The sequence below is a fragment of the Vicia villosa genome, unplaced genomic scaffold, assembly GCF_029867415.1.
Source record: "Vicia villosa cultivar HV-30 ecotype Madison, WI unplaced genomic scaffold, Vvil1.0 ctg.000004F_1_1_1, whole genome shotgun sequence".
NCBI lineage: Eukaryota > Viridiplantae > Streptophyta > Magnoliopsida > Fabales > Fabaceae > Vicia > Vicia villosa.
Genome location: NW_026704934.1, coordinates 169,406 through 241,494, shown reverse-complemented (window position 1 = coordinate 241,494; position 72,089 = coordinate 169,406). Strand labels below are relative to the sequence as shown.

General features: G+C 32.0%; 6 protein-coding genes across 8 annotated transcripts; 4 read left to right on the top strand and 2 right to left on the bottom strand.

Moving 5' to 3' along the window:
• Window positions 1-5,333: 5,333 nt before the first annotated feature.
• LOC131621405 (protein TRM32) lies at window positions 5,334-8,720 on the top strand. The gene is made up of 5 exons (XM_058892444.1): window positions 5,334-5,486; window positions 5,628-5,832; window positions 6,046-6,107; window positions 6,376-7,627; window positions 7,837-8,720. The coding sequence occupies exons 2-5, from the start codon at window positions 5,682-5,684 to the stop codon at window positions 8,448-8,450; spliced, it is 2,079 nt and encodes a 692-aa protein (XP_058748427.1). The 5' UTR covers window positions 5,334-5,486; window positions 5,628-5,681; the 3' UTR covers window positions 8,451-8,720.
• Window positions 8,721-9,335: 615 nt separating this feature from the next.
• On the top strand, window positions 9,336-12,955 carry LOC131621402 (pentatricopeptide repeat-containing protein At1g07590, mitochondrial). Of its 2 annotated transcripts, XR_009289560.1 has the most exons (3): window positions 9,336-9,634; window positions 9,731-12,078; window positions 12,363-12,955. XR_009289560.1 is itself a non-coding variant. In XM_058892440.1 (2 exons), exons 1-2 carry the CDS (start codon window positions 9,347-9,349, stop codon window positions 10,979-10,981), a joined length of 1,539 nt encoding a protein of 512 aa, XP_058748423.1. In that variant the 5' UTR covers window positions 9,336-9,346; the 3' UTR covers window positions 10,982-12,955. The 2 variants fall into 2 exon arrangements, 1 of the variants encoding a protein (XP_058748423.1); XM_058892440.1 differs by having other exon boundaries at window positions 9,731-12,955.
• A 132-nt stretch (window positions 12,956-13,087) lies between these two features.
• Window positions 13,088-14,936, bottom strand: LOC131621403 (outer envelope pore protein 16, chloroplastic-like). Its single transcript, XM_058892441.1, has 6 exons — window positions 14,706-14,936; window positions 14,567-14,618; window positions 14,295-14,326; window positions 13,835-13,868; window positions 13,677-13,744; window positions 13,088-13,357 (listed from the first exon to the last, which is right to left on the bottom strand). Exons 1-6 carry the CDS (start codon window positions 14,817-14,819, stop codon window positions 13,217-13,219), a joined length of 441 nt encoding a protein of 146 aa, XP_058748424.1. The 5' UTR covers window positions 14,820-14,936; the 3' UTR covers window positions 13,088-13,216.
• A 1,971-nt stretch (window positions 14,937-16,907) lies between these two features.
• LOC131621404 (outer envelope pore protein 16, chloroplastic) lies at window positions 16,908-18,791 on the bottom strand. The gene is made up of 6 exons (XM_058892443.1): window positions 18,559-18,791; window positions 18,433-18,484; window positions 18,246-18,277; window positions 17,690-17,723; window positions 17,531-17,598; window positions 16,908-17,200 (listed from the first exon to the last, which is right to left on the bottom strand). Exons 1-6 carry the CDS (start codon window positions 18,670-18,672, stop codon window positions 17,060-17,062), a joined length of 441 nt encoding a protein of 146 aa, XP_058748426.1. The 5' UTR covers window positions 18,673-18,791; the 3' UTR covers window positions 16,908-17,059.
• A 15,909-nt stretch (window positions 18,792-34,700) lies between these two features.
• Window positions 34,701-37,327, top strand: LOC131621401 (triosephosphate isomerase, cytosolic). The gene is made up of 8 exons (XM_058892439.1): window positions 34,701-34,858; window positions 35,274-35,349; window positions 35,793-35,916; window positions 36,157-36,241; window positions 36,408-36,540; window positions 36,661-36,755; window positions 36,840-36,918; window positions 37,058-37,327. The coding sequence occupies exons 1-8, from the start codon at window positions 34,820-34,822 to the stop codon at window positions 37,186-37,188; spliced, it is 762 nt and encodes a 253-aa protein (XP_058748422.1). The 5' UTR covers window positions 34,701-34,819; the 3' UTR covers window positions 37,189-37,327.
• A 16,477-nt stretch (window positions 37,328-53,804) lies between these two features.
• Window positions 53,805-56,952, top strand: LOC131621399 (probable serine/threonine-protein kinase PBL9). Of its 2 annotated transcripts, XM_058892438.1 has the most exons (7): window positions 53,805-53,963; window positions 54,064-54,137; window positions 54,528-54,853; window positions 55,307-55,442; window positions 55,535-55,677; window positions 55,794-55,917; window positions 56,014-56,952. In XM_058892438.1, the coding sequence occupies exons 2-7, from the start codon at window positions 54,086-54,088 to the stop codon at window positions 56,457-56,459; spliced, it is 1,227 nt and encodes a 408-aa protein (XP_058748421.1). In that variant the 5' UTR covers window positions 53,805-53,963; window positions 54,064-54,085; the 3' UTR covers window positions 56,460-56,952. The 2 variants fall into 2 exon arrangements, with proteins under 2 accessions (XP_058748421.1, XP_058748420.1); XM_058892437.1 differs by lacking the exon at window positions 53,805-53,963 and having other exon boundaries at window positions 53,986-54,137.
• Window positions 56,953-72,089: the final 15,137 nt, after the last annotated feature.

Sequence of the window (72,089 nt, the reverse complement as noted above, 5' to 3'; positions counted from 1 at the left end):
TAATATGATCTTTAAGATATTCAATGTTCCTTTCTAACTTCTCATTTTCCTTACTAAGATTAAGTCTTAATTTAAAGATTTATTTGTAGGATAGAGTTGTTACCTCATTTTCATCTTCGCCGTAAGAAACTTTGAAGCATATGTGTTCATTTTCATCTGATTCTTTTGCAATTTTCGAAGATACTTCATGTGAATCTTCTAATGAAATTTTGGATGAGACTTTGAATAAGTCTTTCTCCGAATATCTACACAAATCTTTGTACTTGATGAATTTGAGGTTTCTATAATTGTTTCTTCATTTATTGTTACATACTCTTCATGTGATGCTACAAAGTTTTCATATGTTGAAATGAAATTTTGATATGATGATTCTCGAAACAATACTTTCGAAGATGATTCTTCAAAAATTCTTCTGCGTGACGATTCCTCAGAAGTTTCTTCGTACACAATGACAATTCTTTCATATGATACTTGTGTTGATCTTTCAACAGCTTCTTTATGTAACATTTTTATGAAGATGAAAATGATAAGATTCTTCTAAGGTACTTGAATTCTTTTCTTCATCTTTAAGTAGTTGGGTTAACTCTTTAAGTTTCAAGTTAGTTTCCTCCTTCTTTGATATTTCCTGAAATTCATCAAAATATTTTATATCTTCATAGTCAAGTACTGAATCAGGTTTCTGATACCAGTTCTTAAGTTTAAGATATTTGTTAGAAACAAAATTTTTAAAATAACTTTCAAGGATTTAAATGTTTGAGAATCATCCTTGAAAATAATCTTCACTTTCACTTGGTATCTCATCTTTTTGAATAGGTATGTGCATCCTCTCTTGATTGATCTTAGGAAAAACTCCATATATCATTTTAAGAGTGTATGATGCTTTCTTAGAAATGTAATAACTAAAAACATAGAGGTACTCTCTGATAAGGCATTCATCATCAAGTACTCGACTTTATAATATAATTTAACTTTTTTATTATCTTATGCGGTCCACAAATTACTTGGTTTGTTCACTACTTCATTATTAACAATATGAGTAGGAAGAAAAGAGCCATTCATAACATAATCTCATATATCAAAATCAATAGCTTCAAAATTATTTAGGTTAAATATACAACACCCCCCGTAATATTAGCGATATTTGATTTTAGCCCTTGGTAAAGTTTTTTTTTTTGTAATCCCTGTTGTAATTTTCAGATTCCTTCAAGCACCCCCTGACTGCTACACTGCAACAAAGATTTTCTCTAACTGTCAACGTGGCGGTCCACGTGGTATTTTCTTTTTTTTTTATTTTTATTATTTAAATCCATGTGGAATTTTTAAAACTTTTTTTAATTTATATATTTTTAAAATAATTTTATCACTATTTTTATAATTTACCCCTATAATGTTAGCGAATTTTGATTTACCCCCTTCATAATAAAAACAGTAATAAAATATTAAAACAATTATTAAATTTTTAAAAATTAAAAAAATACCACATGGACTGTCACGTAGTCAGTTAGAGAGAATCTTTGCTACAATGTGTCAGTCAGGGGTAGTTGAAGGAGTCTAGAAATTGCAAGAGAGAATTACAAAAAAAAAACTTTACTAGGGCCTAAAATCAAATCTCGTTAATATTACAGGCGGTGTTGTGTATTTAACCCAAATTATTTTCATTTTTGTTTTTCACATGATAAATCTTTCATCATCAAATGGTGCATGTGTGTTCATAAAATTCTTCATATAAAAACAATTGTTTAAAATCATTTTACCGCCTCTTTAGACGATTAAGCTTATAACATGAGTTAGACTATGATGTCACTTGTTGATCAAGTGACTCAAAATACAAGATGAATGTGAATTGTGATTGTTGAAAATCGAAGTCCAATTAAAAATAAAATGATTTATAAAAATTTGTAAGTTAATTTTATTAATCAAATAGATATTAAGCTACACAATGATTAAAAGAAAGAATAGATGATAGATGAAGAGAAAGAAACACAACGTAAAGAAAATAAAACAATGCAAAATAAATAAATAAAAAGAGATAGAGAACATGCACCCGAGATTTATATAGGTTTGGTTTAACTACCAGATTCGTCTCAAACTTTTGAGAGGTCCTGTGTAAGAAGTTGGAGTTATCTACAATTAAATCGTGAATTTTTTTAAGGGGCCCTATTTAAGCGTTAATTAGCAGTGGAGTATATAATCAGAGGCCCTTTTTGTCATAGCTTTAGCCTGAAAAATTGGGAGACCCTGTGTTGTAGGCCGCGTTCCACGCCCTCAGAGACGGTCCTGTTAACTACTAGACTTACTCTCGTTCTCAAGAGTTTCCTCTTGGTAGTTTCTACTAAATAGATATTTGATTTTTTTTCACTAGTCATATCCAAGGACCTTCTTACAACCAAAAAAGAGATTTTGCACATGTTAATCTCTAGACTAGACAATAACTTTTACCAGGATGAGCTTAAGAACCAAACGGAGATTGCCAAAGGATAATCTAAAAAAAAAACAAAGATTTTATCAGACTAATTTCAAGAATCAAACAAAAATTTATTTGGTTGATCTCAAGAACTAAACGGAAATTTTACCCGACTAATCTCAAGAACCAAATAATAATTCTCACGTATATTTAGTTGATCTAAAAAATATTGTCATCATCAAGACTAATTAGATTGTCTAACCGATAATTGTACTGTACAAAACATAAATCCACATTTTTAAGGCCTCCAATGGTTTTCTTGATTAAGTGTAATGTTGTTAACACAACCAAGATAACACTAAGGGGTTCCCTAGTTTTAGTGCTTGTAGTGGTATCTTTAGTGAGAGTTAGGGTTGGAAATGAGTCGAGTCGAGTCGAACTCGCCTCAGTGCAGTTTAACTCGTTAAGAATTGGCCGAGTTCGAGTTCGAGTTCATGACGATTTTTTTCCAGCTCAAACTCGACTCGTTAAGAATTGGCCGAGTTTGAGTTCGAGTTTATCTCGAACTTTTTTTTCCAGGTCAAACTCGACTTGTTAGAAGTTCACGGACATCTCAATTCAACTCCTTAGGTTTATCTTGTTAGGTTCAACTCGCTTATTTCACGGACTTAAAAGTAATTTTTTAAAATCTATTTTTTTTACATATATATTTGACATTTAAAATTAATAATTTTTAAATAAAAAATATAGAAATAAAATAAAAGTTATAAGATTGAAATTTATACGATGTTAATTTTATTTGTAAAAGTATTGTGCTCACTAGAGAATATAAATTATCAATTAAAACCGTAAGATTAAAATAAAATATGATACTAAGATTTAGAGCAAATATTTAAACCTACTCTTAAAGACAATATAATCTATCTCATATAATCGAGTTGACTCATGAACCTAACAAGTTGAACTATGTATAGTTCAAGTTCAGCTCATTTAGCTAACGAACTTAGTTTTTAGCTCATACTCAGCTCATTTGGTTCATGAATCTAGTTCATCGATTTAATTTTCGAATCAAATTTCAAACTATTTTCAAGTTAGTTTGGTTCATTGTCAGCCCTAGTGAGAGTAGGGCAACAACTAGACGTTGTTTTTCTCTCATGGTAACTATCAATATACCTTTTAAAAGAGATTGATTTTGTTTATGGTTAGAATATGAGTACAGTTCTTTAATCTTGCTTTCAAGTTTGTTGACATTATTCTTTGGGAGTTAAAAAAATGTGTCGTTGAATTGTATAGAGCTTATCAAGAGGGTAAAGGTGAACTTTACGATAATTCATATTTTTGAAGAAGGCAACCGATGCGCTAAATTTGCTTAAAAGAATTTGCATAAATATTTTTAACTTATTTTTATAAATTCCTTAAAATAGTTTATGTTCCAAAGACATTATTTAAGAATTTCAAATATAAAAAATATTTTAAAATTATTAGGAAGATCCTAAAGTCCCACTTGTTAGAGATATAGCATTGAAAGAGTATATATAGAGGGACACCCCTCACCTTATCAGAGTCTATCGATCGGACTATGGGCCGCCCACCATTAATATCCACGCACCAAGCCGAAAAGAGTGTTGGGTGTGAGGGGGTGTATTAGGGGGACACTCCTCACCTTACCAACCGGTGTTGTGAGTTAGATCAAACTCTAATAAAAATAAATCAATTATTTTAATTTACAACAAATTAAATACAAGTATTTTTAAAAAACATATCTTTTATTTTTTTTAAAAGTCAATTATTTTAATTTTTATTACATTGTATATAAATATTTAATAAATAAAACACATCTTTTTAAATTCTTATAAAAATTAAAATTATTAAAAATATAATTGGAAAAGAAAACGAAATATTCATAAATGTATATACTAATATTATATTCATCATTCTTTTTTTTTATACATACTATTGTTCTATTCATACAAAATACTATTACCAATTTTGTTAATATTTTGCTAATATATTGTTGGTGTGATTATTTTTTGTTACATATTATTTTTTAATCCTTTATTAAATAAAAATTGATTTTAATTACAATTATACTAAAAACAAAATAACTTTTATGTGAATACATTTATTCAGAAGAAAAGGGGTGATGCACTTACGGTGTAAAATAATTTTACACTGTCAACCAATCACAACCATGTATCCAATTCCATCACACTTTTATCTTTAAAAAATTTTAATGACATGGTAAATTACTTGTTTTTTATTGGATGACAGTGTAAAATTGTTTTACACTGTCAGTGCATATCCATTATACCTTTTATTTAGAATTAAATTAAATAATAAATTTTAGTATCAAAAATATTTTTTTTAATAAAAGATTACAATTCTTAACTGAATAGTAATACCAATTATGAAGACAAAGTTAATTATATTTTAAATAAACTAAACATGTTAAAATTACTTTTGAGTTTGACTGACTTTGTCTGGATTCATTTCATATTAATTTTTTAAGAAATAAAAAACAAGTAGTTTATAAGATTTACCCATTTAGAGAACCACCTTTTAGACTATACAAAATTTAATCAAATTTATCAAATAGGCAAATATATATATATATATATATATATATATATATATATATATATATATATATATATATATATATATATATATATATATATATATATATATATATATACTTTGAATAGTATAGTCAAATTTTGAGTCTTAGTCAAAGCAATATAGAAGACCAAGTTTGGTGTGTGTTGTTTATATGAATCTATCTAATCTAGAAACAAACCCGACCAAAAACTAGACTTTCATAACAACCTTTTTATTCTTCTTTCAACGTAGCCACAACAATTTAATTTTAATATTAAAATTACTTTTTCATTTTTTATGAGAAAAAAATAATATTTATTTGTTATAGTACATTGCATAACAACATTTTAATGTTTGACTTGTACTTTTGTTGTTTCTTTATAACACTAGCCACCTTTGCTTTGAACAACGATTCTCCTTAGTTATTCAGAAGATTTTCTTCGACAAAAATTTGTTTCACAATTATTTTTTTCATCTGTTAAAGGTTAGTAGAGTTTCATTAATTATTATTATTATTATTATTGTGAAAACGTTTTGATTTTCGGTTTTAATTCATGGTGTTTGATGAAACTGAAGGTTCTTCTAGCTTGTGTAAATTATAACTTGAGTGTTAATTAATCTGCAGGAGAAGGTGGTTGTAGTGGGAAAAAGTGATTATTAGAGAAGCTGATTATTTGGTATGGGAAATCAGATGATTAATTCAGAGAATTCTAGTGTTGGAATTCAGAAAGTTAATCAAGGATGTGTTTGGAGCTGGTTTCATATTCTTGATTATCATCATTGGGGTGTCAAAAGGGCTTTTCGTCATAGAAAGAAAAGACAGACTAAAAGTAAGCTATTTCATATCATAATTCATAAGCTGTTGATTTTTTGTTTTTGTTTATTGAACCTTTTGTGTATATACAGCTGTATTGAGTGATTCTAAAGGCGTAAAATTGATTTTGACATGTTTAGTTGTTTCTGATTAAAATTGATTCTGACGTGAAGTTAGAATTCGTAACTTTTTAGTTTAAATGCTTAACAGGCTTCTTAATTATATGCAGATAAGAGAAAGACCACTTTGCAAGACCAACAAAATGCAGTTACAGAAGCAGAATCTTCTTTGGTATGTTTAAAATTTTCATAATCATTTACGGTCATCACGGCCACAAACAATGATTATGCATTGTATACTCTTTAGCAAAGACACCTCTGAAGGAAAGTGTGCCTTGTGTCAGACACGACACCGATACATATGATTATGTTCAATTAATTTATTTTTTCAAAATTTTACCAGTGTCAACGTGTCTGTGTCTTCATCTGTATCTGTGTCCGTGATTTTTTGATTGTATGTAATAACTGTAATTTAATCGAATATAAACTATAAATTTCAGGTCAGTCAACATAGCGAAACATCAAATGCTATTAGTGAGAATGCACTTCTTCAGAAGAAAAGTGGAAAAACAGCAGAAAGTTCCCTTAGCAGAAACATTTCAATTAAGTTTAAGAACAATGATGATGTTTTGGAGATAGTTAGTATGGAGAAGAATCTATTGCTCAAGTTTCTAAAAGATATCGACTTCGGCAGTAACAAAAATCATCAAGCTTCTTACAAGAAACCAAGATTGACAAAATCAGGAACCTTTCCTTTACCCGCGTCTTCTAAGGCGAAAAACATTAGTTCTAGTACCTTCCGATCCAAGCAAGCCGAAATTTGGAACTTCCCCAAAGGAGAAAACTTTCTTGTTGGAACTCAAGCACCGAAAAAGTTCGGATCCAATTCAGTGAATGATGTTTCTTATGAAACGCAGAAGCCTTCCGCGAGTGATCTTGGAACCGGTCGTGCTGTGGAAAAAAGTCCAAGCGTATCTTCAACGCCTTCTGAAGGATTAAGCCACAAAGGATGGAATCAAGTGGTTCTTCATCAGTTCAAAGTTATAAAACAGAAGATCAAACAAGCAGTTGTTGAATTCAAAAGAAGTAGTCACCAAACATCGGTTCACGCTATCAACAATAATGAGAAAGAGATATCAGAAAGCGTAGACGATGGCACGATTCAAGAATACAAATTAAGTGGAAGCTTGAATGAGACTAAGGCTTCTGATTCTGATTTTGATTCCAACAAACGTGAAGTTCGCCAGATGCAAAGAACGTCCTCTCTTAACGAGTCAATGGATAGATATACTCAGTTGTTCGAGAGAAGCTTAAGCAAAGAAATCAAGTGGAAAAGCTCAAAGTCTAGAAGCTTAAAATTGACAAATGATATCGATACCAATATTCACAAGAGTAGGAATGCTCCTAGGTTTGTAAGAAGCAATTGTTCTATGCCGAATCTCGACACTTTAGAATTCATTCTTCAAGAAGCTCTTCTGGATACAAATGATATAGGAAACAATGCAGTGGAAAGTGATAACGATGTTCAAAGTAAATCGGCGAGCCTTACTTTTAAAGATGCTGGAACTGATGAAACAGTTGAAGGTCCTAGTGATTTATCTGATAAGATAGGGGAGAAAATTGAAGGAGTTACCTATGACCGAAACGATGAAAGTTTTCCTCGAGAAAATGCGGAAATAAGCATGATGACTAAGGAGGTAACAACATCACTTGAAACTAGCTTTCAAGACAGTACAATCAACCAAGCACAAGGTAACAAATTTATGTTAATGTACATGAGAATAACATAAAATTTCTTTAAAAAATAATTTAACTGAAATACAATGTCAGATAATCATAATCGTCTGATCGTTAAATATTTGATTTTTGTTATAACTAGTTTAAAAGTCTTGCATCAGATGATTTGTGATTGGTTGACAGTAAGGCGATCATTGCTAATTTTTTTTGGCTATATATATCAGGTAAAGAGTCAAATACACAACGAGACTCAAATGCTAGCGAAACAGCCGAAGACACAAGCAAGAGTCTTGAAAATCATTTCCTGAACTTCAAATCATATTCAGAAAACGATTCCAATTTCAAATATGTGAAAGATATTCTCGAATACTCCGGATTCATAGGAAATGAGCAAGTTCAAACGCGATACACGGTAGACCAGCCAATAAAACCATCCTTATTCGTAGCACTAGAAGAATCTTTGCTTCATGAAAACGAGTATTCTGCAGAAGAGAACAACAACATGTTCGATCACCAGCTTCTCTTTAACTTGATTAACGAGACACTCTTTCAAATATACGAAAAGTCACCCACATACTTTCCGAGACCCTTCGCCTTCAACCATCGTCTCAAACCAATGCCAAAAGGAAACTATATTGTTAAAGAAGTATGGGACAATGTTAGTTCATATTTGAGTTTGAGACCGGAGTTAGACCAGACATTAGACGATGTTGTTGGTCGCGATTTAATGAAAAGAAGTGGTGGATGGATGAATCTTCAACAAGAAGAAGAGTGTGTAGCACTGGATTTGGAGGAAATGATTATAGATGATTTATTAGATGAAATCATCTTCTCTTGATGTTGGAAACTCTCCTAGGATTCATATATGTAGGTTAGCTTGTGAATAGGATTCATATATGTGTGTGGCTTGATTATTTTCCATGTAAATAACATAGGAGTATACACATTCTTGCTTACACCTTAGAGATTTGTTATTATTGATGTTAGTAATAAGCTTTCTTGTTAATGAAGAAACATACTTTGTAAGATCTATGTGCAGTTTACTCAGTCAAAGAAACATACTTTGTAATAAAAAATAGTGCCTTGAAAAGTTTATGTGCTTTCTTGGAGTCTACACAATGATTGGTTGCCAAGTTATAGTATAAATAAAAGTTAAGTTAATAAAAAATTAAATTATATAATTTAGTAATTTCTTATATTTATTTAATATTTTATTTTAAAATTATTTATTAAACACTAACTTTTTTCTCACTAACTAGTCAAAAATATTTTAACTTTTCTCTCTTTTATTATTATCTCCCTTTAAATAAAAATTATATATAGCTTTTTTTATCCCCTTTAAATAAAAAATTTATAAAAAGTTTTTAACAAAATTAAACCCATTTTTTTCATTGGGTTTTTCACTACTTCATCGGTAACACAAATGCATATGTTAAAAGAGAAATTTTTACATGGACGTGGCCCTAAATTTATATTTTTAAAAACAACTAATAAGAATAGAGTAATTTTTTAATTTATTTTAATTTTAATTTTTTTTAATTGGATTCATAGAATGGTTGAGATTATAAAAAAAAAAAATTCGTTATTTATTTTTTAATTAATTAAAATTTTGTAATTAGTTGTATTGTATGTAAAACAATTTTAGTTCTGCGTCCAACTAAGAATTTTACATGTTAAAATTGTATGAAAAGGCATGAGCAGAACACTGGGGTCAGAAGTCAGAAAAGAACAAGCATGAGCATGCCAAGTTTAAGAAGCTTCGTAATACAAGCGAAGTTCATACAGACAATACGTCGAACACCTGGTGCCATTGAAACCCATCTCAGTTTCAAACTTTTTTGCACACAAACAACACAAAACCAAGACAGCTTATGCAAGAGAATCGAAAAGCTTCCTAAAGGAGAATCAATAGCTTCCGCTTTCCGTAGTTGGATGGGTGACGGCTTCCCCGTTCGCGGCGCCGACGTCTTTCACACCATTAACCGTCTCAGAAAACTCAGCTTCAACAAACGCGCACTTGAGGTAAAATTCACTCATTAGTTCTTTCTTTTCTGTTTTCTCAATCAATCTTGTTCTGTTTCATTGAATATAACTATCACATTGTGTGGATTTTGATAGGTGATGGAATGGGTGATTAGGGAGAGACCCTATAGACCTAGAGAACTAGATTATTCTTATCTAGTTGAATTCACAACTAAGCTTCATGGGATTCCACATGGTGAAAATCTATTCACTCGTGTTCCTATTGAATTTCAGAATGAGTTACTCTACAACAATCTTGTGATTGCTTGTTTGGATAAAGGTGTTGTAAGGCTTTCACTTGAGTACATGAAGAGAATGAGGGAATTGGGTCATCCCATTTCGCATTTGGTCTTTAACCGATTAATAATTCTGCATTCCTCGCCGGGTCGCAGGAAGATGATACCTGGTTTACTTACTCAAATGAAGGCTGATAAGGTTACACCGCATGTTTCGACGTATAATATTTTGATGAAAATAGAGGCCAATGAACACAATCTTGAAAATTTGATGAGGTTTTTTGATCGAATGAAGCGGGTGCAGGTTGAACCGAATGAAATATCTTACTGCATTTTAGCTACTGCACATGCAGTTGCTAGGTTGTACACTGCAACTGAAATGTATGTTGAGGCTGTGGAGAAATCTATGACGGGGAATAACTGGTCATCATTGGATGTCTTGCTTATATTGTATGGGTATCTAGGGAGCCGGAAGGATCTGGAAAGGATTTGGGATATCATTAAAGGACTTCCCTTTGTTAGATCTAAAAGTTATTTGTTAGCCATTGAAGCATTTGGTAGGATTGGAGAGTTAAACCGAGCTGAAGAGATTTGGTCAGAAATGGAGTCGGTAAAAGGATTGAAATCTGTAGAGCAATTTAATTCAATGATGACTGTTTATTGCAAGCATGGAGTACTTGACAAAGCATCTAGACTGTACAAAAATATGAAGACAAATGGGTGCAAACCGAATGCCATAACTTATCGTCATCTTGCTCTAGGCTGCTTGAAATCTGGTAAGGCAGAGCAAGCTTTGAAGACATTGGAATTGGGCATGCGTCAAACCGTTAACAAGAAGGTTAGCAATTCAACACCATGGTTGGAGACTACGCTTTCAATTGCTGAGATTTTTGCTGAAAAAGGGGATGTTGGAAATGTTGAGAAATTGTTTGAAGAGTTTCATAAAGCTAAGTACTGTAGGTATACTTTTGTATATAATACCTTGATTAAGGCTTATGTAAAAGCCAAGATTTATAATCCAAATCTTTTGAGAAGGATGATTCTTGGAGGAGCTAATCCTGATGCTGAAACTTACAGTCTTTTGAAAATTGCTGAACAGTTTCGAACCTGATAGTTTAATTGATAGATTATTACAACTGAATTAATGTTATATCATTATATGTATCTTTATGTTGTCATTCTATTTAACAAACATATAACAATTGTGGAACAAGAACCAATAAGATTATCTGGCATTGCTTATGAAAGCCCCTTTTGTTTGTATCATGTCAACAACTGAAAATGTAAAGATACTACAGGTATAACATGTTGATTTAAATTTACCTCTCCAAATTCAGCTTTATTGTTCCATAATAGATTGTCAGTATAAGTTGTTAGGAAAGGTGACGATTCCTCGTCTTTGGAGATAAGTGTCGGTGGCTTGTTTCGCGGGCGCTCTTTTAGGTATGTGGTGATGACTCTGTTTTTAAGTATTTGTTCTTTATGTTTTTCAAATTAAATTTATTGTCTGGTTTGAAATTTACATATGAATTTAACTGCTATTGGTATAAAAAAATATGAATGAAAATGTGAAGGAGTTGACAAGCAATGAATGGAAGTTGAAGGCAAGAAATGATTGATGATGAATCTCTCCCTCCCTTTGTAGTGCTCATCTCATTCTATCCAACACACTTTTTTGTTTTTACTGCAATTGTAATTGATCAGTAGCCCTCCTATGACATACAGTAGGAGTTGAATTAGTTGATGGTTTTCTTAATAAGTTAATAACAGTGATCTATCTATTACCATTTGTGAGTGTCATTATTACAGAAGCAAACAAATGAGTTAATTGCAGAAGCTGATGATGGCATTGGCACTTTTGGAAGGTTGGTTATGACCTGGACAAAATGAAACTTAGGAATATATTTAGTATCATTGGAAGGTACATAGGTGAATCAATATTTCAGTCATCTTACAATTTCCAAAACCAGAACAAAGTAGTGAGTTTTAAACAGTTTTTCTTTTATCTATGTACTCATCATTTATATTTTGTTTAAGGTTTTTTCTTTCGGATTTTTACAAGTGAGAAAAAACAATAGAAAAATGATATTAGGAGTTCCAAAGTTGATCTTGGAGCCAAACAAGAATAGATTTATAGAAGAAGCAATCACCACAAGGTTTTAGTATTTTCAACAAGGGAGTCCTTGCACGAAAAATGAAGATAAACAGGTAATAACAATCTACCTTGGTTTGTTTAAAACCTCAACTCATGTTCTGTTATCAATTGATTCCATCTGGCCCACACGCAGGCTAATGCACAAATTGTGAAATATTACAGAAATTGAAAATCATTTAGTTTAATTTTACGCAAAACTAACTAACCAAATTCCCAACTGTTCTTCCTAGCTACAAACCAACTGAATACAACAACTACTAACTGAAATCTTACAGAAATTGAAAACCATTTAGTTTGATAAAGTTTGCTAACTTATGTATCTTGCAATTAATTACAGTTGAAGTTTTTTAGCTTGGAACATGGTCACGACACCAAGGACCAAGAGGAGGAAGGGATCATAGATTCAGATGGGGAGGTTTTTTTTGGCAAGAGGGAAAGGAACTTACAAGTGTGAGTAGAAGTATTTGATGTCGGTAAAGTTTCCCCATTTATGAATTAAGAGACTCTATGTCAATGCACTAGTAAACTTTGAAGCACGGACACCCGAACACGACACTGACACTGGTAATAGTTTGAAAAAATGAATAAATTAAATGTAATCTAAAGTGTCGGTGTATGTGTCTGATACAGACACTTCTTTTTTCAGAGGTGTCAATGCTACATAGGTACTTAGGTACTGGTCTAAGACATATTTGGACTGTAGTTCAGGGAATACTATTTCTGTAATCCTACCAGGACCTACACTTTCTTTCCTCTTGGAAAATGGTCGGCTTAAAAATTTTCTGCATGACTTTTATGTTTCAATACAACTACAGTTGAAAATATATTAGTATATACATATAATACCACATCATATCATACAAGTAGGAAATTTGTACACTATATATGTTTTGTGTTTATTGTCTTGACTCTTGAGTTTATAATAATAGACTACTCTTAGGGGCATTGACATTTTTAAAAACTTAAATTGGTTATTCTTTTCTATACGAAACTTTTCATTTTTTAATACTTTGGAGTTTCTTAATTTTAAGGGCATAAATTAGCATGACTCTATGTATAATATTCTTTTAGTTAATTCGCCAAATGTGAACATTTCATTGACAAAAGATATTAAAAGTAGTTTATTATTACATAACCAGTAAGATAAAGACAAAGCAGACTAAGTGTAACAACACATCCAGTCTCGTTCATTCAGATAAGGTAATTTATGAATTCTGCAGCTGTGGCAATTGCAGCCCCTGTAATGGCATCTATTGCAATCTTGTCTCCTTTGTTGTTGCTGACTGCAGATGCCAAAGCCCCTGTCACTGCACCTCCGACCATGGCATTCTTCTGCAGTACATCAAAAGACCAAGGGAACAATGTAAGACTATGGTAAGAATCTCATTGTCAAAACCAAAACATGATATACAGTCACGAAAGCTGCATCAATGTGAACATTTTTCCAAATTTTCATACAAATGCTAGTTTACTATTAGACTCACTTAAAGCCAAAAACGATGCTTGTTTATAACAGCTTGAAATTTATCAGGTTAGATGCAATTTTATTGAAGACATGTTCAGAATAAAGTGTTTTCTCTTAGCATCGAATGCACAATAATAATATTTCTATTTAAAATATCGAAATTATACTGCTGTTGGAGAGAATTACCCAGTCCCTGGTGCCAAGGACCCTCTCTGAACCATATTGCATTCCAACATACACGCCAGCTATAGTTCCTGTAACCATAGAAAAGAAAATACATTGAACAGAGTTAATGCATTTACTAGTTGAACTTGCCATGTTACAAAATGCAACACAAAACTTACCCCAGTATGCACCTTCCTTACACATCTTCTTCAGCTGCAACAAGACTAATTCTCATCAACAAGGAACCAAGCATACCATACTCAACAAAATATAAAGTAAATCAACATTTTAGTCCTTGAAATTGTAAAGGTCAGTCGATTTAATGCCTCAAATTTACGGGAAAAAGAAACAATTTAGTCTCTTAAACTGAACAATGTTACCGAATTAAGTTCTTTCTCTAAATTTAGCACCACAGTTTTGAAGGTTATACATTTGTCTTGATGTAGCAATAGACTATTTTTAAGTCAATATAGATCTTTTATTGATTTTGATGAATGTAACAAAGATGCATATATTCCAATATGTAAAATAGTTATAATTGCAGTCTATACAACTGAAAATATCAATGTGAAATTGGAGAAACGAAAGCCACCCAAAAGAATCAACCATTATAACAACAGTGTTAAATAATGAACTTACAGTTTTCTCAAAATCATTGCTTGAGACATTTCCTGGAACATACATGTTTAGTTAGTCAGACAAAGATCTTCAAGTGAAAATAATAATTCAAAAAGAAAAAGGAAACACTGAAAAGTAAAATACATTGGTGTTGGTCTATTAGTATAATTTATAACTCAAATCTAAACAAGAAAATAAAATATATAATAATAAACCCAAATCAAAGTTTTCATCTTTTGGCAATTTTGTTAATTTTAACAAAAGGGTAATAGCAAAAGTTAAGAAACACTTACCCTTTCGAATAATGTTATAGGTATCCTCTGCAACTGACCTTGTAAGTGCAACCTGAAGAAGAAGAAGAAAAAGGAGAAGGAGGTTAGCTCAAACTGTTTAAGAAAAAGAAGAAAGAGAAGAAGTTGAGAGATTAATTACAGCTCCAATCTTCAAGAAACCATCAACAGTGAGGTTAAGGAATGGATTGCCAGTGTCAATAATCACTTCAACCTTGGGAGAAGACAGTGACCCTGAAATACTGCCAGAAGCCATGATTCACACTCACTTGTTTGTTACTAACTTGTTTTGTTTCCAACTTTGAGTGTTAGGATCTAAGGGAAGGGAGTATCTAAAAGATGAGTACTATTATGGATATGATTGAAAGTATGCACTAGCACATTTTTAAATAGTACTATTACGGATAGTTTTTTTGAAGTCCACCTGTTATGGAAGAGGGCCCAGGGCAAAGATAGAAGATTTGATATCCACCTATCACTATTGGGGTGCTTGGATGTCGGCATTGTTTGTATCTTTTTGATGTCGGTATTGTTTGATAGTACTGGCTTGAAAACTCAAATATACTAGCTAAAATTGTGCCAGGATCCTTTAAATTTTAAGGAGATTTTTAATATATCTCCTTCATGTATTGCAAACATGGAGTACTTGGCAAAGCATCTAGATTATACAAAAATATGAAGACAAAGGGGTGAAAACCGAATGCCATTACGTATCTTGCTCTAGGCTGCTTGAAATCTGGTAAGGCAGGGCAAGCTTTGAAGACACTAGACTTGGGCACTATGAAGCATTGGCATCTCTAGAAGTAGGCGTGTCGCAGTGTCCGACACGTGTCGGTGTCCGACACGTGTACGATCACGTATAGACAAATGTGGTAGTCAGACAAATGTCAAAAAAAAATAATTTATTCAATACTCTTTGAATCGGTGTCTGACACTCGTATGATACTTATTATACACGTGTCGGACAAGTGTATTAAAAAAAAAATTCTTCATATAGTTTACGGTCTGGACTCTTTTAACTGCCAATTATTTGTACCCCTAATCAAATGCAGCTGCACTCTTTTCATAGATATATACCAATCTTTTAAATATTTTCATGCTTTTTTTTAACACCTAGTGGGGGGGGGGGGCTATGTCTGATAATTATTCTGTTATAAGTTGCAAAATACAGTTCTGAGGTGGTTATCTAGATCTGATGATCATTATGAAAAACTGCCTAAAGTTACCATTGCTGTCAATGGTGTTAGTTGAATAAAGGAGGACACATATGTGAAATCTGTGAGTGTCAGGTATTTGAAGGTGTAAATTTCAAATATATTGTTAAATACTCTCTCCTTAAACTATAAGTTTTTTTTTTTTTAAAATAGTCTCAAGATCAATTCCAATGGGGGACCATTAAAAATCAGAACAAAGCTCTTTATAAACTCTCCCAACTCAATTATTATTAACAAATAGCGAGATTTGAACTTAAAACTTTGAGAAGGCCACACTTCAAATCCTCAACATTCACCAACAGACCAACCCCAAGAGTTTGTAACAGTAACTTAGAGCATCAAAAAGTGTTTATGCATTGGTTTATTTGCATTACAAAGTTTATTAGAGTTTACAATCTGAATGCAAAGAAAAAACTCATTTGCAAAGATTTAAAAGTGAAAAGAAAGAATCCAATTTAAAAGTGAAAAGAAAGAATCCAAAGTGTAATGAGATGATGAGAGTACAGCATTATATAGATAAGGGGTTCACACAAAGCTAACCAGCAAACTTCTCAACTGTTTTTCTTACAACAAATAGTTTAAGTTTTCTAATTTAGCTATCTTGTAATTAATTACAGGTGCAAGTTTTTAGCTTGGAACATGGTCCCCGCACCAAGAACCAAGAGAAGGAAGGGGTCACAGATTCTCATGGGGAGGTTTTGGCAAGAGGGAAAGGATCTTACAAGTGTGAGCAGAAGTCTGATGTCGGTAAAGTTTCCCCATTTTTGAATTCAGAGTCCAACAAGAGTCCAACATAATAGGTGGCCTTTGGAGTATATGTATATGCTCTAATGAGACATATTTGGACTGTAGTTCAGAGAATATTATTCTCTATACCCTACCATGAGTTTATAACAATAGACTACTCTTATCGGTTGAAACACATGGTTCCATTGCGCACTCACACGCACGCGCCCGCATATAAATTATGACTTATAACCTCAATTGCATGCGCCCGCCCGCATATATATGACTTATCACCTCAATTATATTTATGCAAACTGATACTTGATTCAGCAAATGTTTAAATTTGAATCATGTTTATCCTCAGTCCTCCTTATACCATAATCCATTTATCCGAAGACTGAAAATTGAGCTGAACAGTGAGCATGTCATTGACAAAACATGTTAAGGGACAGAGCAGATTATCACAGCTTATTAGTAATTGCATCAAAATCATTACATAACCAGTAACACAAAGACAAAGGAGACCAAGGGTAATAACACATTCAGTCTTGTTCTTTCAGGTGAGGTAATTTATGAATTCTGCAGCTGTCGCAATTGCAGCCCCTGTGATGGCATCTACTGCAATCTTGTCTTTTTTGTTATTGCTCGCTGCAGATACCAGAGCCCCTGTCACTGCACCTCCGAACATTGCATTCTTCTGCAGTACGTCAAAAGACCCAGAGAACAATGTAGGGCTATGGTAAGAATCTCAATCTCAAAAATTATTATATCAAATTCATCTGATGCCCAAAACTTAAATTGCAGTCACGAAAGCTGCATTGATGTGCACATTTTTCAAAAATTTCATACAAAAGCTAGTTTACTATTAGACTCTTAAAGCCAAACATGATGCTTGTTTATACCAGCTTGAAATTTATGAGAAATGCAATTTTGTTGAAGACATGTTCAGAATGAAGTGTTTTCGAATGCACAATAATAATAAGTCTATTTAAAACATCGAAATTATACTGCGGTTGATGAGAATTACCCAGTCCCTGGTGCCTCTGATCCTCTCTACACCATATTCCATTCCAACATACACACCAGCTATAGTTCCTGTAAGCATAGAAAAGAAAAAAGCATTCAATAGAGCTAACACATCTACTGGCTGAACTTGCCTTATCACATAATGCAACACAAGACTTACCCCAGTATGCACCTTCTTTACACATCTTCTTCAGCTGCAACAAGACTATTTCTCATCAACAATGAACCAAGCATTCATACTCAACAAATAGAGTAAAACAGCATAGATTATCAACTTAGTCCCTCAAATTTACAAAACAGCAATCTAGTCTCTTAAATTGAACAATGTGACTCAGTATAGATAATCAACATTCATGCAATCAGACAGTTGCCAAAATCTAGACTGACATGACAGATTGAGATCGGATGACTCGTGTCTTTATATTTCGGACCTATTTATCGAAGTCATAACATGTGTCATTCGATTTTGATTTGACAGTTCAATGTGTCAAATGTGAGTGATTCCATGAAATGGGAGAATTCAGATCTAGAGGTTTCCCTGCCATTATTTTATGCTAGGACCAAACCTCCAAAGTTGAAGATGCTTATATACTATATCCGTAAAATGTAGTTATAATTGGAGTTTTTACAACTGAAAATATCAATGTGAAATAGTAGAAATGAAAGCCATTCTAAAAAGAATCAACAATGATAACAATGTAAAATAGTGAACTTACAGTTTTCTCAAAATCATTACTTGAGACACTTCCTGGAACATACATGTTTAGTTAGTCAGACAAAGATCTTCATAAATGAAAGGAAACACTGAAAAGTATAATACATTCAAATCTAAACACTGAAAAGTTTTCATCTTTTGACAATTTTAACAAAAGGGTAATCAATCAGAAGTGGACAAATACTTACCCTTTCGAATTATATGAAAGGTATCCTCAGCAACTGATCTTGTAGCTGCAACCTGAAGAAGAACAAGAAGAAGGTTGGTTCAGATTGTTAATAAAAAAGAAGAGAAGAAGTTGAGAAATGAATTACAGCTCCAATCTTCAAGAAACCATCAACAGTGAGGTTAAGGAATGGATTGCCCATGTCTACAACCACATCCAACTTGGGAGAAGACAGTGATCCTGAAAAACTGCTACGAGGCATCTTGCACACTCACTTGTTTGTTACTTCCTTGCAACTTTGAGTGTTAGGATCTTTTGCAAAGGGTTGTGCACTAAAAAAGATGAGTACTATTATAGTATTATTATAGTTGTGATTGAAAGAAGAGAAAAGTAATATATGATAAAGTACATAGTACATTTTTAAATAGTAACTTCATGGACGGTTAATAATCGGTGATAGCTTTTGTGAAGTCCACCTGTTAAGGAAGAGGGCCCAAGGCAAAGATAGAAGATTTGATATCCACCTCTCACAATTGGTATGCTTGGATTTCCATTTTTTGTATACAATACTTTGACGTCGGCACTGTTTGATAGTAGTACTCGCTTGAATATACAAATATTAAGTACTATTAGCTCAAATTGTGCCACAATCATTTAATCCCTTAAATTTTAAGGAAATTTTTATTTTACCTCCCTCGTTCCTTTCTCAAGATCCTCCCAAAACTCTTAATTGACGACCAGTTGGGAGTCACTTTAAGTTTTTAGTCTTGAGGCTCTTATCTCTAAAACGAGGACTTTATTGGCGATGAGAGCCTTGTACTCTGCATGATTGTTGCATGTAACAAACTTGAAATTGAGTGTCTGCTTTATGAGTATGTTGTCGAGTCCTTCTAAGACTATTTCAGATCCACTTCCTTTCACGTTGGAGGCCTCATCTATAGATAGTGCCCAATATGAAGGTGGGTCCTCGTCCACATGCGAGCTGAATTCTACTTCAAAATTTGTCATAACTTGTGATTTGATGCTTCCCCTCGAAACGTATTGGATGTCGTATTCTAAGTGCTCCACCGCCCAGGATATCATCCTCCACGCTAAATTGGGTTTCTTCAAAACTTGACGGACAGGGTAAATGATTTTCTCGCTGCAACACGATGGCTATCGCTAGTTTCTCAATCTTCATATAGCGCACCTTGGCGCCCTTGAACACCTTGCTTATAAAATACACAAGTTTATCCGTATTGTGTATTTCCTGGACAAGGACTGAGCTCATCGTCTGATCTAAAACCGAGAGGTAGAGAAATAATGGTGAATCTTCCTTCGGGCGATTGAGGACATGATGCGATGGGAGGAAGTTCTTGACCTTGGTGAAAGCTTCCTCGCACTCTGAGGTCCATTTAAATATCTCTTTCTTTTTATTAAGGTGGGGAAGAAAAAGAAAGCTTTGTCGTCTGCGCAGAAGAAGAAGTGAGACAGGGCGGCAAGTCTTTTGCACGACTGCGCCCCTCGACAGTCCTAACAATCAGGTCGTCGACGTAGACTTCCAGATTTCGTCCTATCTGATGGGCAAAGACAACGTCCTTGAGTCGTTGGTAGGTGGCACTAGTGTTCTTGAGGCCGAAAGGCATGAAGTTATAGTAGTAGTTGTCATGATTCGACATGAGGGTTGTTTTAAAGGTAGAGAAAAACACAAGAAAGGGGGGGTTTGAATTGAATTTTTAAAACTTTTTCCTTTAGAAACATTATTCCTATAAGATAAATAATAATGAATGCAATAAAGAGAAAGATGACACATTGAGTTATTTAGGTTCCCCTTAGAAAATGTTAGTCATGTTCACCTGCCAAGGTGATTTTGCCTTAGAAAATGACTTAATCCAGTAATCATTGAAATGATTATCATTGCACGAGACAATTGTCGGTGACTAACAACCAAAATATTGATCAATTTTGTTAGTGATCTCTTAAGAATTCTGACCCAACTGGTCCCCTAAGAGATATAACAATCAATGACTCCTTTACGAATTATGACTCAACTGGTCCCCTAAAGAAGATTTCTCCATGATGACAAACTGTCAAAGTCTTCTTGAGTATACAGACTAAGACTAGTCACTCAAGGAACAAACAACTAATTGTTGCTTAAAGTTTGTGTTTACAAGATTGCTTATATTCAACATATTACACAAATGTTTAAGTACAAAGATAACACAAAAGTGTTGAGCAAGATATGAGCAACAACTCCTTGCTTTTACAAGATTCTACAAAGATGTATTTGATGAGTGTTTGGGTAGCATCTTGTAGTAATCTTCTTTCTCTTCTTTCTTTTCTTTCTCTTCATTCTTTATCCTCTTTAGCTCCAGCTTTCATAATATTGCAACAGCTTTCGCTTTGCTTCAGTATATGAGATTGAGTGGCTTCTTCGCATTAAGCAGTAACATTGCAGCTTTTTGTATTAGCGATGAGCGGCATTCGCTATTTCAGTGTTCGCTATTTTTCTTCAGAAATTTTGATCTTCTTTCATAGTCTTCAGAGAAAGAGACGTTGTGAGGATAGAAGAGTCCTTTATAAAAGCTAACGGTTACTTTCCAACAGATAGTATCAAGTGTAGATGTTGGATAGTATAACACGTTACTTCCTTTTCATGTAGCTTACAGCTTTAACATGGAAGACAACTTTTTAATTGTACGAACATCTTGGGAATAGTGGAGTTGTTCAAGCATACCGTTGTACTGGAATCTTCTTAAGAAAGTTTCTTGATCTTATCTTCAAATGATGTACTTCTTATATGAAGTAATAAGTTTGGAAGAGATCAACTTTTTATCTTTGTTTTTCTGATAATTTATCTGATGAGTAGTTTAGAAACTACTTTGTTATGATAGCATGAAAAACATCAGAGCCGATAGGAACAGAACTTTGTTCTTTTAGAAATAATAACAACACCTTTTCTGAAGTACGGCGTAGGACTTCTTAGATCAAATTTGTATTTGAAGAAAGATAAGTGATTTGAGGAGTAAGAAAGAAATCATATAACTTTACGTACAATAATGTCAGGGTCTTTCAAAATAGAATAATGTTTTTAGATACATAAAGCAACACCTACTTTTAAGACAAGTCTTGATATCTGAACAGAGATTCGTGACAACTAATTCGCATTTCTGAATTGATCTTTATCAGCTGATCTTGACTATGTCATCAGAGTTGAAAGCAACAACTCTTCTAACAAACATATTTTGACATCTGATCTTTGAAGTAACAACTTGTATTTGATGTAGACTTGTTTATTAATCTTGAAATACTTGAGACTTCTGAAGCATTAACTAATTAAGAAGTACACAAGATAACCTCTTTCTGATTAACATTTAGCATTCTTCATAATTACTGATGTTTCTTCAGAACTCACAGAGATAAGTCTTTTTTACGACAACATATCTGATGATTCTTTAGACAACAATCCTGAATCACAAAGAGCTTCTGATCTGCATACTTAAGAAAACATTAGAAACAAAATTATTTACATATAAAATATATCTATTGGTATCATCAAAACTTGGAGATAAAAGTCCAGAACCAAATCTTGTTCTAACATGTTTTGGGCGTGTCTAGGGGATCCATCCAAATCTGATTGTACCACGAGTATGCGTCCATGAAGCTTAACGTGCAGTAGCTTGATGATCTATTGATGAGGTGATCAATGTCTGGTGGTGAGGATAGGTCTTTAGGACAAGCAGCATTTAGATCAGTGAAATCCACACACATGCACCGCCTGTTTTGGCCTTTCTTACCATAACTACGTTGGCCAGTCAGGTGGGATATTTTGTTTCCATGATGAATCTGGCGTTAGATGTTTTCTCTACATCTTCATTAATGGCGGCCATTTTGTCCTCAGTTACTTTTCGCTTCCTCTGTGCCACTAGTCTGGCCGAAGGGTGGATAGCGAGGCAATGACTCACCACCTTTGTGTTTATGCTTGACATATCAGAGGGGGCCTAGGCGAACAGGTCAACATTCTTAACGGTCGACTAGCTCCCCTTCCTTCTTTGTGGACAACAAAGTATCTATCTTTGTGACCTGATGGGTGTGGGACCTATATAGATCTTCTTCGAATATTCTGTGGGCGTGAGCCTTTTCGTTTTCGTGCCTAGTCTAGGATCCCAACACCTGAAGTCAGTATTTGGAACTTCGGAAAGAGGGACATCAACCAGGGTGAACTCTTCTCTAGTTTACTCTAGGCTCCTTACATAGCATTCTTGAGCCGCTTGTCGGTCCCCTCAGATCGTACCGACTCGCTCGCGAGGAGTGGGTATTTTACAAGTTGGAAATGACTGCTCCCAGAGCGTTGAAATTCGGTCGCCCAAGAATATTATTATATAAGTGATAAGGCGTCTACAATGAGGCCACTGACGTCAATCGCTTTGGCGTTCGTTCCCTCGCCACAGGTGGTTTTCAGGGTTACATGGCCCATTTTTGAACTTGTTCGCCTGATAAACACGTTAAAGAACCAGTGAAAATTTTTATGTAGTCCGAGTCAAGTTGCACCTTCTGGAAGGAGTCCCAAAACAAGATGTGAGCGGAGCTACCTAGACCTATCAATACACACTTGATTTCCCAATTGTCGTATTGTATAGTGATGATCAAAGGATCATCGTCGCGAGGGTTAATGTCGATGACGTTCTCCTTGGAGAAAATGATGTTAACCCTTGTTTTCCCTAGGGTGACTCTTGGAAAGCCAGTGTATATTACATTGCTACAAACACCTACCTTACGTATTTTCTTCGGGTAGCATGAAGCTGCCTCTCCCGACGAAATCTTCGGCAATGGTATTTGTGTTGTAACGTAGAGGCTTGCCAGCCATCTTCGAAGGGAAGATGGAAGGGGTTGGAGAGAAGGTGTGACCCAAGTTAGTTTTATCGGGGTCCCACGGTAGGGCGCTACTGTATTGGTCAAAAAGTACCAGTGTGCGTATTCCTCTGCAAAGGCAATGAGACTCAAAGGTTTTGTAGGTATATTACATTGTATGGTGGTTAGGGGTATCTCACGGCAATAAGAAGCCATATACAATTGTGTTTTACGATAGTTTTAAAAGTTTTGCTCACGTGAGGTGAAAGACTCCAAAGATGATCGGTGTGCATTGACAAATCTACTTCATCTATTTTGTCACTTATAGTATGGGTGACAATAAAATCCATTAATAGAATATCCATCCAATCCATCCTATAATTTATCCATCCAATCCATCCATTAATAAAAAAAACAAATTTAATGGATTGATCCAATCCATCCATGAAACTATATGGATGGATTCAATCCATCCATCTCATTTTATAAATCCAATGGATTTTAGTTTATTACTTATTAAATAATATTTTTATTAAAAAACATGAAAAATCTAAAATTAAATAATTTCTTGACATTTTTGTTTCTTTTAATATTTACCCATAGTTTTTCTTGTATCATAATGTTAAAAAAAATGTGAATATTTATTGCTTGTGACGTAAACATGAAATTGATATATATCAGTACATGAAATCAAATAGTGTGTATGGACAAAATATAATCAGTACATAAAAATCAACAATATCTTGCTTCTTTATGAACAATTTTTTTATTTTAGATAATATATTGCAGTACCTAGTATATCTAATTTAATATCAAGAGAGTGGGAATTGTTTTCTCCTTGGAAAAAATTAATGATGCTATTCACGTTAAAATTGCTTAATTGGTTCGCAATGAATTTATTTAATTTAACATTAACGTTAAAATGACTTAATTGACATGCATTGAATTTTAATTTTCTTTGGATGAAATTAGTTAATGAAGAAGTTAGTTGGTTAGAATTAGAAAGTTAATCAAAACATTAATTGTTTAGAATTAGTTACATAGATAAATTTTATAATTAAAAAAAATTTCAGAAAAAAATTGTTTTTGTAAAATTAACCGAAAATTAAAAAAAAAATTAAGTTAATTTTATGGATGGATGGATATCCATCCATTAGAAATTATTTTGTTTGGGCGGTTTTGACGAAAAAAATCATCCGAACCGCAAGAGAAAAAATCGTGCGGTTTGGTTTGGTTCGGTTGGTTTTTAAAAAAAATCCGAACCAAACCAAACCAAACTAATGCGGTTTGGTTTGGTTCGGTTGGTTCGGTTGGTTCGGTTTTTTACAAATATTTTATTGAGCCATAATACACATATAGATGACAACATAATTTTGTATTTATACATTCATACACTATCAAATAACAACAAAACTCGTCATATTTTGACAACAACTTTCCATTTAATATATAAAAATTAAATTAGAAAAAAGTGGAATATTAAATATAAAATAATAACATAAAAAAATATAAAAAATATTATAATGAAAGAAAATAATATAAGAGACAAGAGATTAGTGAAGGTGAAAAAGAAAAAAAAAGTGTTGAGAGATTAGAGAAGAAAATGTGCGATAAAAACGAAACTGAAATACGAAACATTTACATAAAAATAGAAGGTGAAAAAGAAAGAATATAAGAGAGTAGAGATTATAGAAGAAGAAGAAAGATGTATGTGGCAAAGAAGGTGCGATAGTGTTATTAGAGATTTGAGAAGATCGGGACTAAAATTATATGTGTAAGGATGGGAAAATTGTTGGTAATCATAAGGCTAAGGTATAATAGGTTTAATTTTTGGCTGGATGTGAGTTAAGTAAAATTTAGGTTGTAACATAATGCGGTTTGATTCGGTTTGGTTCGGTTTACAAAATACAAACCGCAAACCGAACCAAACCGTGCGAGTTTGTTAAAAGATGACCCAAACTAATCCGAACCAAATGCGGTTTTTTGCGGTTTCGGTTTGGTTTGGTTTGGTTTGCGGTTTTCTATTGGGTTGGTTTGGTTTTGATCACCCCTAGGATTGGATTGGATTTTTAAAACAAAGTTTAGTGGATTATTAATGGATTAATGGATTGTTTTGATCCATCCATTAACAATCAAAATTCATCCAATCCATCCATTTTGCCACCCCTAACTTATAGTGAATACAATCCATTCAAACCATGTCAATTTTCATAATTAAATTTTATTAAAATTGGCTTATAATTAAATCTATCAAATATATATTTATAAATTATTATGATTTTGAAAAATCATATTTATAATTAAAAAAACATTCAACCTATTCGTAAGCAAGTGTTTTGTCCTCCTAAAAAAATCATGTCATGCGTTGACATACCAAGAAAATATGGTACTTTTTTTAATATATGAAAATGAATGAATTAGCATGCTGCATGACATGTTATTTGTATTTCTAGGAGAAAACATGGCATGCTAATTTTGTCAAACATTATATAATACTGTATATCACATGATAGGATAGATTAATTTGAAGACAAATAATGCATTGAGTCAAACCTTTGAGAGAGGCATAAGGACTGAGTTTGTATGATAAAGAGCATGTAGGTTCAATTTATCCTCTAACAGAAATAACATTTATCATTAAACTAAAACAAACAAAAAAAACTTGTATATGAATTTGAGTGACTAATGTAATTCACGGTCTTAACCTTTTGTCACGTTAAAGTCAATATCTCTTATCTATTTTAATATATAAAAATGAATTACCACCAAATTGCCTTAATTACCCTAATCACAAACAATTAAGCATGGTTTTGCATACCCCTGAGCGTCATTTTACATCTAATTATGATTACATTCCAACAGTTTATTTAATGCAAAACTTCTGTATTGGAATATGAAAAAAGTTTCACTACGTTCTATGCCACTCATTGCAGCAGCCTAATTAATTTAATTTTTTTATTGGAATATTGCAGGAGCCAAAAATTAATTATTTCATTGGAATATGAAGAAAAAAACTTACAACACGTTTTAGTCTTTCCAAGCTGAATGTCCTCATTTATTATGTTTCCCATAAAAACTTAATTTTTGGGTATCATTATTTTCCCTCTATATATTCCAAACAATATCAAGTAAACTATTCAGATTCACACGACAATCTGAAGACAATAACAATATTTCCCTTCTCTCTTCCATTTTATCTCCAATCCTCTCTCCTTGGCCGTCAAACCCTAAAATCAGCGGCTTCCACCTTTAGATTCGCTTCACTCCCTCTTCGAAATCCATTTTTTTCCTCGATATATCTTCCGTATCTCTAACCAAACTCTTATTCCTTCTTCTTTTTTTTTCATTTTCATTAACTATTATTTCATTGTTTCTTGAAATCTTAATGGTTTTCATTGCAAATCTTAATGGTTTTCATTGCATATGTTGACAGTTCATGAAATATGGGTGAGCGGTAGAAAGCTCGAGCATGGTGTGAGCTTTGAAGAAGACTGACAAGAAGGATCTAGCAATGACAGAAGAAGTGACCCTTTCAGGAAAATTCTTTAAAAATTTTGTTCAAAATTGAGAAAATTGTAATATTTTGTTCAAAATATTTGGAAACAAAAACTTTTTGATACTTGAGAGTTTGTGGCTTGAATCAAATTTTCACATTTTGCTTACTGATTGCCGATGAATTCCTTCCTCTTCTTTCTCTTTTGATTTCTCTACTCTAGAAGTGTTGTTGTATTGCTATTTTATTGTTGTGGCTGTTGTGATAACTTATTTGGTTGTTTCTGCTATGATGTTGTTCAAAATTTGTAAATAAAAATATAAACTATTATGTCAAAGGGACTAAACTTAAAAGTGATGATCTACGGTGTTGAGTTGGTTCTGCTACGATGTTGAGTCGGTTCTGTCTATGATTGCGAGTATTAAAGAATTTGAAATCATCTCTCTTTCATTTGGTTTTTATTTTTTAATACAATTTTCATAAAAGTGAAAAGATATTTACTTCAAGACAATTTGCATCAGTCATCATACATTGTCAGGCAATGTATAATTTTTTAATACATTTGGTTTTAATAATTTTTGAATATTTTTTAGTGTAGAAGAGTTGTATTTTCTCATACATTGATAAGTGTTGTGTTGTATTTTGGTCTAATTTGTTGTAACAAACTAATAAAATATGTTAAATGTCTATTAAATTTCTAATTTTTTTTACATATCATTAATCTGTAATACAAATAAGTGCATTAACATTAAATAATTAGTTTATAAATAGGCTTAAATTATTTTTTCCAATATAAATTAAATTTTTTCTGTATTTAAAAGTAATGATTTCTTTTTATGTTGTTGATACTATTATTGTCTACTATTTTAATTTAAAAAATTAAATTTGCTTCATCATTATTACTGCCTTAAACATTTTTTTATATGATTACGTCGACAAATTAAAAAAAATCAAAAACTAAAATCATCATTACATTTATGTCATGATTAATAGTCTGATTTATTTCTATTTTATTGTATATATATATATATATATATATATATATATATATATATATATATATATATATATATATATATATATATATATATATATATATATATATATATATATATATATATATATATATATATTTTTGTCGTTCATTATTGTTCTTAAAAATGGAAAAATATATATATTTTTCAACACCATTCATTTTATTTTCATTAAATGTTATTTTTAAATCTACTTTTAATATAATAAAGTACATGACATATGAAATTCTTTTAATATCCCTATAATCACCAATTTGAGGGTGATATTCGGGGACATAGCGGTAATTGCATCTCCTTTAATACTTTCATTAATAAATAAATTTTTTCATCATTTAATAACCTTTCAATTGTCCATTTTCTTTTCCATCATTAATACTGTCGTGATAACTTTGTATTGGAATTGTGGAAAACTTCCATCATTAACAAATTTCTAGAGCCATTATCTTAGCCATCAAAACACTCTTTTTGAAATAATCAATATGCAGCATGCGTCATCTTGAACCACCTTGGAACTGCAAAAAACGATTTAGATTCTTCACCATCTTAGCCTTCTTCAAAACCCTTCAAATTCTACTCTCATTAATCTATAAATTATGGCAAATGATTTCGACTCAGGTCCAAAGTTTTCTTCAACCATTCCTTCAAGGGATGTATATAATAAAATTAAAAAGTATTTAATTTTTAAGTGGAACAATGCGAATACACTATGGTTGTCATTTTTAAAATTCATTCCAACATTATTATTCGTTTAGTACTCTTCACATGAAAGTAATTTTTTTTCCATTATTTTTTTATTGCACCTGTTTACCTTTTCATATGAAAAAAAAAGGTTTATTATTTTTTAATAAGATTATTTATTTTTCTCTGCAATATTATTTATTTAAAGACATGATTAAAATATACTTTGTAAGCATGTTGTTGTATTCTATAAATATCAAGCATATGACAAGTATATACTTAAACGTTTTATAATAAAATATTAGCATTAAAAAATTATATAAATATTTTTTTTTATAAAAAAATGAAATAATTATGATTGGTGAATTCACAAAGTTTGAATGAGAATATAAATTTGTTAATCTTAACGAGCAATTCTTATATTTCCTTTTTTTAATCACTTATTCTTTTTCCTATAAATGTGAATTAATTATTAATTATAATAAATTGTTATTCCCGTTCTCTTTCCAATAAATATCATTTAATTTTCTACTTTAATATCTAAAAAGTAATTATCACAAAAAAATAAGTTATTATCCTAATTAATACATAATCATTATTAAAAACAACATAATTAATACATCCAATTTTAATTGATTCTTTCCATTATTTCCATAAAATTACACGGTTTAGAGAGCAACACGGTTTGTTAAAAATATATTTGTGAACACAAATAAGAAAATAATTCAATCTAAATCCAAATTTATGAGAATAAATAAATGATTATAATATTAATGTATAATTATAAAGATGACTAATTTATAGGAAAAGAAATAATGCGTTATAATCCATATTTTTAAAAAATTAATACAAATTATTTGATTATTGATATTATGAATAAATTTGATTTCGAGTGAATAATGAAAATTAATGTCAATTATGATTTAATTAATGATATAAATATTTGGTTTTTTACCAATTATTCATTCATATCAATTATAACACGTACCGATTACATGTGCCCATTAGGAATGAGTCAAATAGCATCCTTATATACAAGACGAGTTTGAAGATCAATTAATTTGGATGGATAATAAAGATGAATACTATAGTTTAAAAAAATGGCTATTAAATTAAAAATTCCATAATATTCTCGAGAAAACTGTGTTTTCCATGCATCATAATTTCATTAGTTGGAAAATTATGATGTATGGAAAATACAATTTTCTTATGAAAAACTCAAATTTGTCATTTTTTTATTTAATTTATATTATTATTATTTAATATTTATAAAAAAGAAAGATAAATTCATACTATATTTTTGTATATGTAAATTCATAATATATGAATTTTATATTTATATGATACTTTTTACAATTTTCTTATCACATTTCTTAAAGATCATATACTATAGCATATAATTTCTAAATTACTACACAAATTTAACATATACTATAACATATAATTTTTTAAATTACTACACAAAATTACTACACAATTTTCTTATCACATTTCTTAAAGATCATATACTCCATATATTTGATTTAATAGCAATTATGAAATCTATGTATATCCTGACAACTACTACAATTTCATAAATTAAATTATATTTGTATGACAATCGACATTGAATTTTTTTCGTGTTAATTCGTATAAGTATAAATTAATATACGTATTTAATTGTTTCTCAAATCAAATAATTATAATGTATACTAAGATTCGACATTACGAAGGCTATGAAGAAAATGACATATATAAAGTTATAAGTCATGAGTATATAAATCCAATCCCAAATTTACAACAGAGTCAATAATACAATACAGAAGAATTTAAAAATTATAGGCATGTCCGACGGGCATGTCCGACAATCCGAGCCTTTTAAAAATTATAAGCATCCCCGACGATCCGAACCTATTTTTCTGACGGGCCGACAAAATACTTACTTAAATTGAACAGATATTAGAAATCATATGTACTTCTGAATTACTATAGCATATAACTTCTAAATTACTACTTAAAGTTAACAAACATAATATTATTCAAATCATTAAATCTAAGCAAATTATTAAACCAATATATTTTTTTGGTGTATAATATGTTTATTTTATAATAATTTTTAATAGAAATTATAAAATTAAAATTATAAACAATTATAAATATTATAGGCATGTCCGACGAGTCAGTCCTGTTTTTCCACCATATATTTGGTTTAATAACAATTACAATTTACAAAACATATGTATATAAACTAATCTTTGTATGAGAATAACATTGAAATTTTTTATGTTAATTCGTATAAATTAATATACATTTTTTAACCATAACTATATAATATTTATTTAATATTTATATCGACTTTACGTGACCCGTGCGAACGCACGGGTCCTTTGCTAGTTTATTGAAATATACAACAGCCACAACTTTACTCATTTTTTAATATTTATTCTAATTATATTGACCACTCAGTTTACAATCCCTTTCCAGCCAACGGATAAAAGGAAAAGCGTGACCATAATAAATTAATAATTGAAATAGTATCCTAAATTTTGTTTTTGTTTTTGTTTGAGTTTAGGACAAAAGCTTTAAATCTCAATAAATGTGACTTGAAAAAAAATAAAAGACAAATAATAAATTTTGTACAAAACTGTTTTAAATCCAATTATTAAATTAATTAGTTTTACATAAAATATTTAAATATGTAAAATTAATTTTATAAGTTTTTTTATCAGTTAAAATTAAATTCAAAGCTACAATTGGTTAACTAGGGATGGCAACGGGTGCCCGCGGGTGCGGGTTTTATACTACCCAAACCCGCACCCGAAATTACCACCCGAACCCGAACCCAAAAGTTATACAGGTACAAAATAACACCCACGTCCACACCCGTTAGGTTCGGGTTTTTTCACCCAAACCCAAACCCGCAACAAAATACATAAAATATATTTTTCCTACAATTTTCTTACAACTTTCCAAATATATATATATATATATATATATATATATATATATATATATATATATATATATATATATATATATATATATATATATATATATATATATATATATATATATATATATATATATATGAGCCATGCTATGCTTACATCTGAAATCGACACCGTATACTATTTACAGCGTAGGTATGAAAATGATTTAGTGATGCACAAATTTCAAAGTGTGGAAAAAAAACTATTAAAAAAAGGATGAATATGTATGTATAGTATTTTATACGGTGTATGTGTAAAACTAAGTGTCAAAGTAACATTTCCATATATATATATATATATATATATATATATATATATATATATATATATATATATATATATATATATATAGGGCATATCATATGAGAATGATTTTTTTATATGAGAATGTGAGAATGAATCTGAACCATTGGATTTTAAAATAAATGGTGGAGATTATATGTGAATCTTTTTTTATCTCTCATCAATTAATGACATATGAGAGAGAAAAAAAGATTCACATATAATCTCCACCATTTATTTTAAAATCTAATGGTTCAGATTCATTCTCACATTCTCATATAAAAATACCATTCTCATATGATATGCCCTCTCTCTCTCTATATATATATATATATATATATATATATATATATATATATATATATATATATATATATATATATATATATATATATATATATATATATAACATACATATATTTGGGTGTAATTTCGGGTTTCGGGCGCGGGTTTCACACTACCCAAACCCGCACCCGAAATATCGGGTGGCACCCGAACCCGAACCCAGTCAACTCGGATTTTCACCCGTTGACTCGGGTTCGGGTGCAGGTGGACCCTGCGGGTTTGGGTCTGTTTGCCATCCCTATGGTTAACTGGTCGTGCACATGTGGTTGGTGAAAACAATTTTGAAAAGATGTGGCTATTTAAAATGACATTTTTTTATGATTTCATGTAAAATTATTAAAATTGATTAATTATTTACTAATTATTGATTAAATTATAAATATGTAATTTTTAATTTAATTAATATTTATGATTTCACATCATCATATTATACACTACCTCAATTAAACTATATCATATTAATTTTTTTGTAGTTTAAATATATGAAAGAAATAGCAAAGTTGAATACTTTTAAAAATAATTAAGTTAGACAAAATTTATTCAAAATGTAAATTCATTCCAAAATAAATTAATAATATAAAAAGATGATATCACTTTAGTGAACATTTTTTTTAAATCAAAAAAATTATATTAATAACCAAAAAAAAAAAAAGATTACAAGAGACACAAGAGGGGGACCATGTCAAAATTTCTAAAAAGCAAAGTTTAAGTCTAGGAGTACAAGCCTTGTCTAATAAATAATCCGAAACAAAATCTCTATGGACAAAATTATACCAAGTGAAGCTTTTGCTTTTTAAGCTGATATTAGCCCGATAATCCGCACAAAAATTGGCTTAACTAAAGATATGCGTGATCATGAAATCAATGCTAAGGCCTAAGAGTATACGTCCAACAAGTAAGCCAACGAGATTTGATTTTTCATGACACCAATTGAAGATTCAAAAAAGCTTTTACAACCATCATACAATTAGTTTTTAACTATAACTTCGACCAATTCAACTCTTTGGCCTTTTCAATGGCAATGATTGTTGTCATGAATTCAACAAAAACAAGAGTTCCAAAATCCAAAAAAGCATTGAAGCTAATCAAGTGATTCACATTTTCATCACGGAAGAGCCCTCCACAAGCAGTTTGCAAAGGCGACTCGGAAGCAACTCCGTCGATGTTATATTTAATCCAACCACAAGGTGGCAGGCTCCAAGAGACGACAATAGCGGAAGAAAAATTACGAGGATTAATGCAAATGTCAAAACCTTTAAGCATAGAGAAGCTAAACATGGAACCATTAGCTTTCTTGGAAGTTAAGTTGCCAACAAGTTTTGCTCGAGCAACAATGTCGAAGATGCAAGACTTCCAATGAATAGTTTTATTGTAAAACTGAAATTTGTTCCTAGCCTGCCAAATTTGATAGAAGGAGAAGGCAATGCAGGCTTTGATAACAACTAAAGCTTGAGGATTCTAGGATTCTTCCAGAATTTTAAAGCAATCTGAAATCTGATTGATTGAGAAAGGAAGCTGAAACACGACTCTTAACCAATTCCAAATATGATTTGCAAAAGTGCAACCAAAGAACAATTGCTCAGGAGTTTCAGAGAAGACGTTGCAGAGAGAGCATTTAGAAGGAAAAAAATCCTCGCAATTTGGTATTTTCATCAGCCAGAATTTTGTTGTGCATGAGTCTCCAAACAAGCATTGAATGCGAGGGAGCATTATCGTTATCCCAAGGGAAATGCGACCACTTATCAGCACGAGTAGGGTTCATGATCGAATTATAAGCATGCTTGACAGTAAGATTGTCATTTTCACATTTTCCCAAGCGAAAGAGTCTTAAATTTCCATATCAGAAATAGAAAAAGGAGAGATGATTGTCAAGAGATTAGCCAGAACCAAGAGAATGTTACTATTAAATGACGAAGTGAACATGATATAATAGTGACAATATTATTTTTCCTTTTTTATTGGTTGTTTTTAGAGAATAGTTATTTTTATTGAATAACTTTATGTAAAAATTACATAAATTTTTTAACAAAAATACAATCCATATTTTTAACTTTATTTTTATTTTTTATTAAATAAGAATAACATAAAAATTGTAACAAATTAAAAATTCACATTGTTTCATCTTTTATCTTTATAAAATTTTATATATATTGTCTTATATCTCATACAAGTTGTTAAATTATTAAATTAAATTTTAAAGCATGTTATTAATTTTATAATTTTTCATATTTACTTAATAATTTATTTTTTTAATTATTTGACAAACACATTTCTCTTACTAATTATATTTAAAACAATTCTAACCTTTTTTCTATTAACTATTTAACTCACATTTTTTCTATTTAATTTTTAAATAAAATTATATAATATCTTTTTTATATGAATTCTCTTAGATAAAAAAAATAGTTTTACACTGTCAATCAATAACGATCATGAATCAGAATAAGTCAGACTCAAAATTTTAAAAAATTTATATAAATTTATATGACATGACACAACGTTATATTTTAATTAGATGACATGTAAAATTTTTTTATACTTTCAATGCATAACCATTAAACTTTTTTTAAAACAAAATTAAACTTATACTTTATTTTTTAATTATGAACCAAAGGGGGAGTTGATGTGTTCACCAAGAAAATAATAAAATAAAATTCTTAAAGCATATTCTTCTGTTTATCTTCAACAATATAAGGCCTATTTAGATCGGAATTGCATCTACACAGAACAACAAGGGTTTTTCATTTCCTCGTTTAAATCGAAAACATTAACCTAAACATGGGCAGAAAATTCTTCGTCGGTGGTAACTGGAAATGCGTATGTTTCATTCCTCTTTTCACTTTCTTCACTGTTTTTTTTTTCCTCATATTGTTTCGATCTTAGTTTTAATGAAATCTTTACTTCCTCACTTTTCATCATCGATTGTGATTATAAGCTATAAGATCAGATCCGAGGATTTTGTTTCTATTGTGAAATTAATGTCGGATCACTTGATTTACAATACCCTTTTCCCGATCTAGCAACTTTGTTGTTATATAGTTACACTCTTTATGTTAAGATCCTAATTCCATATAGGGATTTGCATAAAGGAAGCATAAACTTGAGTTTATTTGCATGATATATGATGTTAGCATTCATAGTTTTCTTTGTGGAACTGTTCTTTTAGATTAGGTTATGGATTCTAAGTGATCTATAGTGATAACTGTTGTTTTTTGGGTTGATTTTGTTGCAGAATGGAACCACTGAAGAGGTGAAGAAGATTGTGGGTACTTTGAACGAAGCTAAAGTCCCCGGAGAAGATGTTGTTGGTGAGTTGTCTTAGCAGGATCTTGATGAGTCTTTTTCTATTTTTATGTTTCAGGATCTAAGTAAGTTTGAGTATTAATTTGGATTGTGTTTCTAATCAGCAAATTGATGAGTACTAGAAGGTTCTTTATTTGTTTGTTCATATATCGAACTACCGTGAAGCCCTTTTGAATTGTTATAATGAGACTTGAGTTAATTTTTCATGTATACATAGTTTTTGCTATGGTTGAACTATGCATGTGATTTGTATATTTGCAGCCACGAAATTTGTTGTAGTTGCGTTACTGGTATTTTAATATCCTTTTTGATGTATCACTTCATTTATGTATTTCTTATATTAGTTCATTTCATTCAACAACCTTTATAGTTTTTATTGATGTTTTGAAGATATGTTTCTGGTATTGTCGTGTGCTAATTGCTAACAAATGTGTTTTTGGTTTTACAGAAGTTGTTGTGAGCCCCCCTTACGTGTTCCTTCCCTTTGTGAAAAGTTTACTTCGCTCTGACTTCCATGTTGCTGCTCAGAACAGTTGGGTTCGCAAAGGTGGTGCTTATACCGGGGAGATTAGGTATGTTATTCATAGTTGGCTCTTCAATTCATTTTGATGCTTTGCATTTAGTTTTTATGGCAACTGACATATGAGATATGGGTTTTGGTTGTTCCATATTCGGTAGAACTAGAACCATGTAACAGAACTGCCTGATTCTCTTTCTCCCTTTTTGATCTGTGGTTTACTTATAGTGTGGCATAATTTTGAAGTTTTTACCAATTATTTAATTTGTGTTCATCGTGTTTTTTCTGTTAACAGCGCTGAAATGCTTGTAAATTTGGATATCCCTTATGTTATTCTTGGGCACTCTGAGCGAAGGCAGCTTCTAAATGAATCAAACGAGGTACATAATTTTTATTTTCCTATGGCTTATGTTTTCAAATTTCCCCTCTGCGCTAGTTGTGCACTTGTGCTATAACTTCTAGTTTGCAGAGTTACTTGTATTTGCTTAAGATTAAATTTTAGTATCAATACTTCCCGATTTTTTACTGATTTATGATCTGCTGCAGTTTGTGGGAGACAAAGTTGCATATGCACTCTCACTAGGGAGGAAAGTTATCGCTTGCATCGGGGAGACTCTTGAACAGCGTGAAGCTGGTACTACTCTTGCTGTTGTTTCTGAGCAAACAAAGGCAATTGCAGGTACTCTTTTGTTCACAAGCTCTCTTTTTTCCCCACTTATTTCTCTATGTGAGATGGTATTCTCGCAAAAAATACTTTTTCAGACAATAACATTGTTGCCGACCTCAAATATATTTGCAGACAAAGTATCAAACTGGGATAATGTTGTTTTGGCCTATGAGCCAGTTTGGGCCATTGGAACAGGAAAGGTTGCAACTCCTGCTCAGGCACAAGAGGTATGCTTTCAAGCTAAATCTCTTTTACGTAGAAGTAATTTGTAGATCGTGTTGTCTTGATAATGTTATTAATATTTGGCATAGGTCCATGCTGCTTTAAGGAAATGGGTTCACGACAACGTGGGTGCTGAAGTTGCTGCCTCTCTAAGAATCATCTATGGAGGTACTTCTGTTTATACTAGTCTCTATATATGCGATTATTTTGATGTCATCAAAGAATATTAACAGCCTTGGTGTGAGTTTTGAGGCATTGTAGTACTAGTAATAGCTTCTTATTTAATTAACTCCATCTAAAACTACAGGCTCTGTAAATGGAGGAAACAGCAAAGAATTGGCATCACAGCCTGACATTGATGGATTTTTGGTTGGCGGTGCTTCCTTGAAGCCGGAGTTCGTTGACATCATCAACTCCGCGACTGTGAAGAAAAACTGAAATTCGTAAGTAGGAATTGATATGCTGCTTTCGAAGCAGCTTCGGAAATTTCTGTTTTGAGTTATGATTCTGTATTTTGTAACCTATGCTTTAAACTTGTGTTTAGTACTCTGAATAAGTATGATTTCCTTTTACCTCATCGGTGGCCGATGAATTGGATTTTGGTTGTGTTTTTATGCAGAAATAGTGGTACTGCTGCCATGACATTTGGTCAGAAAATAATATGTCAAATGCCTTTGTTTTAGTTGACTGTACATTTCATCATTCATCGCCATTTTCTTTCGCCTGTTAATGTGTCATTTGGATTGTGCTGTCTTTTGAAGATTTGGATCCTTAAAATGAGATAATTGTAGCTATTTTTAATAAAGCTACTAGAAGTGAGTTGTCCTAATCACATATCTTCGGTGTATGTTATGAAGTAAATCAAAGGTTTTGTTCATGTAAAGTTTCAACTGTTAATGAGATTTTTTATCAACAGAACTAAGGCCGGTTCATCTCCCTGTTAGCCTGCCTACATGTGACACTGCAGTTTATCATTTGCTACAAGCTTTTTCCATTTCAAGCTTTAATGTTCCAAGGCATGATTGTTCTAAGGCATTTGATAAAATAATCAGAAGCATGGTTTGTTCCAAGACATTTGATAAAACAAACTTTTTTTTTTGTTGTGTTTTAAAAATTGGACCGGTCATCAAACCGATGAAGGTACTGGGTCACCGGTTCATTGGTTGAATCATTGAGTCAGTGGTCGAACCGCATGATTAAATCGGATTAAACCGGATAACTCGGGTGAATAAATCTGTCTCTTGTCTCTATTGCACTCTGTCACTAAAAAAATATTATAACACCTACAATATTTTAAAATTTCAAAATATCATAATTTCACATGTTTATTCTTTAGATTCAAATTTTAAATATAATCATTACGCACAACAAAATAATACAAAATATAAATTTAAATAAATTTTAAACAATGTCTAATTATAAATAAAGGAAAAGTTGTTTCAAATAAGGTTTAAATAAAGTTTAATTATATTTTAATTTTGTTTTTTTTTTTAAATTCATGAAACGTCGTTGTTTTATGTGGAAAAAAAACATGCATTTGAACCGTCGGTTCACCAGTTTTTTCCGATTTTAAATGGTTTTATCCGATTCTCATCGGTTCAATAACCTTTCTGGTCCAGCAATCAGACGAGAACGATGACCCCACTAAAATTGTGACATATATGGCTGAAATGGGCATGATTTGTTCTAAGACATTTGATAAAACTGTGACGTATATAGCTGAAAGGATGGAAAAGTTAGTTTGTTTCATTCATGATTTTGTTTGTTGATCTATTACGTTATTAGAATTCGATTTAATGAAGTGTTTATGTCAACAAAAAAAAAATATTTTAGCTATATTATTGAATTCGATTTAATGAAGTGTTTATGTTGATTGTTGAATATTTAATTAAATTTTAATGAAGTGTTTATGTCAACAAAAAATAATAATTTTAGCTATATTATTGAATTCAATTTAATGAAGTGTTTATGTTGATTGTTGAATATTTAATTAAATTTTAGATACGTTCAAAAACACATTCATTTTAATTTTTTAGTACAGTGTTTTAAGAAATATGAAGTGTGCGTAAAGGGTGTATCAGTGTATATGTATGAGGTGGGCGATAGAATTTTTTTACTTAGATTAGATCAAACTTTAAAAAGAAAAATATGAGTTATTTTTCTTTTTTGCTTGTGTTGTATAATAACCGGTTATAATAAATTGATTAAAATGATTATAGATTAATTATGCGAGTTAAATGTCCATTAGCTCCTTAATTATATAATTATCAAATAAGAAAACACAACCCATTGACATCACTAAAACAAAAAAAGAAAGTTAAAATTACCTCCAACTCCTATTACAAAATTAATTTACAGTTTTCATATATATATATATATATATATATATATATATATATATATATATATATATATATATATATATATATATATATATATATATATATATATATATATATATATATATATATATATATATATATATATATATATATATATATATATATATATATATATATATATATATATATGTATTAAAATAACCTATATAAATGACACTATAATATAATTTTATAATAATAAGAAAAAAAAGGTCACTTTGACAACAATTAATCTCTCCTTAAAATATTCAAAGTCAAAATGTGAACCACTAATGCATTTTGTTGACTTATCACTAATGGATAGAAGCCAATAATGTAATATTTGTGATTTAACAACCGGTCAATTTTTTCTTTTAACTTAACAAGAATCGCATTTGGCCATCAATTTTTGTTGATATTTTTCAAATGTAACAAATTATCTACCATTGAATTATTGATGTCCCAATCCATAAACCAGTGAAAGGAAAAGAAAATTGGTCACGCAAGACTTACATAACCCACTAAATTATTCTGGTCAAACTTTGATTTGGGACTGGTAAACCAAATCCATCTTCACTCACTTTATTTTCTACTTTGCATTTTCATGTCACGAGTTGTTTAATTTTCACAATATCTGTAAAGTTATTTGCTATTCTTTCCATAATGTGAACATGTGATGCTCAAATAATTTTTGTAAAGCAGATATAGCAATAAAGATTTGTTGGGTTAGTTTTTTACCTTGAAAATTGACTTCATACCTAAGGTAGAGGAGGTTCAAGATAATATTTCAATTATCACAAGCATGGTCACGAATTTTATAGTGGAGAAACATGTTGGATTTTAAGTGTGAAAGTGTTAAAGGCTCATATCGATTAGGAATTGAGATAATGCTAGAATTATAAGAGAGGTGACTCATAATCCACTGTTTTAAAATTTTGGGTAGATATGTCGCATCAAGGCCTCTTGAACTATGAGCATTTGACCAATTGACACTTCAGGACCTCGCTCCCTAGACTTCTCCAACAAGTAGTATCAGAGCCTGGTTGATTCGGTGGTGGAATAGAAGTGAATCCCAGTATGAATCAAAATTAGTGATGTGGATGACTCACACTTGTGGGGGAGATTGTTCCGTTTCAAGTATGAAAATGCTAAAGTGCTAAAATCCCACATCGATTAAGAATGAAAAAAATGTTGGGTGAATACCTGCTCTTAAGGTTTTTTGGAACCACCAAACTTCTCTAACAGAATAAATATTATATAAATTTATGATTTTAAAAAATATATTCTTTTAAAATAACATACATTATTATTTATATGGCCTCTTATTTAATTGTTCTATTTAAAATATTGGAATTTTAATTAATTATTTATAACATAACACAATTAAAAGTCTAAATAAAATGAGTAAGTAGAATGATTTTTGTATTTTTTTTTGCATTTAAAAAGAGAATTTTTGTAACTTTAAAGTGAAATTAATTTCACTTGGACACGGAGTTCTGTGGATGTGGATGTGGATGTGGATTTAATGTACGTTTTTGGAGAGGGTTACTCCTTCACTTAATTCAAGAGTTACTTATAGGTTTTATTGAAGTAAAACTTAGTGTTTTGGCTAGTGATAATGATTAGTGTCTCTTATTTATGTACTAATATTTTTCCTAGAGAATGTGGAAACATCTTCATGAAGATTGGTTCCTCTTTCAATTTATGAAGATCCATGTTTTCATCTCTATATGTTGTTGATCGAAAGCATACATGCTAGTGTGTGCTAGTCGTCTTGGATAGTTTTTTTTCTTGTTTTTCTGATGTGTTATCTATCCATTCTTATCATTCTTATTATTTCAGAATCAAATATGTAATTTCACAGTAAACAATGTGAATATTTTTTAAAATATATACAATGTTTCGTCTATTAGTCATGATTTTTTCTCTATCTTCAACTCCTTAATCGGGCAAGATCTCTCTTCGCGCTTAGAATGATTTTGATTCGGCTAGTGATCTCGATGATAAGCGTTCTACTTCTAGTTTATGTATCTTCTTTGGTTCCAATCATGTCTATCGGAGCTCTAGGAAACAACACCTTGTGGCCCGATGAAGCATGAAAGCTGAGTATCGTGTCTTGGCGCACATGACATCAGATTTGTTGTGGTTAGAATCACTTCTCACCGAGCTTCATGTTCTATTTCTTTCTTCTACATTTTTGTGTGATAATCTTAGTACGATGTTTCTATTTGACAATCCCATTCTTCATACTCGCACAAAATATATTTAGTTAAATATTCATTTTGTTCGCAAACATGTTATTTCCAAACGCGTGAAGATCCAACATGTCTCTAACTCGTTGTAAGTTGCAGACAGTCATACAAAACCTATTGGTACTACAACATTTCAAAAACATAGAACCAAGCTCAAAGTCGCGTCTCCATGAGTTTGTGAGGGAATATTAAGAAAATAGCTTATGATGCAAGAAACATATCATCACATCATTATTATATACATGTATAATGTGATATCATCTTGAATAGAATGTAGTGTAACTAACATAACCAAATAAAGATTCATTAATAACAATAAATAGCATAACTATGTTGATTGTATGAGATTGAAGAAGATTGAATAATAAAATGAGAATAATTCTATCACATTTAATTCTATCATGTTCTATCAACTCAATTTAAAATAAAAAACAGAGAGTTTTCCTAAGATTACTTGTAAAATAAATTAATAAATATTATAATAATTTATTAATTTTTTAGTAAAAATCAATTATCATCATAGTAGACAACTTGAAAAATCAATTTTCATAATGCTCCAAATTCTGGCTCCATTATTATTAGACTGTGTAAATATGAAAAGAATATTATTAGACAGGATTATTAGGGATACACTTGTTGATGATTATTAGGATTACATTCATGTATATATATGGTACCCGTATAAGGCATGACCAATATTAATCTACATAGTGTCACGCATCCCCATAACCCTAATCTCTAAATCGCCTCTCATCCCCCCTTCTCAATTGCATCTTTTCCCACTCCTTTCTCCCATGGCCGAAGACAGTTACAATAGTTTTCCCACCCACTCCAATAACAATAATTCCACGGTTCAATCTTAGCCTCCCACTCCTCTCATGCCTAATCATATTCATCATTCTTTAACCGTGCCAAATATCACGAACTCCATCAAAATCACATTGAGTATTAAAAAAGGACAGTATAATACATGGTCTAAATTATTTAAAATTTATGCCCGTGTCTATCAAGTGTTTGATCATATAATCCCAACTCCCCCTTTACAGCACCCGCAATTACCTCACTTAAAGACATTGATCCTGAACTCTGGCTTCGCCTTGATGTCGATATGTTATAGTGGATATACGATACGATTTATAATGACCCTCTCCATACCATCACTGAACATGACTCTACTGTAGAACTTGCTTGAAACAAGATGTTTGGCATATTCTATGACAACAAAAACTCTAAGACTCTTTACCTATAGCAAGAGTTTTCACATGCTCATATGGATCAATTCTCTCATGTATCCTCTTACTGTCAACATCTCAAATCTCTGTCTGATGTCGGGGCTCCTGTCTCAAATGAACGTCTGGTTTCTTCAACTCATCTCGGACCTAACTGATGCATATGCTACTGTAGGGTCGCAAATTTGTCACAATGATTCTCTTCCGCCCTTTTACTAAGCACACTCCATAATCATCTTAGAAGAAACAACTAAATTGAAAAATGAAGTCAACACCATTGACAATGTTGCCTTCACCGCCTCACACACTGATGCATAAGCTCTTAACATTCCAACTGCATCAACCATGTCATAGGTAATATCAATCATGGCAGGGGAGGTAATGGCCGGAGTTACCATGGCAGAGGACGAAACAATGGACGCGGTGGAGGTTGCTCTCAACATCCATAATGTACTTTATCACCCTACCCACATCAACAACAACAACGGACTTATCCATCATATCCCAACTAGAATCAGTAGTGGAATTTTTCACCATGGCAGTAGCGTTTGTCCACTCCGCCATGTTCGTAACCGACAATTGGAAACTTGAACAAGTAAGCTTGTATTCTTGGGAAAATAGCTAAATCATCAGGCTCATGTAGTGACCCATACCAGGCCAGTCACTAGGGGTCCTCTCATTATGCTCCAACAGACATTCAGGCTGCTATACATACATTCTCTATTTCTCTTCCATATGATCAATGGTATATGGACATCAGGGTTACTTCACATATGACGGCAAATTAAGGTAATCTTATGTCTTATTTCAATACGAATAACAATATAACTGTAGGTAGTGCTCATAATATTCTAGTTATTGGCTATGGACATGCATCATTACCTACCTCTCCACACTCTTTCATTTTACACAATGTATTAATGCCCATAAACTAATAAAGAATCTTGTCTATGTTAGAAAATTAACCGTTGATAATGATGTTTCCATTGAATTTGACCCTTTTGGTTTCTGTGTGAAGGATTTTTAGACAAGAATGCATTTAATAAGATGTAACAGCTCAAACAACCTCTACCTACTTACCAGCGGACCTTACTTTACAACCCAACCAATACCACCATCTACCTTTTCCTGATTATCTAATGAAATATGGAACAACCGTCACAATCGTTTAAGACACCCGGGAGCACATGTCTTAAATTCTCTACACCGAAACAATTTTCTTATATGTAATAAGTTTCGGAACAATTTCTTTTGTCATTATTGTCCACTTGGGAAACAAATAAAATTGCCTTTTTCTAACACTTTGTCTTATACTTTAATGCCTTTTGACCTTGTCCACACTGATGTTTGGACATCACATGTTCTTATTTCAGGAGGACACCGTTATTATGTGTTTTTTTAGATGATTTCACGAATTTTCAATGGACTTTTCCATGAAAAAATAAGTCTCAAGTTCATTCTATGTTTCTTCAATTTCACACTCACATCAAAACCTAATTTTAACGATAAATCAAATATTTTCAATGTGATAATAGAAAAGAATATGATAATGCTCTCTTTAAAAAATTCTATGAACTCAATGGCTTGTCATTTAGGTTTTCTTGTCCTCATACTTCCCCTCAAAATGTAAAAGTTGAAAGAAAAATTTATACTATAAATAACAACGTTCGCACCTTTCTAGTCCATGCCTCTATCCCACAATCCTTTTGGCACCATGCCTTGAAAATGACAACATACTTACATAACATCCTACCAACCAAAAATATTGCCCTCAATTCACCCACTAACATACTCTATCAAAAATATCCTTCATATTCACATCTTTGAGTCTTCAAATGTCTACGATATTCTCTAATTCCTTTAACCAACAGAAATAAATTAGAACCTTGGTCAACACCATGTGTATTCTTATACTATCCACCAAATCATATAGGATATAAGTGTTATGAGTTGTCCAATTGTAAGAGATCTTTATTTCTAGGTATGTTAATTTTGAAGAAAATACGTTTTCCTTCTCTCTCTCTCTCTCAAATTCTTATAACACGACTGACTATATTTGCTTAGACAATGACTCCAACTATTTCTTTCCTTCCTACTCCTATGGCACCCCTAAACTGAATACTCAAACTCCAAATAACCTTCAATCTAACAATTCACAAACACCAACCTCAAACTCACCTTCATATATATCCTCTCCCAGCCAACCGTTCCCACCGATCTCTTCCTCCATACTTATATCTATTTCTCCTTTAACTCATGATAAACAACATACCTCGGCTACTACATTGACGCCTACACCTTTTCCTTCACCAATATTACCACCATTCTCACCTCAAATGACTACCCGAGCTCAATATTGTATAGTCAAACCTTGCAAGATTTTTAACCTACATACTTCATTTTAACATTCCATACCCCCTTACCTACAAACTCTATAGATGCATTACATGATCTAAATTGGAAAATGGCCATGAAAGGCGAATATGATGCTCTTATTGAAAATAAGATGTGGAACTTAGTTCCTCGTCCGTCTAATGCTAATACTATTCGAAGTTTGTGGATTTTCAGGCATAAAAAGAATTCAGATGGATCATTTGAGCGATATAAAGCTTGCCTTGTAGGAAAAGGAGAGAACCAACAAACATGCGTTGATTATGGTGAAACCTTTAGCCTTGTAGTAAAAATAACTACTATTCACACAATACTCAACATTGCCTTGTCAAAATCATGGTGTCTTAATCAATTGGATGTTAAAAATGCCTTCTTGCACGACAATTTTGATAAAACTATGTACATGCAACAACCTCCAGGATTTCCTAATCCTCAATTATTGACCATGGGTGTTTGCTCTAAAAGTCTCTCTATGGACTTAAATAAGCACTGCACGCCTGGTATCAGCAGTTCACTGATTATGTCGCCACAATGGGATTTTCTCATAATATTTCTAATCACTCATTATTTATTTATCATCATGGAAATGACATGGCCTACATTATTCTCTATGTAGATGACATTATCCTCACTGCTTCACCCGACTCTCTTCGTGAGTATATTATGTCTAAGCTAAGTTCTGAAATTGCAATGAAGGATCTAGGTCCTCTGGGTTATTTTTTAGGCATCTCTGTTACTCGACATTTAGGAGGTATTTTTATCTCTAAAAAAATAAGTAAAAGAGATTATTGAACATGCATGAATGTCGTCATGCAAGTCAACCGCAACACTGGTGGATACCAACTCAAAACTCAGCGGGTCCTCAGGTAGTCACTATCATGATCCAACAGAATATCGAAGTCTTGTAGATGCATTACAATACTTGACATTTACATTATTGTATATATCATATGCAGCTCAGCAAGCGTGCCTCTTTATGCATGATCCAAAAACACAACACATGTCTGCCTTAAAATGGATCATTCGTTACATTCATGGTACTGTTGAATTCATCCTCCGCTTGTATTCTTCCTCCATCGACAAGCTCGTAGCTTACATAAACGATGATTGGGCTGGTTGTCCAAACACAAGAAGATCTATCTTTGGGCATTGTGTGTGCCTTGGTGACAATTTGTTATCTTGGTTCGTAAAACATCAACATACGTTGTCTCAATCAAGTGCAGACACTACTACAAATAACGCATCTATCTGCAGATGCAAAATGCATTTTATCTTGGCAATATAAGCGAGGTAACTAATGTCGTCATAAAAAGCAAAGTCGTGTTTAAAACACCGAGGTAAAAAAAATTTAGCGCATGGGATCGAACCCCGGCTTCTGCACTTTCATTATTCACAAAAACTATCGCTTTTTTATCTCGGTTTATTAGGAAAACTGAGATTTTATTAATTTTTTTTACACATAACATTAATAAAATAATTTTTTTACAAACTAATTGATTGTCCATGAAGATCATATGTTGGGTCTCCATTTCCTTGACATTCTGGGCAGGATCAAATGATGGGAAACTCTTTTCTCCTTACAAAAAAAGGGTTATGTAAATTAATTTCTTAAGGGTAGATAAAATGATGGATTCTAATATGTTTTCAATTGCTTTTCCTTGCTTTTTTTTTCTGATATCAACAAAAAAAGGGTTAGATAAAAAATAATTTTATGTTCAAATAAATATTTAAGAACACAAACCTTAAACCCAAATAATTTTATGCTCCTGCAATCCATCATTGATAACTCTTCATGACAAAGACTCTTGCATATCTTAAAGTGGAGGATAGTTTCAAGCGCTTCATGATGTTGTATTATCAATTTTTGATATTTAGATTGCTTTTACAATGGAAGTTATTTAGGTTTCACGCGTAGCACTAATGATAGTGTCTTGAGCGTTGATAGTCGTGAAATGGACGGCAAGAATTTGATTAAAGACGGTGACAAATCTCTTCAATATTAACCCTAAAATATAACCTCGATTTTTAGGAACACCGAGGTGCAAGATATATATATATATATATATATATATATATATATATATATATATATATATATATATATATATATATATTAAAGTTACATTGTTTACAAAGAATATTAAAATAACAAGTTATTACAACGAATTCCCACTTCTAATTTAATGTTGTAAGAAAAATCTCCAAACTGCATTAGGCTTAGTGAAATTAAGAAAAGCATAGCCTTTATTCAGCCCAGTTCTTTTGAATGAATATCTTCGTTGAAGGGAGCTTTCTTCATTGTCTCCTTGAAGGAAGAATGAATGAATAGTTTACAACAAAAAGAGAACGAAGCTTCCTTCATTCTCTCATTGAAGGAAGGATGAATTTTTTGCACTTGCAATCTATTAAATAAGCACAAATACAACAATACCACCAACAACAACAGTAACATCATCAACACCATTATGTGATATAGATTGCAAGGGCAGAAAAATATTTTGATCTATAAGAAGATTGAATATTTTTTCTGTCTTGCATTCCATCTCAAAGAATGATGCTTGCGAGTTTGGGGTGGCTACAAATAAGTAAGGATTAAGTTAAAATATGTTGCTTTTATAGTAAAATTTGAATATTTGATCCATCGATTATATTGAATTTGATCCATCGATTATATTGAATTTGATCCCTCGGTTATTTTGAGAAACCGAAGGGTTAGTTGTTTTAGTTTACAATTATAATCAAATAAAAACACAATCTGCAAAAGCTGGGATTTGAAACGTGTCTTGGTTAATTTTACGTGTAGGATATATTAGAAACCGAGGTAAGTTATTACTTTTATTATTATAATAAAATAAAACATGGCGCCCCTAAGCTTAGCACCATTTTTCCCCTTCTGGTTGACGTGAAAGCTTCGTTATGAAAAGCGTTATTTGTTGTAGTGAGAAGCCGAATACCGAGGAGTGGGTAATGTAGTGTCTAAATTGTGCTAGATTCAAAGTTTATTTTTAGAACTACATTGCCCTGTTACAAAAGAAATTTTAGTCTCTTGTGACAACGTGAGCATTTTATGTGTGTCTGACAATCCAGTTCAACATTAATACATCAAACACATCAAAATGGATATACACTTTGTGCGGGAAAAAGTTGCTTGCGGTCAAGTGTGCGCATTACATGTTCCTTTTTGTACCAAGTTGATGATATCTCCACGAAGAGCCTTCTGCTACTACTTTTTAACGACTTTAGAGATAGTCTCAACATTGGTCAACTTCTTATTTCAACTACGGGAGTGTATTCGACTGCATAAATATATAAATATTATTATTAGAGTTTATTGTAAATAATTATTCAATATAGAAAAAATTATTAGAGATACAATTGTTGAGGATTATTAAGCTTACATCCATGTATAAACATAATACACATATAATCTCTCTGTCTATTATCTTAAAATATAAAAGATTGTTAACACTCAACTTTAAAAACTCCCACGTCTAAAAAATAAATCAGTTAAACTACTCATCCTCCAACAATTTATCGATATTCTAACATTTATTCAACAATTTATCATTAATGAAATGTTTTAAGTTTTTTTTTTAAATTATTACTATATTAACTAGTAGAAGTATATATTATATTTATGTTATATAGTGTTTAAAAATACTTTTGAAATTTATTGTCTAAATTCAAATAGTGGAGGCAAACGTTTAGGGGAGTGAAGTCTTCAAGTGTTAATGAGGCAAACGTTCATAGTTATAAGAGATATTGACATTAAATATCTACTAAAATTTTTAAAATAATGAGAGTATGAATCATCTCTCTTATAAACCTAATGTTTCCTCTATTCCTAATCGATGTGAGACTTTGCACAATTTTCACACTTGAAATCTATCGAGACATTTGCTTCCATGACTTAATACTTTTAAAATTATAATAACAAGGACATTAGTTTCGAGAATTGATTTTAGTTTAATATTAAGTTGTATATATTTAAATTTAAATGTAATTTTTATATTAAAATTGAAATTAAAATAGAATATCAAAGTATAAATTAAATTATATCCAAATGAAGTAGTATATGTTATAAAAACAATAAAATACTAGTATATGAAAAATTAATGTCACGTGAAATTAATTAGAAGGTTCACAAATAGGCCAGGGAGGCAGCAATGGTCCCATGAGTATGCAGTTTGGTTGCACAAAACATCAAACATCATTAAATTCAACTTGCATGTCCTTGGACCCGCTTCATGAATGCGACCGTCATGTTGCATACGTGTGGCGTGACATAATACAAGTATTTGGTAGGAGTAAATCTAATTTAAAAGAATTATTATTTTTATTTAAATTGAGATGCTTTTTTCCTTTAAATTTTGTTCTATAAAATATACATTTGTTGTGAAATTTGATTCAAATTGTGGAGGAACTTTAAATTGATGAATGATGTGTTTTATTTAAATAAAGTGTTAGAATTTTATGATCGTTTAAAATGCTTATGAATAATAAACATCATAATTAAATTGTTATTTTTATTTAGAATTTTAAATAAAATATTTTAAAGATTCTTTAATATCATTGAAGTATTATAAATTTATAATTGTAAAGAATCTCGCCTATGACGATGCTTTTATGCCGTTTAAGAGATGGCGAGGAATGAATGTCGTCTAAAGAGATGTATTGCCTCATCCTATGGAGTTTCCTATTGCCTCATGATAGAAAACGTGAGATAATGCGTTTCTAAGATGGAGGGAAAGTCAAGGTCATTATTGACCCACATCTCCCTTGAAAATAGGCGTTTAATGGTACATTATTATTGGATAGACATCAACCATTTCCAAGAAAATTCTAGGTCCAGAGGGCCTCTATAAATATATCTCTCCTTAAAGGAAAATACATACTCTAAGTCATACACGTCCAAAAGAGCATTACACTCATCATAGTCTTAACTCACGACTGACCTAACCGTCCACCTGCAACCAAGCATCGCCAAACATCAACAGGGACTCTCACCTCACGTGACTTGGTCCTTAAAGCTACCTCAAAACACCATCGTGCAGGCTTCTTGCCACCGTGAGTAACCCCTCACCACCAAAGCGTGTTATATACATACTAAGGCCTCTAAGTCTCCCTACCCTTGTAGGGGGGACACACACCAATACTTTTTGACCATTACAATGGCGTCCACCGTAGGGTCCTAGTAGAACTAACATGGGCTACATCTCCACTCAAACCCTTTTATCTCCCTTCTAAAGATGTCTACAAGGTCATACGTTACAAGGAAAACACCATCGTCAGGTATCTCCGGGAGGGGCAACTCTAGAGCCACCCGAAGAAGATACGCGAAGCAGGTGTTCACGACAAGCGTTATGGCTTTCCCAAAATGCCCTAGGGAAAACAAGGGCTGATATCATTTTCTCTGAGGAGGATGTCATTGGCATTAAACCTTTTGAATACGGTCCCTTAGTCATCATTGTCCAACACGACAACTGGGATATCATGCGTGTCTTGATAGATATGGGTAGCTCTGCTGATGTTATATTCTGGGTTATCTTCCGAAAACTACCACTGGATCTGAATGAAATAAAGAGATCCTATAGAAGTTTACAAGGGATCCTGTAACAACCACATTAGTGTAAAACCCCTCACTCACAAGTTATTAAGAACAGGATATTACTGGCCCACTCTAAAAAAAGACAACATCACTTTCGTTAAGAAGTGTGATCAATACCAGAGACATGATGACCTTTACCATGCCCTGACAAATATTTTTCAGTCGATGACCTCACCCTGAACTTTCTACCAATGGGGTGGGGACATCCTAGACCCGTTCCCCTTGGTGCAAAGGTAGTGGTCAATATCACTGTAGAAAGAGTGTGATGTTTCTACTTGCATAAGATAATTTGTTTATACGACTCCTTAAAGCCATTGTCTCCGACAATGTAACCCAGTTCACTAGCTCCATGGTAACTGACTTCTGTGAAGACTTGAGCGTGTAGATGAAATTCGTGTCTGCGGTGCACCCTTTAGCTAACATTCAAGCTGCATCGGCAAATAAAGTAATTCTTAATGGACTCAAGAAAAAAATTGTTGACACCAAGGGCATGTGGGCAGAACTACTTCATGAGATGCTATGGTCATACCACACCACGTCACATTTCACTACCAAGGAAACCCCTTTTTCCATGGTCTATTGAGACACCATCTTGAAGACGAGAAAATTTCAACGAGGAGGCAAACAAGGTAGGTTTAAAATGCACAACATATCTAATGGATGAAGTAAGAGAGGCTGCCCTCGTTCGAGAATTCGCTGCCAAACATAAGGATGCGAGAAGGTACAACTCCAAACTAAAGCCAAGAAAGATGCAGGAGGGTGACTTGGTATTGAAGGAAGTGGTCCTACCCGCACAATAGGGGAAACTACAACCTAACTGAGAGGTATCCTATCGTATATATCAAAAACTCCTTCACAGAGCATATACGTTGCAGGAACTAGAAGGGACGCTTCTGCCCAGGATCTGGAACGCTATTCATCTTCAATATTATTACAATTAGAATTATTTGTAATTTTCCGATAAACACCATACCTATGTACCCCTGAACAATTAATTAAGTATGTTGTTTCCACTAGGGATATTCCCTCTTTAAAAAGGCTTCTTGTGTTGGAGTTCTCGACGAAGGTCTTTGCCATTAAATGTAATTCTTTGTGTCAAAGCAGTATTCGACAAAGAATCGAATACAATAAGTAGTTGTCGAAGGAGTATACTCAGACAGAGTTGAAATTGGCAGTTGTTTTGTGTATTAGCCGAGTTAGTTAGTTAGTTTGTTAGTTAGAGTTTTCCTGGTGAACAAACAAACTCAACTATAAATAGGGAGATACCCTATCATTGTAAATAATGAGAAATTAAGACTTGCAAATAAAAAGAAGAGAGTTACTATGCATAATTAACACAACTTATTCTTCTCTCTCTCTCTCTCTCTCAAAACCCTAATTTCTCGTTTTCTTTTCTTCGCAAATCTCTGTGAAGCAAAGTCGTCTTGCAACCAAGGTGTGGTTGATTCAATCGAGAGAAGAGTGAAAAATAAAAGGAGTGATCATCGTCGCATGCTGAAGCAGTATTTGGAGCGCTAGACCTCGTCCTGGCCGCCCTCAGAAGCTCTATAAATAAACCAAATTTTCGCCTGAGGGTCTTATTGTCCCCTCAAGCAAGATCATATCCTATAAATCACATCTAAGAGGCGCAACCCATATCCAAATTCGAAGACTGGATCTCCAGTCATATTTAAAGACTCGATAGAAGTCTTGCCTAAAAATTTAAACGTCCTGTTTAAGAATATAATTATAATAATACATAAAATAGTCAAAATCCATCATTTCTGAATTAAAATTTGTCCATGTACATATGTCATATGTGTATAATAATACATAAGATAGTCAAATTCCATCATTTTTGAAATAAAATTTGTCCGTGTACATATGCCATTTGAACCATAGACAAATCATATCAAAATCAAGAGTATAATGGTTTTTCATATATTTACTAAATTAAATATTCAAAACAAAAAAGCAAACCAAATATTCAGCAAACTGAAAATCAATTAAGTCAAGAACCATTATTCCCATGATAAGATACCCACGCTCTATAATTAATATTGTTAATTATTGATGTTGAAACAATACTCCAACTTTGATCCTCATTCAAGTTGAAATAGACAAGACACAGAATAAGGATAACGTATGAACATGAAAACATTAAAGAGAAAAGGACAAAATAAAGGTAGTGGTAACTAATAATAGTAAAAAAAATGTAAATGAAAAAACAACCTAAAATGACTAATAAGAAAGAGAAGGACCATAAAGTTGGTAGTTATCTGTTAGCTGATGTCTAAGTGTAAAAATGCCATGGAACAACTAGCAAATGCATAATAAAAGCATCAAGTAGAGCACACTCAACACCAAATGCCACCTTAATTGCCCTTTTCAAAAGGAAGTTGTTATTTTTCTAATTTTAATACCAAAAATATTGATTATAACATGTTTGTAAATATGTTATGAGCTATGAAATAGACTCTAACAATACCAAAAGACCACACAAACACGGATAATGTCAAAAATTAATGATATATTTATGATAGTATTTAATCTTTATTCATTTTATTCTAAAAAATTTAATTATTTTTTAATTAAAATTAATGTTTTTAACTATTCATACCAATAATATATGTTTAACAATTTTAAATATGCGTGAGATTTGTCTAAAAAATATATAAGATCTAGGCTTAATTGTAATTTTGGTTCCCCTATTTTATTTTTTTTTCGACTTTGGTCCCTCTATTTTTAAAACCACGATTTTGGTCCCCCTTTAGAGTTTTATGTTGAAATAGAGACAACAATAGGGACTAATTTTGCAGAAAAAAGCAAAATAGGGGCACGAAAATTGCACAAAAAACTTAAAAAGGGGACTAAAATAGTGGTTTTTAAAATAGAGGAATCAAAATCAAGAAAAAGACAAAATAGGGAGACTAAAGTTGCAATTAAGCCTAAGATCTATTAGAAAGTAAAAGAAAAACAATTTTATTTTTTGAATATTTATTTCAATTATTCAAGATGTATCGTATAATACGCATGTCAAACACTAATTTCAATATATAGTGTTTTACATTTAACTAACTTTCAATTAGAATTAATTTCACATGATGAATTAACTAATTCAAAACTAATTTTTTCACAATGCATTTACATTAATTTTGAGATAAGATTTTGACTTTGGAGTCCAAAGAAGCATGTAAAGAGTAATATAGAAAACAAACCAAAAAAGATGTTTCTTTTCATTCCACAATTTCATGAATACTACTGTGTCATGTTAGTCTGTCACCACACCACATCCCACCTTCCTTGTTCCTTTCCAACTCTTTTCATTTCATTTAAAGCAATCTCTCTCTCTCTCTCTCTCTCTCTCTCTCTCTCTCTCTCTCTCCAGGCACAGGTTCTTAACTTTTTTTCCCTTCATGCATATTTACACTTTTAATTTAACACCTTATATTAGATTATTCAATTCAAGTTTCATGGTTTATGCAATTGTGCAGGATACTACAATCTTCAGGGAACATGGGAGTTTGTTTAAGCGCTCAAATCAAAGCTGAAACTCCTTATAACACCGGTATACATATTCTTCATTTTTCTTCCTTTTTGTTCCTACCCTTTTCATTTCTTGTATTCAAATCATTTAAGCTTGAGTCACTTTCATGTTTATTGCTTTTGGGTATTCTCAGTTTCATTTCATTTCTTCAAAGTTTGATCCTTTATGTGTTTCCAAAATTCAAAAACCATAGAAAATTTCACCTTGTTGTGATGCTCCTATAACAATAGCACTTTCATAACATGAATGTTTTCTTTTCTTCCCAAAGATGCCAATTTGATCCATTTTATGTATAAAACACAATTGAAGATCCAGTTTCATAGCTCATGTATGTTACATTTGATGTGATTGATATTCATGAAAGTTTTAACTGTAATTGATATGGATCGGTTATCGGTTATCGGTTCGCAGGGTTAAATTCGAAGAATTCGGCTTCACCTGGAAATGATCTGAGCAGCTCAAACAGTAAGGTTTCAGCTGCATCAGTGCCTCAGACTCCTCGGAGCGAAGGTGAAATCTTGAATTCGTCGAAATTAAAGAGCTATACTTTAGCAGAACTTAAGTCAGCTACTAGAAATTTTCGTCCGGATAGTGTGTTGGGAGAAGGTGGTTTTGGATCAGTTTTTAAGGGTTGGATTGATGAGAATTCATTGGCTGCTGCTAAACCTGGTACTGGAATTGTTATTGCTGTTAAAAGACTTAATCTAGAAAGCTTCCAAGGTCACAAAGAGTGGTTGGTGAGTTTAATCTACTTGTTTAATCAATTGTTTCTAGATGTTTAATGATTCATATAAGCAATTTCAAGTTGTTTTCTGTCATATTTGTTCTTCTAAGATCTCTGAATTAGGTCTTTTTTAGCTAAAAAAAACTAATTAAGTGCTTATTGCATAATCTCTTATCATATAAGTGCTTATGTATTAACTGTTTTCATATACGCTATACATTGTTTTTATAAGCTATCCAGTAGAGTTAATAGAAATAAACTGAAAGTCATAAGTTGTTTCCAAAAGCTTTCTCCAATAGTACCACCAATGTTTATGCCAATCGATAAGCTCAAATAAGTTAATCCAAACAGGCCTTTAGTATATGTTCCTTCTCTTAAAACCTGTTGCAATTTCAATAATACTATGTTTGTGATTCGTTACGATTGGAAAACTAAGAAAAATGTATGTTTCTGCTTTCACTTTTAGGCCGAAGTCAACTATCTTGGACAATTTTCTCATCCTCATCTGGTGAAATTGATTGGTTATTGCCTCGAAGATGAACACCGCCTTCTTGCCTATGAGTTTATGCCCCGTGGAAGCTTGGAGAATCACTTGTTCAGGAGTGAGTTACTATTCTTTCCCATCTCTTCCCTTTATTTTTAACTTTGGAAGATGTTTGTTTAACATTTGCAATATCACTTAAATTCGAAATAGGAGGATCATATTTTCAGCCTCTTTCATGGAGCTTGCGTGTGAAGGTTGCTCTTGACGCCGCCAAAGGGCTTGCATTTCTGCACAGTGCTGAAAATAAAGTGATATATAGAGATTTCAAGACTTCAAATGTCTTGTTGGATTCTGTATGTACATTTTGATTAGTTTACTTTCGATAAATAATGAAACAAAGAGAATTAATAAATGTTAAAGAGATTATTCGTGTAACATGTCTGAAACATATCTCTTGATTTGATTGCAGGACTATAATGCAAAGCTTTCTGATTTCGGGTTGGCAAAAGACGGTCCAACCGGTGACAAAAGTCATGTCTCCACCAGGGTAATGGGGACCTACGGATATGCAGCACCTGAATATCTAGCGACAGGTATTTTCGAGTTCGTATTGATGAACTATTAAAGACCCTTTTACTTTTAGTGTTCCACGTTTCTATTTCCACTGATAAAATTGTTACTGTATGCAGGTCATCTTACCACTAAGAGTGATGTCTATAGTTTCGGAGTTGTCCTGCTTGAAATGTTATCCGGTAAGAGAGCGGTTGACAAGAATAGACCGTCTGGACAACACAACTTGGTGGAATGGGCTAAACCGTATCTGGCAAACAAACGTAAGATTTTCAGCGTGATAGACAGTCGGCTCGAAGGGCAGTATTCAGCAGACGAGTCCTTCAAGGTAGCCACCCTTGCTTTGCGATGCCTCTCAACAGAATCCAAGTACAGGCCCAACATGGATGAAGTTGTTACTATCTTGGAGCAGCTGAAGGTTCCTAATGTGAATGCAGGAAATCCTAAGCGTTATCGGAGAAAAAGTGCCGATGATGTTAGCCATGCAAAGAATAACACATCTATTGCTAGTACGAAGAGTCACAATGCTTATCCGCGTATCACATTGTCTCCTCTCTATACATGAAACTGTAGGTTCACACAATCTTCAAACTTCGAAGAATCGAACTCCCTGTGGCACCTCTGTAGGTAATAGAATGTACATATCATATTTTAGCAGTTAAAACTTCACACTAACGACTTGTCGGGCACGTGTCAGTGTTCAACACGATATAGACACACGACACTTGGTTACCGATTTTTGTTATAGTTTGTATTGGAATCAGAATGGTGTGGTTTTTCCTACTGTATTTTGTAACTCATGGTTGTCATTAGTACTGAATACATTTGTTATAGTTAGTAATGAAATGGTGTGGAATTGATTTGGAGTATATAGAAATTAGGTACAAAGTCATAGATGCAACTGTAGTGTATTGTGTTGTTTGTGTTTGAGTACAGTGAGTGAGAGGTAAGTCAAGAAGCTTACCCTACTAGATTATGATGAGGTTGCAAAATCTTTTGACTTTGGATAATACTCCACTACACATGATTCTCTATGTTAGTATTTATTAATTTGGATCTTTATCACATGTCAAGCCGTACACCTTTTTATGGGCCAGTCTTTGACAAATGTTAATGTAATTGTCAAACCAATTTGGGTAAAGTGTGTTTGGATGAGGTAATTAGGAATATTTAAGTAATTTAAAATTCTAAACAATTTAAATGATTTTATTAAAATTCATTTATTTTTAAATTCTTTTGTTTTGATAGAGTATTAACATGATTCATTATTAAATTTTTTGAATCATTTTCATAAATTTAAATTTTTTTGGTCTAGATTTAAAATATGAAAAGAGTGACTATTTTGCAATTTTTGAAATTTGAAAGGACCAATTTGCAGAATTTGAAAATTATTAGCTTTATTTGCAATTTTTAAAAATTTTGGGGATGATTTTTCAGTTTTTATAAAATATGAGGACTATTCTACAAATTTTGAAAATTTAATAATAAACAATTTCACATTCACACGAATGGATGAGGAATTTTAAATTCTTTACTTTTTGATGTTATTCTCCATATATATTTTTTATTCAAACAATAAATTTTTGTCAAATCATTTTATATATATATATATATATATATATATATATATATATATATATATATATATATATATATATATATATATATATATATATATGTATGTGTTTGATTTAAACGAGGGCAGCGGAAATGATGAATTTTGGTTAAAAATATTTTTGGTTCACGAGGTGATTGATTTTATTAATAATTTACATTTTTATAATTTTATATAAGTGATATGATATTTAAAAATGGTAATTTCAAAAATAATTTTTAGAAAATAATATTTGTGTTATTAAGTGATTAAAAAGTCATAATTTACCTCATAATGTTAAAAAAATTAATTACACTTAATTCATGTTATAACATTCGACACTAAATAAACTATGTATTGATAAAAATAAATTAATTTATTATTAAATATTATATATATATATATTACAATATAATAAATAAATAAAATAAATGGTTTAAAATTTTATATGAAAAATATATAATAAAATACATAACAAAATTTTATAAAAAAATAACATAAACAAACAAAAAAATAAAAAATCATAATAAAAAAATTATAGTGATTATAATTTTTTTTTAAGTAAAAGAATTAAAAATAGTTTAAAGGTGAAAAATTATTATAATAAATTGATGAAAATAATAGAGAAAAATCACAAAAAAGAAAAACAGAAACACGAAAAAAAATTTTTTAATAATATTATAATACTGAAAAATATTTTAATAAAGGGATAGGATCAAATGACACTAAAGTGTCAAAGTTTAATTTGACATCAAATTTTAATTGTTAAAAGAATCGATCTAACGGTCATATTAAATTAAATTAAATAATAAAAAATATATTTAGCCTATTTTTTCGCTTAAAAAATAGACTATTTATATGAATCTTTGATCAATTATTTTAACGGTTGAAATTTGGTGTCAAATTAAACTTTGATATCTTGGTGTCATTTGATCTTATCCCTTTAATAAAAATATTAATATATTAAATATCAAAACTAACATTCTCTCTTCCCCTCCTCTTAAATTCGGGAGAACGCAAAAAGTGTGATTTAAAAGGATTTTGCTCTCATCCCTTCTTAAAAATTGAACCAAACTTATTTCATTATAAATATTTCATCTCCTCCTCTCTCTTCCATCTACCTTGAACCAAACACACGAGAAGGAACAAAAATCATCAATAACCTCAACGATGTAACAACATAATTAACAAATGTAACATCCTCAGTCATTTGACAACATATTTAACAAATTCATTATCATACATTAGCCTCAAATTAAATTCACATCTCAAAATAAATTCAACTTATTTCCATTCAACACCTTACAATAAATCCTTCATATATTATAAAAAATCTACCAACATAAAACAAGTTACAAAATAAATTCATTACAATGAAAAAATCTCAAAATAAATAGACAACAAAACATAATATGTTTAGCATCCTTAAATCAATCATCACTTATGTCACGAACATATGATACCCCTATTATAGTTGTAATAGTTGACTTTAAGGTTCCAACATGCTTCTTCTCTCATCATCTACATCTGCATATCACATGTAAGTGGCAAAGAGCAATCAGAATATCTAAACAAGATTTTAACTTTTTATTCTTTCACATTACAAGACATTGCAAAGTACTACAAATCCCTTTCAAATATTCAGCTATTCTTTCACATTGTCATGTGGTTTGCACATGGTACATACTGTAACAACATTTCTTGGGATGATTTTAAGAAAATAGAAGACTAATACTTTAAAAGCACGTGGTACATATTGTAACAATATTTCTCAGTCCCACTCTCACTTTCATGGAATTAATACTTAAAAAACTAAACTAATATTTGTAGATGTAAAAAAGAAAAACCAAAACTAAGGCTTGTAGAATAACTAATTATATATTTGTTATGGCTGGAATAACCAATACTAAAATTCGATTCTAAAGCAACAATGGTAATAATAGGAATGCCCAAGGCATCACAGATGTTAATTTGTAATTCCTTGTGTCGAAGCTGTTACTCGAACACAAGGTGTGTCGAAGTGTGTAACAGTTTGTTACACATAAGTTTGTTTTTAAATCTAGATAGATTTGATTTAGATTTAAAATAGATTAGATTTGATTTAGCTCCAAAATAGGTATTTTGGGCTTTTATAGTTTTGGGCTTTGGCTTAGGGAGAAAGCTAACCTAAATCTATAAATAGGGAGTAACCCTCATTAGTTTGTAATCAAGTCATTATCTTGTATTCACAGAAGTTGCAGTTGCAAGTGAATAACAGAATTTACACAGTTTGTGGGCAGAGAGAAACTCTGCAGAAAATACTTTCTCTTTCTCTTTTAATATTTCCGCAAACCCTAATCATATTTTTCTTCATTGTCATCTTTAACGATAAGGAATTACTCAAAGGTTTGAGAGTCTAATTCCAACATCTGGTATCTAGAGCTCCGGTTAATCGATTCAAGGCAAGAAGAATGGCGATGGCAATGAGTCATCCGAATGGGCATTTTCCAGCAACACTACCAATTCTGAAAGGAGATAACTATGAGAATTGGTGCAAGCAGATGAAGGTTGTATTCTGTTGTCAAGATCTTTGGGATCTTGTAAAAGAAGGGGTAGAACCGCTTGCAGAAGGTGCGAAGGAGGAAGAAAAGGCTGCTTATAAAGAATTGAAGAAGAAAGATTATAAAGCCCTCTTTATAATCCATCAATGTCTGAGTCCAGATAATTTTGAAAAGGTTAGTGATATAGAATCTTCAAAAGAAGCTTGGGAGATTCTTGAAAAATCTTTTGGAGGTGCAGAAAAAGTGAAAGAGGTGAAGTTACAAACTCACAAGAGAACATATGAATTGCTTCAGATGGAAGATAGCGAAAGCATAACTGATTTCTTCACTAGGGTTACGAAACTAGTGAATCAAATCAAGATATGTGGAGAAGTGTTAACAACAAAAGCTGTTGTTTCGAAGATATTGAGGTCTTTGGCCCCTAAGTTCGACCACATCGTGGTAGCCATAGAAGAGTCGAAGGACTTGTCGAAATTGACAAAAGAAGAGCTTCAAGGGACGCTTGAATCTCATGAACAAAGAATGGCTGAAAGAGCTGCGGGCAAGTCGAAGAGCGATGTGGCTCTGCAGGCTCAGTCAGCAAACGAAAAGAAAGGCAAAGGAAGCTGGACTGGAAATAAAGGTAGAGGTGGCTACAACAATTCGACTGGTCGAAATCAGCAAGAAGGAAATTGGTCGAATCAAAGAAAGCCGTCTTACCAAGGCAACCAAAGAGGTGGTGCTGCAGGTAGAGGAAGAGGTGGTGGTCGAAAGCCTGACAAGAGTCACATTCAATGTTTCAACTGTCAGAAGTATGGTCACTATTCGACAGTTTGTCCAGAAAAGAATAAAAGTCAAGAAAGTGATGCAAAGCTTGCAAAACAAGAAGAAGAAGAGATGTTGTTGATGGTCACGACAAAAGATGAAGATAAATTCAAGGACCAATGGTACTTGGATTCAGGATGCTCATCACACATGTCTGGAAGAAAAGATTGGTTTGTCAACATAAGACCCTCGATGAAAAATATGGTGAAATTTGCAAATGACAATACTCTAGCAGCTGAAGGTATTGGTGATGTAATGATTACGAGGAAAGATGGAAAGAGGTCAGTAATTTCCAATGTGTTGTACATACCAGGCATGAAGAGCAACTTACTCAGCATTGGGCAGTTGGTCGAAAAGAACTACAAGGTTTCGATCGAAGATAAGATGATGAGAGTTGCCGATGCAAGTGGGAGGTTAATCTTGAAGGCTCCTATGTCACAAAATAGAACCTTCAAGATCGAACTCAATGTGATGGAGCACGAGTGCCTTGCAACTGCAGCTAGCAGAGATGAATGCTCAAGGTTTTGAGAACTGATGGTGGTGGAGAATATGTGTCGAAAGACTTTGACATGTTATGTGAGAAAGAAGGGATTGTGCATGAGGTGGTGCCACCCTACACTCCACAGCAGAATGGAACTGCAGAAAGGAAGAATCGAACCATCATGAATATGGTAAGAAGTATGTTAAAAGGCAAGCATTTACCTAAAGAATTTTGGGGAGAAGCAGTGTCGACTACAACATACATTCTAAACAGATGTCCGACAAAGAAGCTAGAAGGAATTACTCCAGAAGAATGTTGGTCTGGTGTGAAGCCTAGCTTGAGTCATTTGAAGGTATTTGGATCTATAGCACATAGACATGTGCCAGATCAGTTAAGAAGAAAACTTGATAACAAGTCGAGTCAAATGATTCTTATAGGATATCATTCGACTGCAGGATACAAGTTGTTCGACCCAGTGAACAAGCAAGTAGTGATCAGCAGGGACGTGATCATAGATGAGCTTAAAGAATGGGATTGGATTGAAAATGTCAAGAAGGATTCAGTGAGAATTCTTTATGACGAACCAGCTACTGAAGTCAAAAGTGAAGAAGTTCGACAAGAAGAAGTCAGAGGTGATGCAGGCCCAGGCAGACCTCAGAGAACAAGACACATGCCTGCAAGGTTGCAAGAATGTGTGATTACATCAGATGATGTAGTCAATGATGAAGGTGAGCTGGTACATTATGCTTTCTATGCAGATGTCGAACCTGTTAATGCAACTGAGGCATTGAAGGATTCGAAGTGGGTGAAAGCTATGAATGAAGAATTGAAGTCCATCGAAGACAACAATACTTGGTCACTTATCGAATTGCCTCATGGCAAGAAGGAAATTGATGTGAAGTGGGTATACAAGGTGAAGTGTAATCCCAAAGGTGAAGTGACTCGACACAAGGCAAGGCTTGTGGCGAAAGGATTTCTTCAGAAGGAAGGAATTGACTTTGATGAGGTCTTTGCACCTGTTGCCAGGATCGAAACGATCAGGTTGGTTGTTGGTCTGGCGAACATGAACAATTGGCACATGTGTCAGATGGTCGTTAAATGTGCATTCCTGAATGGACCCTTGGACGAAGAAGTCTATGTTACACAACCAGTTGGGTTTGTGAAACACGGCGAAGAGAGAAAAGTGTACAGACTGCATAAAGCCCTGTATGGACTGAAGCAAGCTCCAAGAGCTTGGAATAAGAAGATCGACAGTTTCCTAAGGGAGAAATCCTTTGTGAAGTGCACAACTGAACATGGGGTATATGTAAGAAGAAGCAAGAGTGAATTGCTTATACTATGTCTCTATGTCGATGACTTGTTAATAACAGGTAACTGCAAGAAAGAGATCGAAGGCTTCAAAGGTTATCTTAGCAAGGAATTTGAAATGTCAGATTTGGGCGAAATTTCATACTTCCTTGGTATCGAATTCTACAAGGGTAGTAGAGGCTTGATGATGCATCAAAGAAGATATGCAAGTGAAATTCTCAAGAGATTTGAGATGGAAGAATGCAATTCGACTTCGACACCTGCTGAAACAAGATTGCAACTATCGAAGAACCCAGATGAAGAGGATGTCGACCCAACCCAATACAGAAGACTTATTGGGTCATTGAGATACCTTTGTCACACAAGGCCTGACTTAGCATACAGTGTAGGTATGATAAGTAGATTCATGCAGAAGCCAAAGGTATCACACCTAGCAGCGGCGAAGAGGATACTGAGGTATCTGAAAGGAACTCTCGACTATGGCATTCTAATTCCTGCAGCTGATGAGGGAAAAGAATGCAAATTAGTGGGTTACACCGACTCGAGTTGGTGTAGTGATGCTGAGGATCGAAAATCCACAGCTGGTTATGTGTTTATGCTAGGTGGTGCACCAGTTGCTTGGAGTTCGAGAAAGGAACCAGTAGTGGCACTATCATCATGCGAAGCAGAGTACATAGCTGCTTCTCTTTGTGCATGTCAAGCAACGTGGATAGTGAACTTGGTCGAAGAAATAATAGGTAAAGATCATGGAGCAATTACCATGAAGATCGATAGCATGTCAGCTATCAATCTGGCGAAGAACCCGATAGCACATGGTCGAAGCAAGCACATTGAAATGAGGTTCCACTATCTTCGAGAGCAGGTAGCTAAAGGGAAGATGAATTTGGAACACTGCAGAACTGAGAATCAGATTGCAGATATCATGACAAAGGGAGTGCTGGTTGAAATATTCAGAAGACTAAGAGCTATGATGAATGTAGATAGCTTAGACACAATGAATTAGGTGGTGTGTTAATTTGTAATTCCTTGTGTCGAAGCTGTTACTCGAACACAAGGTGTGTCGAAGTGTGTAACAGTTTGTTACACATAAGTTTGTTTTTAAATCTAGATAGATTTGATTTAGATTTAAAATAGATTAGATTTGATTTAGCTCCAAAATAGGTATTTTGGGCTTTTATAGTTTTGGGCTTTGGCTTAGGGAGAAAGCTAACCTAAATCTATAAATAGGGAGTAACCCTCATTAGTTTGTAATCAAGTCATTATCTTGTATTCACAGAAGTTGCAGTTGCAAGTGAATAACAGAATTTCCACAGTTTGTGGGCAGAGAGAAACACTGCAAAAAATACTTTATCTTTCTCTTTTAATATTTCCGCAAACCCTAATCATATTTTTCTTCATTGTCATCTTTAACGATAAGGAATTACTCAAAGGTTTGAGAGTCAAATTCCAACAACAGACCATTAAAGATAGATCCTTAATCCATCACCAATTCTCCTTTTCCACCAATGAAGAATATTTAAGGATTCATAGTCATGATAAGTATATTTCAAATTTGGCTCTAAGATGAGAAAAATACAAGAAAGAGAATTGAATTGTGTTAATGATTTTTAAACCACATTTTGTCCCCTATCATTTGGGGTAAATTTTAAAAACAACCCCATTTGACAATTCTTATTATTTATTTTTTAAAATTCCATGTGACGACTTAATTATTAATTTAATATTTTGGTGACTTAATTATTAATTTAATATTTTGGTGTTGAACCCACAACACATTGGATGTAGCTAGGGGTGGAAATAGGTCAGGCCGATAACAGGGGCCTACAGGCTGGCCTATAAAGGCTCAGGTCAGGCCACACATTTTTTATAAATAGAAAAGGCCTAAGCTTTTTTATAAGCCTATTTAGTTAAAAAGGCTAGGTCTCAGGCCCAAAAAAAAGCCTTTTAAGCCTATCAGGCCGACCTATTTAAATAAATATGAATAATTTTTTTATTATCATTATATTATGTTTTGTACTTTGAATTAAAATACATAAATAAAACTTGTTTATCTTAAAGAACTTGTGAAAATAAGATGAAAATACCTAATGAACATTGTTTTCATAAGTTATCTTAAACAAATAGTCTCTTATAACTTATGCTAATAGGTAAGTTAAAATAAGTCAATGCAAATAAATTTGTAATCTCTTGGTATTTTAGTTAGTTAGTCTACTCAAATATTATTTTAGTTAGTATGTCAAAACAAATAGGCTTTTATGTAGGCTAATAGGCTAATCAGGCCATCGAAAAGGCCAGACTCATGCCTAAAAAAAAGCTTACGACAAACCACAGACCAGACTTAGGCTTTGATTTTTTTGATAGGCTCAGCCTATTTCCACCCCTAGATGCAGCCACTACCGCCAACCAACAGGGCTAGTTGAATTTGTTGTCTTACATAATTATTTTGATCAAATTCTATATTAAATAAATAGGTACATTATTTTAAATTAAAACTATTATATATTTGATGTTATAACACATAAATAAATTAAATTTTTATTAAATATTTACATAAATATATTTAATTTAAATTTATTTTATTTTATTTTATTTCCTTTCAGTTTATAATTAATGAAATCAAGAAACATATTTTTCTTATTTAATATTTTCATTTTATTTAATAATTAAAACTAACGTTAATTTTTTTTACTGAGTGTTCTTCTGAGACCTTAAAAGGAGCACACTCTCAGGACCCAAGCCTTTCACCGCTAACCCACACTCTCAGGACCTAAGCAATTTTTATTACTGAGTTTAATTTAGTGTATATACTAACGTTAATTCTAAAATAAATTAATATATTAAACTGAAACTAATATAAATTAAATTAAATTAAATTGAAATTAAATTCATATGAAATAAACTGAAATATATTAAACTTTATAAACATTTACTAAAATAAACTGAAATTAATATAAACTAAAATTGAATTAAAATAAATAAATTAAAATAAACTTAAATATACTAAACTGAAATTAATTAAATTAAAACTAAATTAAAATAACTTAAAATAAATTAAAATAAATTAAATTTATAAAATTAAAATATAACAATATTAATTTAGTTTATTTATTTTTGTATAGTTTTTTAACGTTAAATGTGTTAATTAAGTTAGTTTTATAAATTTATTTAAGTTAGTTTTAATTTATTAAGTTTAATTTAAATTCATTAAGTTTAATTTAAATTAATTCAGTTTTAATTTAATCTAATTAAGTTAGTTTTAGTTTAAAATTATTTTAACTCGATTTAATTAAGTTAGTTTTAATTTATTTAATTTAATTTAAATTAATTCAGTTTTAATTTAATTAGTTTAGTTTAAATTTAATTAAACTTAGTTATATTTTATTTAGTTTACTTTGAATAAATTTAGTTTTAATTTAATTAATTTATTTTAGTTTTAATTAGTTTAGTTTAATTTCTATTTAATTAGTTTAGTTTAATTTCTATTTAATTAGTTTAGTTTAGTTTTAATTAGTTTAGTATAAAAACTGAAATTAATTCATATAAACAATAAAATAATGTGTTAATATATATTTAGTTTGCAATTTTAACAACAAAGTAGTAGTACCCAAGTGGAAAAGCAGGCGCCCATTTATCAAGCATGTGCTAGGTTTGAATCTGGTAAAGTTAAAATTTTGTTTGATTTTTCTTAATTCTTATCCCTTAATAATTTAATAATATTAAAATAATTAAAAAATAAAAATAATGTTTCCACGTCAGAATAAAAAATATTTAAAAGTCCACGTGTGTTTCCACATAATAATAAAATAAATAAAAAATAAAAAATGCCATCACAGCAGTGCCACATCACATATTTTGTTGACCAAATCTACTCAGGAGGCAAAACGATGGAATCTACAAATGGCAAAACGATGGAATCTACAAATGGCAGGGATGAAATATGTGTTTTTTTTACAGGGTTATTTTTGGGATTCGCCCATATGACAGAGGCAAAATAGGGTTTAACTCTTAAATTTATTTTTAGTTTTGTTTCAAATGAAATTCAAGTCAATTATAAATATTGAATGTTAAATATATAAGAGAAGATATATTTGACATAATGAGTTTATCCCCTATGTAGGAACTACGTCTTGTCCCCTCACGTTTGAGAGGTTCCATTATAATCTAACTGATTACAATTTAACTTGAGCATTTATTGATCCAAATGACATGTATCTTAGATTAATCAAACATAAAGAACTGATCCAAGTTGAATCTATTGTGAAAATGACAAGGTTCAATTTCAATCAACACTTTTGATATGCAGGGGCAAAGAACAATGACAATCAAACAAATGGCCTCAAGCAATAAAAATAATAGTAGGCGAGAACACAAGAAAATTATTTATCCAGTTCGATCAAATGATCTACGTCAGGGAGAGAGAGCAGCTTTTCAATTCACTATATTCAGAAAGTTGTTACAAGAGATTCCAATTCACCATTTAGCGTACCATTCAAATACCTCTCAGCACCCACTTTAAAGCTTCTCAATGAACCTGACCAGGATTTGCCATAAACCGACTTACTATGATGACTGCATATGCTAAGTTTAGTCTACTACAAACCATACCATACATAATGCTTCCAACTGCACTTGCATAGGGAGTACTCTCCATTATCTTCTTCTCTTCGTTAATTTGAGGGCATTGTTTAACCAAAAGCTTAGTGTAATGACCCAAAGGAGTGTTGACGGTTTAAACATCTTGTATTCTAAACCGCTCCATCACTTTCTTCAAGTAACTAGATTGAGATAATAACAATTCACTCTTCTTGCGGCTTCTCATGATATCCATACCCACGATTCTTTTAGCTTCACCAAGATCTTTCATCTCAAATTCACTATTCAAGATCTCCTTGAGCCTACCGATATCGTTTTTGCTAGAGCTAGCCATCAACATATAGAAGGAGGTAGATAATGACTTTCTCATTCATCTTCAATATGTATACTTAACTATCATAATTACTTCTTACAAAACCATGTTTAAAAAAAAATCAGCAAACCTACGATACCATATGTATACTTAACTATCATAATTACTTCTTACAAAACCATGTTTAAAAACAAATTCATCAAACCTACGATACCACATCCTTGGGCTTTGTCTCAACCTATACAAAGATTTCTTCAACAAACATACCTTAACCTTATCTTCGACAAAACCTTCAGGTTAATCCATGTAGATTATCTATTCAAGGTCTCCATGTAAGAAAGTTGTTTTGACGTCCATCTATTCTAACTCAAGATTATATTAATATACAATTTCCATAAGTATCCTTATAGAATAATGTTTTACCACAGGTTAAAAAATTTCATTGTAATCAATCCCTTCCACCTTAGGGAACCCTTCTCTACAAGTCTTCCTTTAAACCTTGGTTCTTCAATTCCTAGAATACCTTCATTCTTCTTGAAAATCCACTTGCATCCAACCACCATTTGTTTCTTAGATAGTCTCACAAGCTCCCAAGTATGGTTCTTCATCAGTGAATTCATCTCATCATTTATTACAATCAACCATCTTTGACTATCTTTTCTTTTTAGTGCTTTCTTTAAGGTCTTTGATTCAGAATCTTGCAACTCTTCGGCCACATTCAAAGCATAATAAATAAGATCAACATAATTGTACCTTTGAGGTAGTACAATCTCTCTCCTAACTCTATCACGGGCCAACTAATAATTAGAAGATACTGCATGTTGCCCTTCAATAGTACTGGAAATAGGAGTCTATACTACCTTCTCGTTTCTAGTCTCACTAGAAGGAACCTCCACCTAAAATTAAGTCTTTCCCACCATAGTTTCTGATTTGTTAACATCCATTTCTTTTCACTTTATCCCCATACAAGTCTCATCAAAAGTAAAATCTATGCTTATGATAAATTTTGATCCTCCAGGATCTATCTTCCATAGTCTGTAACCTTTCACCCCTTCAGGATAACCAATGAAGACACACTTCACAACCGTAGCATTAAGTTTGTCTTGTTTGATGTGAGCAAATGTCAAGGCTCCAAAAATCTTCAAATTTAAGTAGTCTACTAGTTTCCAAAAATCTTCAAATTTAAGGTGTCTTAAAGTTTATTCTTGTGGATGGACATCTGTTGATCAAGTAAGCTGGTGTAGCAACAACTTCACCCCAGAAACTCATTGGTAACCCAGCTCCAAGCAATATACACATCACTCTCTCCAAAATTGTTCTATTCATGTGTTATTCTAAGCCACTGGGATGAGGTGCTCTTGCAATGGTTCTATGCCTCTTGATACGATGTTTCCTGCAGGGCCGGTCCCGACATTTTAGAGGCCCCGGGCAAAAAAATAGACCCCTAACAAAAAATAACGTTTTACTTATTACAGTAAAGAAATTTTACACCGTTAATTTGTTGAAAATGTTTGACTTTTATTTTAATTTATTTTTAAGTAAAATAATTGAGTGGTTGTGATGCATTGATAGTGTAAAATGTTTTACACTAAAAATACATAGCAATTAAACATTAAGAATGAAAATCTTTAAGTGCCTAAATTGTTTCAATTTTTAGGCAGCACCCACCATCTCAAGGAAATAAAAATGATGTTTTCTCTTGCTTTAATTATGGAAAACCAAATCATATGACTAGAAAATGTAAAAGTATGCAAAAACTATGCATCGTCCCTAATGCGTAGGTTTGCCTGAGTGATAAGAATTTTATTTCTATGATAAAAAGTTAATAAATCAAAGCACAATCGATAATAAATAAATTAATTGTATGACAAGCTTTTAAATATTTAATTATAACATATAAATAGTCTCTAAAATTTATATTAAAATAAATTAAAATTATAAAAGTTACAAAAATAAAATTTGATTTTAAATTTTACTATTAATTTTAATTATATACAAATTATTTTATAATTAAAATGTTAATGGTAAGGTATAATTAACTAAGTTTGTCATTACCTCTCCATATTCTTTTCTAAATGATAATTGAAATGATGGTTTAATGGAGTTTTCCTAAAATAAAATTTGATTTTAAATTTTACTATTAATTTTAATTATATACAAATTATTTTATAATTAAAATGTTAATGGTAAGGTATAATTAACTAAGTTTGTCATTACCTCTCCATATTCTTTTCTAAATGATAATTGAAATGATGGTTTAATGGAGTTTTCCTGCAAAAATTAATAATTAAAAATTAAAGAGCCCAGGTAGTATCGAACCAAGGACAACACGTTGCATGAGCTATTGTAATAGCCGCTGGAGCACAAGCACAAGTTCTATAACAATTTTGCTAACATATGTATATATTATATATTTAGTATTATAATTTCTTAACCACACCTCCCAAAATTGAGGCCCCCATTTTTTTGAGGTCCTGGGCTGTGGGCCTGCTTGCCCTGGCCCAGGGCCGGCCCTGATTTCCTGCAAAACTCATTAAATTGCTAGGAAATAAACTCCAGGCCATTGTCAGTTTTAATATATTCAATTTAGTTGTCAATTGATTTGCATAAGAGTATACCCTTCATTAAAGTTTTCAAAGGTGCCACTTTTGCTTTTCAGAATGTAGACCCATATGCTTCTATAAAAATCATCAATAATATAGAGGAAATATAATCCACCCCCATTAGTTGTTACCCTTGTTGTACCCCATAGATCTGAGTGAACATACTCAAAGGGTATACTAGAATTATGCACACAACTCCCAAACTTCACCCTGTATTGTTTGCCTAGAATGAAATTATCACAAAATTCTAGTTTATTTAATTTCTCACTCCTTATCAAACCTTGTTTAGTAAGTTCAACTAAACCTCTTTCACTGACATGCCTTAATCTCAAATGCCACAGTTTATATTTATCAAGGTCTTGACTAATTACTGATGCTTGACCAATAACAGTGGAACCATCCAAAATATACAAACTACATATTTTGGATCCTTTAGCCATTATTAATGCACCATGCAAAATTCTTAACACCCTGCGTTCAATTCTAGTGCAGTAGCCTAGATAATTAAACATGTTTATGGACAATAAATTTCGCTTAAGTTCGGGAACATACTTCACATTCCATAAAAGGAACTCACAGTCATCGAACATTTTTTAGTGTGACTGTACCAACACCATGAACATTGCAAGACTTATTGTTTCTAAGTCAAACAACTCCACCTTCTTTCAGCTCCAAAGTTTCAAAATATTCTTTCGTTGGACACATGTGACAAGAGCGACTTGAATCCATAATCCGACTCTTTTCTATTTCCAAAACTTGTTACCACTAGTGCGCCATCACTTTCATAACCATTTTCATCTAAGGCAATTGCAATCTGAACAGTATCACCCTTGTTCCCTCTTTCATGAAAATCCTTCTTGAAGTTACCGATTTTGTGACAAGTGAAGCATTTAAATTTTGTCTTATCAAAAACCTTGGACTTGGACTTTGATCCAGATCTCTTTCCTTTCCGGTTTCTTCTACTCTCACTCCTTCTTCTTTAAGCCTTCACCACTATTGTTAGCCTTCATATCTTTCAACTTCGATAACTCCTTTAATCTTATGGTCGAATGAACTTCATCCAAAGTGATAGTTCATTCCTTACCATAAATAAGGACATCCTTAAAGTTCTCAAAGGATCTGGTTAATGACCTAAACAAGAATAAAAGCCTTTTCCTCGTCTTCAATTTTAACATATATATTTTGCAAATCATTGATGATCTTGTGAAATTTTGTCACCTGCTCCAAAATAGATTTATTCTCCACATACGGAAATAATAAAGTTGTTGTTTCAGACATAACATGTGATCCAATGACTTTGTCATATATAATGATTTAAGCTTGACCCGCGTCTCGGTCGTGGTCTTCTCCCTCGCGACTTCCCTTAATACTTTATCTCCAAGGCATAAGATAATGGAACTTTTGGCCTTATCCACCATCGCGGTCTTCTCAGTCTGTGTAAGGGTTGCAGGCATCAATGCATCTCCCTTTAATGCTTCTACTCACGTTTGTTGAATTAGTATTGCTTGCATCTTCACCTTCCATAATCTGAAATTGTTGTCTCTGAAAAACTTTTCGATGACCCATTTGGAATACATGGTGCTCACCTGTAGACTTAACCCATTTGCCCTTGTATATGGGTATACTTTATTTTTTGTGTTATTGGGTTTGTAATGGCTCTTTAACAATGACCTTGGTTATGATATTTGACAATGGTCTCAACTATTCCAGATGTGGTTCTCTGTTTTGATCTAGTTTTATTTTCCTATATATTTGCCAAATTATGTCAAAAAAAGGGGAGTAGTTATAATGTGTGATGATATGTGTGATATGTTTAAGTTTTTATTTCATTGAGTATAAACCAACACCTTGCATGATTTTTTATTGATATTGATCTCCATACTATTTCAGTTGTGCCACTTATGTTGTTGTATGTTTTGTTATAATGTGCTACTTATGTGCTCAGTTTGTTCTATTTTT

What these genes read in the sequence shown, in the direction of transcription:
- LOC131621404 (XM_058892443.1), bottom strand. Translation starts at nt 18,672, where the DNA reads ATGCCTCGTAGCAGTTTTTCAGGATCACTGTCTTCTCCCAAGTTGGAT. An exon ending in GTTTCTTGAAGATTGGAGCT is followed by an intron (nt 18,485 to 18,558) that starts GTAATTCATTTC and finishes GTTCTTCTTCAG; the next exon opens with GTTGCAGCTACAAGATCAGT. An exon ending in TCAGAGGCACCAGGGACTGG is followed by an intron (nt 17,201 to 17,530) that starts GTAATTCTCATC and finishes GACGTACTGCAG; the next exon opens with AAGAATGCAATGTTCGGAGG.
- LOC131621402 (XM_058892440.1), top strand. Translation starts at nt 9,347, where the DNA reads ATGAGCATGCCAAGTTTAAGAAGCTTCGTAATACAAGCGAAGTTCATA. An exon ending in TCAACAAACGCGCACTTGAG is followed by an intron (nt 9,635 to 9,730) that starts GTAAAATTCACT and finishes GGATTTTGATAG; the next exon opens with GTGATGGAATGGGTGATTAG.
- LOC131621401 (XM_058892439.1), top strand. Translation starts at nt 34,820, where the DNA reads ATGGGCAGAAAATTCTTCGTCGGTGGTAACTGGAAATGC. An exon ending in GCAAACAAAGGCAATTGCAG is followed by an intron (nt 36,541 to 36,660) that starts GTACTCTTTTGT and finishes ATATATTTGCAG; the next exon opens with ACAAAGTATCAAACTGGGAT. An exon ending in TCTAAGAATCATCTATGGAG is followed by an intron (nt 36,919 to 37,057) that starts GTACTTCTGTTT and finishes CTAAAACTACAG; the next exon opens with GCTCTGTAAATGGAGGAAAC.
- LOC131621399 (XM_058892437.1), top strand. Translation starts at nt 54,050, where the DNA reads ATGCAATTGTGCAGGATACTACAATCTTCAGGGAACATGGGAGTTTGT. An exon ending in TGAAACTCCTTATAACACCG is followed by an intron (nt 54,138 to 54,527) that starts GTATACATATTC and finishes ATCGGTTCGCAG; the next exon opens with GGTTAAATTCGAAGAATTCG. An exon ending in ACCTGAATATCTAGCGACAG is followed by an intron (nt 55,918 to 56,013) that starts GTATTTTCGAGT and finishes TACTGTATGCAG; the next exon opens with GTCATCTTACCACTAAGAGT.
- LOC131621405 (XM_058892444.1), top strand. Translation starts at nt 5,682, where the DNA reads ATGGGAAATCAGATGATTAATTCAGAGAATTCTAGTGTTGGAATTCAG. An exon ending in AAAGAAAAGACAGACTAAAA is followed by an intron (nt 5,833 to 6,045) that starts GTAAGCTATTTC and finishes AATTATATGCAG; the next exon opens with ATAAGAGAAAGACCACTTTG. An exon ending in CAGAAGCAGAATCTTCTTTG is followed by an intron (nt 6,108 to 6,375) that starts GTATGTTTAAAA and finishes TATAAATTTCAG; the next exon opens with GTCAGTCAACATAGCGAAAC.
- LOC131621403 (XM_058892441.1), bottom strand. Translation starts at nt 14,819, where the DNA reads ATGGCTTCTGGCAGTATTTCAGGGTCACTGTCTTCTCCCAAGGTTGAA. An exon ending in CTATAACATTATTCGAAAGG is followed by an intron (nt 14,327 to 14,566) that starts GTAAGTGTTTCT and finishes TGTATGTTCCAG; the next exon opens with GAAATGTCTCAAGCAATGAT. An exon ending in GCAATGATTTTGAGAAAACT is followed by an intron (nt 13,869 to 14,294) that starts GTAAGTTCATTA and finishes GTCTTGTTGCAG; the next exon opens with CTGAAGAAGATGTGTAAGGA.